General features: G+C 38.8%; 5 protein-coding genes and 1 pseudogene across 7 annotated transcripts; 3 read left to right on the top strand and 3 right to left on the bottom strand.

Annotated features, from left to right (window-relative positions):
• The first annotated feature begins 19,296 nt into the window (after positions 1-19,296).
• Positions 19,297-19,851, top strand: LOC131023004 (uncharacterized). The gene has a single exon (XM_057952541.1). The coding sequence runs from the start codon at positions 19,297-19,299 to the stop codon at positions 19,849-19,851; it is 555 nt and encodes a 184-aa protein (XP_057808524.1).
• A 216-nt stretch (positions 19,852-20,067) lies between these two features.
• Positions 20,068-20,680, top strand: LOC131022734 (uncharacterized; annotated as a pseudogene).
• A 27-nt stretch (positions 20,681-20,707) lies between these two features.
• LOC131022733 (solute carrier family 40 member 2) lies at positions 20,708-25,256 on the bottom strand. 3 transcript variants are annotated; one of them, XM_057952251.1, is made up of 8 exons: positions 25,120-25,256; positions 23,151-23,301; positions 22,475-22,671; positions 21,929-22,387; positions 21,684-21,855; positions 21,459-21,596; positions 21,220-21,330; positions 20,708-21,139 (listed from the first exon to the last, which is right to left on the bottom strand). In XM_057952251.1, exons 1-8 carry the CDS (start codon positions 25,215-25,217, stop codon positions 21,008-21,010), a joined length of 1,458 nt encoding a protein of 485 aa, XP_057808234.1. In that variant the 5' UTR covers positions 25,218-25,256; the 3' UTR covers positions 20,708-21,007. The 3 variants fall into 3 exon arrangements, with proteins under 3 accessions (XP_057808234.1, XP_057808233.1, XP_057808235.1); XM_057952250.1 differs by lacking the exon at positions 25,120-25,256 and adding an exon at positions 24,088-24,244; XM_057952252.1 differs by lacking the exon at positions 25,120-25,256 and adding an exon at positions 24,179-24,199.
• Positions 25,257-30,779: 5,523 nt separating this feature from the next.
• LOC131022735 (uncharacterized) lies at positions 30,780-32,833 on the bottom strand. The gene is made up of 4 exons (XM_057952253.1): positions 32,408-32,833; positions 32,211-32,280; positions 32,025-32,111; positions 30,780-31,045 (listed from the first exon to the last, which is right to left on the bottom strand). Exons 1-3 carry the CDS (start codon positions 32,681-32,683, stop codon positions 32,062-32,064), a joined length of 396 nt encoding a protein of 131 aa, XP_057808236.1. The 5' UTR covers positions 32,684-32,833; the 3' UTR covers positions 30,780-31,045; positions 32,025-32,061.
• Positions 32,834-33,903: 1,070 nt separating this feature from the next.
• On the bottom strand, positions 33,904-40,622 carry LOC131022736 (SCAR-like protein 1). Its single transcript, XM_057952254.1, has 9 exons — positions 40,278-40,622; positions 39,134-39,297; positions 38,721-38,844; positions 38,520-38,643; positions 38,352-38,413; positions 34,788-38,253; positions 34,617-34,700; positions 34,421-34,531; positions 33,904-34,344 (listed from the first exon to the last, which is right to left on the bottom strand). The coding sequence occupies exons 1-9, from the start codon at positions 40,430-40,432 to the stop codon at positions 34,297-34,299; spliced, it is 4,338 nt and encodes a 1,445-aa protein (XP_057808237.1). The 5' UTR covers positions 40,433-40,622; the 3' UTR covers positions 33,904-34,296.
• A 28,048-nt stretch (positions 40,623-68,670) lies between these two features.
• Positions 68,671-69,402, top strand: LOC131023005 (uncharacterized). The gene has a single exon (XM_057952542.1). It carries the CDS (start codon positions 68,671-68,673, stop codon positions 69,400-69,402), a length of 732 nt encoding a protein of 243 aa, XP_057808525.1.
• Positions 69,403-69,779: the final 377 nt, after the last annotated feature.

Here is a 69,779-nt window from a genome sequence, read left to right on the forward strand (position 1 = left end):
CTCCTTTTTTTATCAGGAAAATTTCATTAAGAGATTGGGTACCAGAGATACCGCATTGGTTCATCCATACAGAACATAGGTGATCAAATCATTTGAACACCATAAAGAAAAACTCATCTCCTTGTTTAAAATCTCAAAGATCTTATTCCAACACCACGTCCTAACTTTCGTCTCCAGAACTATGTTGTTGGTGTCCCAAGCTTTTCCTTCGAATCTGCTCTTATTCCGTCTCCTCCACAGAGTCCATATACTGCACACCCAGATCGCCTTTAAGAGATTTATGATCTTCTTCATTTTTCCGAAACATGCAAACATGGCGAAATGCATTCCAACCGTTTTTGGACGAACCGAACTGATCCCCAGCCATTTTTGAATGTCATCCCACACTTTCTCGGTCTTCGGACATATAACACATTAAGTATGGCACGCATTGCATTTTAGCTCTTCTTCTCCCAAGAGGACGTTCCTCTTCCTCAAGTTATCACATGTTGGTACTCTATTTCTCAACAGTCTCCAAGCTGTCACAATTGCTTTTTGAGTAGCAGGAGTTTTCCACGCCATCGCAATCATCTCCACATTTGTGATCGGCGTTGAGGTCTTGTTCCTAATTGATTTAGTGACTTCGTAAGCTGACTTTGTAGAGAAGCTGCCATCCGGGGACGCGTTCCAAATCCAGCCGTCTTCACAACCTGCACTCGGAGCATAATGAGATATAAAAGACGTTAATTGATTAACTGTCTCAGACTCTCTCTCAAGCAGTTCCCGCCTCCACTTCATCTCCCAAACCCAGACCCCGTTAACCCACTTCTCCTATTCGCCTATACTAGATTCCTTGTTTACACTTAACTGGAACAATCTAGGGAAAACAAACTTAAGCGGTTTCATCCCCACCCATCTAAGTGCCCAGAATTTAGTATCTTGCTCGTTCCCAATCTTTCGCCTAACATTCTCCAGGAACCCGTTTTCAGTCGAACCCCCTCTCAGATCAATGACTTCTGTCCACCATCCAACTCTAGTTCTTCTTAGCCCCGAGAGACTAAGTCCATTCTTCCCCCCACTCAATTTCACCATATATTGACCTGACTATTCTAGCCCATAGCAACCCTCCCCCCCTCCTAATATCTCCAAATCCATTTTACCACCAAAGCACGATTAAACCATTCGATATTTCTAAACCCGAGCCTCCCTTCTTTTTTATTGAGACAAAGATCACTCCACTTTACCCACTGAATCGACCCAGAACTCACGCCCCCCTAAAGGAATTTACAAAATAAGGAATTCAAGGTTCTCACAGTTGATTTTTGAATAATAGAAAAGGAGAGCTGAAAAATTGGAATAGCTTGCAAAACCGCCTTTACCAAAGTGACTCTTCCAGCCAAGGACAGTTTCCTATTCTTCCATTCGTCAATTCTCTTCTTGACTTTATCCACAAGATAATTCTAGTCGACAACACTTTTGATCTTGCCTCCCACTTTGATACCTAAATACTTGAACGGAGTGGTGCCGACTATGCATTGGAGATCGATCGCTATCCTCACGAGTTTCTGTCTTCGATACCAATTCCCATCAAGCAACTTTTATTGAAGTTCACTTTGAGTCCCAACAACAGCTCAAATAGTTTCAAGATATTCTTCACAGCCCCTGTGTTCCTTTCGTTGTCTGCCAAAATAAAGATGGTGTCATCCGCATATTGGAGGTGGGAGATCTTTACTTTGTCTCTTCCAACCTCAGCCGGCTGCATAAGATTCCGATCCACTGCTCTATCTATAAGAGATTGGAGGCCTTCAGCTGCAATAAGAAAAATGAATGGGGATAAGGGGGGTCTCCTTGTCGAAGACCTCTTTCCAAGCAGAACTCTCCCGAAGGAGACCTATTAATTAAGACGTTTGCCTAGGCCGAGGTTAGACATTCCTTGATCCACTTCCTCCAAATTTGATCGAAGTTAAACTGTTCGAGCATGATGTCTATATAGTCCCACTCCACCGAGTCATATGCCTTTGCAAAGTCAATTTTGAAGATCATTCTTCCCATGCCTCTTTTCTTTGCTTCTTCGATTACCTCATTTAAGATTATGGCTCCATCAAGGATATATCGACCACTGATAAATGCACTCTGATTTTCAGAGATGACAGAGTCCATGACCATCCTCATTCTGCAGGCCAAGATCGCAATGACTTTGTAAAGGCTGCCAATTAAGGAAGTTGGTCGAAAGTCATCTAGAGAGCAGCTCTCCTCCTTTTTAGGGATGAGAACGATGTAAGAAGAGTTACAACCACGAGGGATCTTGCCATTTGCACGGAATTCCTTCATTACTTGTAAGAAATCCTCCTTAATAACCTCCCACGACGTTTTCCAGAAATTGAGGTTGAAGCCGTCCGGCCCCGGGCTTTTATTTCCTTCACAACTCCTAACGGCTTCTTTGATTTTTTCTTCCGTGAAGGGTCTAATCAGCCACTTTTTATCATCTGTCGATAGTTTCTGAGCTGCAAAATCTGGAGGAAGAATCGATAAAAATCTTCTCATTTTCCTAAAAAATTCCAACGAATTCTGTCGCTTTAGCCTTAATGACCGTCGGTTCTTCAATCCATTGGTTTCCAATCATCAACCCTGCTATCTCGTTCTTCTTTCTTCGCTCGATGATGGTTTTTTGGTAGAAGTTTGAGTTTAAGTCTCATTCTTTTAGCCATCTTGCCTTCGCTTTTTGCTCCAGGAGGCTGTTCTTATTCCTTGTGTGCAAGATGACCTTTGCTCTGACTTCATTCCTTCTGATTATCTCCTGTTCTTCAAGGCCAAAGACATCATCAATAGATTCCCATTGCTGGAGCTCCTCTTTCAGAGTTTTGATTTTGTGCTCGATATTTCCAAACGATGTCTTGTTCCATTCTTTCAACGCTAACTTTAATGCCTTAAGTTTTTCTTTGAAGACAAAACAGCCCCATCCCGATACCTTCGTCTCATTCCAAACTTTTTGAACCAGTTGCTTGAAATCCAAATGCGTTGTCCATGCGTTAATGAAACAGAATGGCTTCGGTCCCCAGTGCACGGTCTTTGTAGAGAAGAGTATCGGGCAATGATCCGACGCTGATCTCTGAAGGCTTCGGCCTAAGGTTGAGGGCCAATCTTTGAGCCAACAATCATTGACAAGGAATCTGTCGAGTTTGCTTTTGCAGCCTCCATTTGCTTGGTACCAAGTCAATTTCTTCCCCTGTATTCTAATCTTCGTCAGCTCACTTTCTCGAATAAACGTATCAAAGTGCCTCATGTCTGAGTTTTCATGACTCTCTCATCTTCCTACTCTTTCTCCCGATTCCCTGATTGCGTTAAAGTCTCCCAAAATACACAAACAATTATCTCTATTCTGCCCAGAAATGATCTTAAGCGTATGCCACAAGGCAATCTTATCTGATGATTCAAGTGGAGCATATACATTGATAAAACAGTAGTTGTGGTTACCTGAATCCCGTTTCCTGTTTACTACCACCGCTCCCGGGATGTCCCACTTACTGGATGCCGCGAAGTGTTCCTTGTTCCACACACTCAAGATGCCTTTGGATCTGCCATCTGCATTCCTTGTTGCCGTATCAAAATTGCTTCTTCCCCACCATACATTGCACACTGATCCATTGAAATTTTCCACCTTGGTTTCCTGAATAAAGCAGAGATCAACTCTCTGTTGTCCGATAATATCTTTGACATCTCTTCTTTTCGCAGAACTCCCCAAGCCCCTTATGTTATATGAAAGGATATTCATGTTTGATTTTTTCCAGCATTACCTAGTTCGGCGTTAGCCTCGTTAAGTGCCAGAATTTGCACCGCCATTTATGTATCCTGGAGGTTGCTTGAGAGACCAAGTTCTTTGCCAAAATTTGATACTTTTAGTCTCTTTTCTGCCCTCTTTGATCTGCATCGTTCCATCGGTGTCTCCTTGGATTTTCCGCAGTTGGGCTCTTCCTCCCCTTCGCTTTCTTTCTCTGATTCAAGATGGGCAATGAAATTTCCCCACCTTTTTCTTTCTTTCGCCTTTGCTTGAATCCTTTGAAGCTTTTTATGTTTCTTGACGTATGCGTGGTTCTCCAATTTTCTAATGCCCCGATTCTTCCTGTTGTTCTTTGCGGGTCGAAGTTCTTCTTCACCCTTCCCAGAGTACTGCTGGATCTCTTCCTCAATTTCTCTCTCATATTAGATGACTCTCCTCTGCTCTTCTTTACGCGATTGGATCTGTCCACTTGGTGATTGCTCCGCCATCGTAGAGTCTCGAAGCTTCGATCTCGATATCTCCTCTGAGCTAGCTTCGCCGCGATTCACTCTTTGCTTATCAAAGTTCTTCTATATTGGGGAAGAAACGAAGTGCAGGGCTTGCGTTTTCGCTACTGGGTTATGGCCTCCATTAGTTAATAAAATTCTCCCGGAGCAGTTTCGGGTCGAGGCCCACAAATTATGAGGAGTTGCATTTAGTTTATCACTTGGGCCGCTAAGTCCGCCCATAAGCGATCCGTCCTTGATGCAGCCCAAGGTGCGTCGTTGAAGAAACAAGAGTTGAAGAAGAAGTCATTTGGAGATGGTGGAGATGGCGCATTGGATAGCCCACGTTTATGTTTGATTTTGATTTATTGGCATTTGGGCCGAAGTTGGAAGATTTTATTTTCAGCTTTGTTATTTTGGAGCCCAATAGTTTAGTTTATTGGGTTATTTTCGAATTTTAGGGAATAAGGGCCTTGTTTGGCTGATTAGGGTTTGTTTTAAGTTGCTTCCTTATTAGACTAGGTTTAGTTTTTGCCTATATATATAGCTGCCATGTAGCCCACGAAAATTGAACCTATTTTTTTTTATCAAAGACTGTGAGTTTTATTCTCTCTTGAGAGTTTTCAAATTCTTCTTAAAATTTCAAGTCGAATTCACCTATCGGCGTAACGATGAGTCAACTAAGCCTCGTCGGGTGTCATTCATCGTCCCTGAGTTGCTGCGTCAACGTCACGTTGGGGTATAGGGATTCCATCGCCTATATCATTCTGTGGGTTAGATTAAGAGGTTTTAGGATCTTCCATCATTTATCGTTTGTTAGTTTGTTTTCAGAAGTCTTTCGCTTGCGTGTTCGTTTGAACGATCTGGCAAGAATCGTACCAGCCCAACCCTGTTGACTTAATGTAGTATCGGGAGGTGGTATCCTCGTTTCACGTTCAACTGCCTTGGCATCATTTCGTATCTTGACCATTAGATCCTCATTAGTAATTCGCACAGAATTCGAAAGGACGCCATCATGGGCAACCGAAGCGTCCTCCCCCTGATCGTCGGATTCTAAAAAGTTTTCGATGTGTGCGATCGCCGGCGAAGTCGAATTATCGTCCCACGACCAATTCGACTCGGAATCATTGTCTAAACCCCTCCTGTCTTCATCTGCTGGCAAATCCTTTTGATTGCGCACTTCTTCCACCCGAATTCGGAAGGATGCTCATTCGATTCTGCATTTGAGAATTCTGTCAGCAGACTGGAGCCCCGTGGAGATCTGGACGAATGCTTCATCTAGTCTCTCTCTATATCTTGTACCTTCTTCTATCTTGAGGACCAACCCTATTTTTACGTAAGCTAGGTCGAAGAATCTAGGGTTCCATGCATGGAAAGACACCCCGATCCATCTAGTCCAAACTATACGTTGTGGGTTAACGTCTATGTTTCTCCATGGCCTGAACCATTGAAACTAGAACGAACACCACTCGTCGAGTTCTGTCATTGCAGCCTCCACTGATTGGTCGCTTGTGCTCTGGATCAGTACCAGATTACCGCCCAGGGACATCACCTTTAATCTTCCCGCGCACTCGCAATTTATCTCGTCTTTGATGTCTTTCCAAACAAACTCTGTTCTGATGAACCCCGTATAAGTCCCGCGAAGCCATTCTTTTTCCGACTCTATGGGACGGAAATGTAATTCTTCATCGAACATCGGTATATCATGGTGTCGATACCTCTCGACTTTTTTCCCTGTCAAGGCCTCCAAAAAGGATACCCCTTCCTTTCTTTTCCCTTCCGTTGCTGTCCGGAGCCTGTTTTGTTTCATTTGGACCTCTCATTTCCTCTCTGTTATCTTACTACCTGCTACCTCTCTTTCTCTTTCGAACTTAGGTTTGAAGACCCTGATTTTGTAGCTGCCAATCCATAGCTCGTTCAACTCTGCCAGAAGCTCTTCTTGATTCTTTACGTCCTCGAATCTAACAAAGCCGAAAGGTTTACCCTTGAGATCTCGTTTCGATGGGCAAAAAACATCTGCTGTCTTTTTAACTGTTCCGAATTTCCTTTTGAGGAACTCGACATTACAGTCTTCAGGGTTGTTGTTGAAGAAGAACATAGTCGTCTTGCCGCTTTCTTCCCACTGTTTGTGTCTCTTGTTCAGAGAGTTGCTTTGGTTCCAGTTTCTTTCTACGCTAAACCTCCTATCAGCTCTCACATGGTTGGGTTTTGGGTTGAACCTAAGGTTAGGATTGTGTGACTGCCTCACCGGTTTGCTCTCGGAATGTGATGGTGCTACCCCTCTCTTCCTCACCACTCTCCACTCGCTCTCCAATACAGTGTCAGACAATTTATCTTCTTATGTATATATACGAAATAGTATTCATGTATTTATTTATTAAACATCATTAAACAAAATTGTTGGGAACCTTGTGGAATATCCTAACCCTTGTTTTGATGATACCAAAATTCATAGGACTTATTTGTAATAGACTAGAATCATTTTGAACTCAAGTGTTAGAGTTCGTTTCTAGTTTAGTTGCGGTGTCGAAGACTGAAGACTGAAGACTGCAGATACCAACTGAAGTATCAGTTGAAGACTGATTATTTAATGCGCGCAATGGACTAATACTAAAGTCAAGTATCAGTTGAACATTCCTCCTAGGACTGATCTTCCAACGTTCAGAGGAATCCACGTACGCACAAGTACAGCCGCATTAAATGCAGAGATCTCAATATCTTATCTCTGCAGAGGTCATTCCTATCTGGTGGTTACTTTTCAGAGATGTCACATCTCCTGTCCATCAAAGAGAGCCGTTTCCACACAGACAAGGAACCTCGAAGATTGAAGCCTCAGCCCAAATTCGAATTGCTCTCCAACGGAAGAAATCTTGAGTATGATTTACGCCAACGGATCTATTCAAGAGTTCTCCTACAAATAGCGCTCGAGGATCACTTCAATCTTCACCGATTCAACGACATAAGCTGAAGCTCTGCAGAAATTGCTACTCAGCCTAAAGCTTAACCGCCCAAAGCTTGAATCGAAGAAGAGAATTCCAAAGCCAAAATCAGTCACTGCTGATTACATACATTCTCTTAGACCCTAGGCATATATCTGTTTACCCAGAAGCCAAAGGTCAAACTTGCTTCAAAGAACTTGTTCTTTGTAAGTATAGTTGGCACTCGTTTAAACCTCTCCCCCATAAGAGTGTTTGAGTGGTTCGGAGTTCAGGAAGGTACTCTGAACTCTGAGTGAAAAGTCTGAGCACGAGGTGTGCTTAGCAGGGAAATCCTACGCGAGGTGTGTGGGTGCTGAAGAGGGGTTATCTTCAGTTTACGGTTGTGTGCACCAGGCAAGCACACGGGTACGGTTTGCAGTGCACTAGGCAAGCACTTGCGGAGTGGATTGTTGGTCTGATCAACCAGCCGTGGATGTAGGAAAGGGTTTTTCCGAACCACGTAAAAGTCTCTGTATTATTTACAGCTTTCAGTTTTACATTCATACTTGTGCTATTTCAATTGAAAAAACTGAACACTGACTAACAGCAAAGAGAAACCTTAATCCAACAACTTGCTCCACCGAGGCTATTGCGAAACTAAGTTTAATTTCCGCTGCGTATGATATCAATCTGACTGAACTATCCTCTGATAGTAAGGAAGAGCGATATCATCTCTATCTTTGCAAACACGACTGAAGCCCTTATTTGAATCAGTTAAGTTCCAGTAACTTAACTGATAACTCATTACTGAAGAGCTTTCAGTATCAGTCGCCAACCCTGTTGTTCAAAACTGATTTCAGTAAAACAGGAGTCTTTGTTTGCGTGTAAAGTTTCGTTTTAATCTCTGACTGAGATCCCTCTGATTGAGGTCAGTAGATAGTCATAAAAATAGCCTATAGGTGTATTTCCCCCCCCATACACCTATTCGAGACCCCCCGGACCTAACAATTGGTGTCAGAGCAGGTTGTTCGCAAGAACTATCTGCATCTGACTAGGTTCTATTTGAACTAGATCATTTTCCTTAAAGGTCTCGAAAAAGTTTTACTCTTTCTTCTTGTGCTTGCAATTTGCTCTATCTGCCGTTATCTGTTCTCTTTTTTTTATGGAGACTAACCACAGCAGATTATCTTCTCTACCTATGTTTAGTATTGAAAAATACGACATATGGAAGTTTCGGCTTGAAAGCTTCCTCACCGCCCAACATTGCCGAATGTGGGAAGTCATCACCAGCGGACCGATCACCATCACCGAAAGCATCAAAAGGGTTCCTGCTGATCTCCGACAGGATCCTTATGAGTATGTCCAGCCCAAGTCAAAGGCAGACTTCACCACAGAAGAAAGGAAGCAAGATGAGTTAGACAACCTCGCCAAAAGCATCATCTCCGGCACCGTTCCCGACAAGCATGTCATGAAGATCATCAAGTGCGGAACAGCAAAGGAGATGTGGGACATTCTGGAAAGAATGTGCGTAGGTTCTGAGGAAATCAAGGAGAATAAGCTATCCATAGCTTGCCAGAAGTTCGACTCCTTCCTCATGCTCAAGAATGAATCTGTCGAGGAAATGGAACAAAGATTCAATCTTATCTTGAATGAAGTTCAATCCATTTCCAAAGACAAATACACTCAACGAGAAATCAACCTGAAGATTCTTCGAGCACTGCCACGTGGAGAATGGCAGATCTACTCAGTCGCTCATCAGCATAAGTCAGGATTCAGTCAGCTCCCGACAAACAAGCTTTTCTCCGACCTCATGGCAAATGAGTTCGACCTTCTGAGAAATCTTGGTATCAAGAAGGTTGGAGGATCAGACGAAGATGGTCCATCAACCTCAAGAGGAGTTGCACTGAAGGCCTCAACCAGAGAAGGCAAGAAGCAAATCAAGGAGCCAATGGAACTCAACCCAGAGGACTTCTTCAGTCAATATGCTTTGTTGACTGAAAGATTTAACAAGATGGAGTCCAAGTTCCGGAAGTACAGAAGGTTCCACAAGCAACACTACAAAGGAAAAGAAAGAGAAGGGAACTCCAGACATTCCACAGATCGCAGCGGAGAAAGGAAGTCAGCTACTTACGACATCAAAGACTTGGAATGCTTTGGATGTAGAAAGAAAGGGCACTTTCGACATGAATGCCCTGATCTGACTCCAGCTGAGCGCAGGGAACTGAAAGCTAAGAAAGATCGTAGCTTTTCGAAGAAGAAAGTGATGGTTGCTGACGATGTTGACTCTTCCAAAGACACATCAGAATCATCCGACTTCGACAGTTGCAGCTCAGATGATGAGAGCCGAGCCCTGATGGCCAATGAATCAGAAAGCGTGGCTGACAACAGCTACGACAATGGAATGAATGGCTCAGAGGTAAACTCTCACTCAAAAACTCCTTATACTGATAACTTCCTGATGCTTTCAGGAGACCACTTAGAATCTGGAGATAGCTCATCCGATGAAACTGATGAGTTTGATCAGCTCTTGACTGATCACTGTCAGCTGAGGAAAATGTTCGAAGATCTCCTCAAGCAGAATCAGAAAATGGACAAGGAGATCAATGATGAACGAGCTAAGAATCAGACAATCATCTACTTTTCGGATGAAACGTGTCTTGATCGGCTAATCATGGAGAACAGTCGACTGGAAAAAGAGCTCAGAATCTCCAACTCAGAATGTGAAAGAGCATCTCATGAAATCAAGAGGCTCAATCACAAATTGGAAGAAACAGTCAAGAACTGCATGATGCAGTCTCCCATGATGAGCAACTTTCCATCGAAAGGCCTGGTCAACAGCATCGGAGGAAAGGTTGCAGCTGCCAGAGGAAAGGATATCATGATCATCTCAAAGGATGATCCTTCTGAAATCACAACCTCAGAAGAATCAAGAGATCATGATATGGATGAAGTTCGCAAGCGCAGACTGATGGCTAGATCAAATGTTCCACCTCCACGAAGCTACAGACGAGCTAAGGAGGCCCCCAACCAGATCATTCTATTGAAAAGGCTGGAAAGCAGATTTCAGTCAAAGATCCGGGAAGGAACATCAGGAGTCAAGAAGAATCTTCCTCACCAATCCAGGGGGAAGAAAAGCCACATCAGTCAGAAACTGACATCCACAGTCCAGTTTCAGAAGGAACAACATCCGTGGAGACCAAGCAATGCTGAGTCCAGACGAACCAAGAGCCATCCTCGACAACAAGCTACTGGACATCAGCCAAGTCTCCAAAAGTCTGCAAAGACTCGAGTATCTCAGGGAAGATACTTCGCCGAGCAAAGAAGACCTCAACCACTCATCAGACAGAACTGCTACAAGAGTGAGGCCTTCAAAAGGATTTCTCGACAGAAGAATGCTCATGTGCCACCTGAAGCGCCAACGACATCGATCAGACATTCAACAAAGCGCAAGAGATCAGCCAGACCAATTCTGAAGTATACCTTAGTAGTCGTTGATGATTATTCACGATATACTTGGGTTATATTTCTTTTCAAGAAGAAAGAGACACTGGAGGAACTGCCAAAGCTGCTGAGAAGACTGAGCGTTGAAAAGGAAGTCAACATCATCAGCATCAGATCAGATCGTGGGACTGAGTTCCTCAATACTGTTATTAGTAAGTATTGTGATGAACAAGGAATCAGTCATCAAACTTCTGCAGCAAGAACTCCACAGCAGAACGGAGTTGCAGAAAGAAGAAACCGGTCTCTAAAGGAAGCAGCAAGGACGATGCAAAGGTGATTGGCTTGAAATGGATTTTCAAGAACAAGGAAGACAAAGAAGGAACCGTTGTGAGAAACAAAGCAAGGCTAGTGGCAAAAGGATATAGTCAAGAAGAAGGAATCGACTACGACGAGACGTTCGCCCCAGTTGCCAGATTGGAAGCAGTCAGACTCTTCTTAGCCTTCGCAGCTCACAAAGGTTTCAAGGTACACCAAATGGATGTCAAGTGCGCATTTCTCAATGGAGTGCTCACAGATGAAGTCTATGTAGAACAGCCTCCAGGGTTTGAGGTTGCTGGACCAGAAAAGGTGTACAAGCTGAAGAAAGCGCTCTATGGGTTGAAGCAAGCACCAAGAGCGTAGTATGATACTCTCTCGGAGTATCTGGTTGAACAAGGCTTCAAAAAGGGATCTGTGGACAGAACTTTGTTCACTCTCAAAGAAGGAGAAGATCTCTTGCTTGTTCAAATTTATGTCGATGACATAATTTTCGGATCCAAATCCGAACGCATGTGCAAGAAGTTTGCTGACATCATGACCAACAAGTTTCAAATGTCCATGATGGGATAAATGAATTTCTTCCTCGAATTGCAAGTCAAGCAGACCAAAGAAGGAATACTGATCAATCAGTCCAAGTATGCCAAGGAGCTGATAGCTAAGTCCGGTATTCAGCACATGAAGTCAATCAAGATCCCAATGAACACAAACTGGAAAGTTGATCCAGGTTCAGAAGGAAGCTCTGTCTCTTTGAAGAAGTACAGAGAAATCATTGGATCTTTGCTGTATTTGACTGCGAGCAGACCAGATATCGCATTTGCAGTCGGGGTATGTGCAAGATATCAATCAGATCCTAAGGAAGCTCATTTGGATGCAGCTAAGCGGATTCTGAGATATCTCAAAGGCACACCCAATTTAGGATTGTGGTATCCAGCAGACGACGACATCAAGCTCATCGGATATTCAGATTCAGACTTCGGTGGATGCAAGCTTGATCGCAAATCAACCTCTGGAACATGTCAATTCCTAGGCAACAAGCTCATCTCTTGGTTTTCAAAGAAGCAGACTTCAGTCGCCACCTCTACAACTGAAGCTGAATATGTTGCTGCCGGAAGCTGCTGCTCACAAATCATGTGGTTAGTCCATCAACTAAAGGACTATGGGATCGACGAAAAGGAAGTTCCTATCTATTGCGACAGCTCCAGTGCTATTGCAATATCCCAGAATCCAGTTCATCACACCAGAGTAAAGCATATTGAGATTCGACATCACTTCATTCGTGATCATGTCGAAAAGAAGAATGTCTTTGTGGAATGGATTCCCACTGCTATTCAGAGAGCGGACCTGCTGACCAAGGCTCTTCCAGAAGAGAGGTTCAATGATCTTTGTGCAAAGATCGGCCTCATCAACCCTGAAGAGTGATGCTGTGTTTGAAGATTTTCTCAAACAGTCATGCTGACTGGTGGTCAACCAACTACTTCTTCTACGATCGCCGACGTGGAAAGCAATGAAGTCCGAATGCTCATCTGAAGAAGAAGTCATCCTGTTGAATCAACCAGGATCACGTGGTATCAACTGACTACTATGCTCAGTTGATCAGTAAGTATTTTAAATGCTTACCTTTCAAAATCAGTTATTTCAGTTATGAGCTTTAAGTTTTTAGTTCAAAATCTTTTCTCTAACTGATCAGTTTCTTTTAAAAACTTTAATTGTTGGATAATGGAATATCCGAGAAGGACAAGATTTTTATAAAGTGAAAATCTGTTTTGATTGAACTTGTCCTGATCTTTTTGCCAAAAATCCTTCCAACCTTTTTGCCTCTGCAATAAAACTTCTTGAAAAGCTCATTGACATGACAATATGTAATGATGCCTTTCAACTTTTTAGAAAACACAGTCCCTCGCAATGACGACGGACGCGAATTTTCTCTTCAATTGCATTTTAGGCACAGTTTTCGAAAAACCTTTCATCTTCTACATGGTTCACATCTTGTCTATTTATACCATGTTGTCTTCACATTCTTTTCTGCATCAACTAACAACTCTCCACAGCCTTCACTGTGAGAAAAAGTTTCAATTGTTTCAAAAGTTGCAGAGAAAATTTGTTCCGACTAAAGGAGAAATCTATGACTGCAAAGTCATGGAGTGGAAGAATGACGCTCATATTCTTGGTCTTCACCGGACCCTTCCACTGGATCTCAACGTCTCTCCGGCGTCAAAGTTTGCTCTACCCTCACTTGTATCCAGCGAAGCGAGCGTCTCCCATCTTCATGCCTGGTGCATCGGCTTGAAGTATCTGTCTGAAATAACACAGACTTCATCGTCTTCACAAAAAGGCCTCTTGCCCACTGTGAAGATTCGATGCCAAGCAACAACAATGAGCAGGAGCTCGTTGTCAACCGGCGCAACATCGACAGTGTCTATCATCACGATAGCCACTCAGTCGATTTTCCTCCTCCACACACTTCTCTTCTGATGCCTCTTTCTCTTCACCATCAACCATCTCCTCAACCTCCTTTGGTTTGCATGATTGCTGCTCTCTTCCTCAACATCTCGAGAGCCATGCAAACCTGATCCCACCCCGTTCTCCGTCTCCTTCATCCCTCATCTCCTCACTCTTCATTTTTCTTTTCTAAACCCTCTGCATTCTCCGTTTACCTCTGACCCTCAACATCTTTCTCTGGACCATTCTGCGATTCTGCTTCCCCGCAGTGGTCTTAGCTTCATCCTTCAGTCAAAATTCCACCTTTTTGATGTTGCCAAAAAGGGGGAAATTCTTAAGAGACTTATTCTCAAAAGACTGAAGACGATCAAGCAAAATGATCATCCTATTTCATCAGGATGATCATGAGGAAGATTCACCAGAGGATAAGACCTCAATTCAACGGAACACAAGTGAGAGTGGAACAAGCTTAGGAACATGAAGACACGAAGACAGAAGATGAAGATCAAGAAGTTCAAGGCGCAGCCAAGCAGACTGCTGGAGTCCATGGGTTTCCCCATGACGTTTTTCTTTTTCTTTTTACTCCAATGTATGTCTTGCTCTGTACCTCGACTGATGGCTTATCAGTCTTTATTAATGAAATGAACTTCTTATTGATCTCAACCTGAAGACAATGACTCTTTGTCTAGGCTCTGATTATGGTTTTTATGTCTTCTTTTTAGTTCTGTTTTTAGAACTGTTTTCGTTCTTGCTCTAAGTACAAGTTGTTTAGGTTCTATTGTTAAGGGGGAACTGTTTTCACCCCTTGTTTAGAACTTGTACTGTGAGTTCAGTCTTTTTGTTGTCTAGAACTGCTGTGTGGTTTTGACATCATCAAAAAGGGGAAAATTGTTGGGAACCTTGTGGAATATCCTAACCCTTGTTTTGATGATACCAAAATTCATAGGACTTATTTGTAATAGACTAGAATCGTTTTGAACTCAAGTGTTAGAGTTCGTTTCTAGTTTAGTTGCGGTGTCGAAGACTGAAGACTGAAGACTGAAGAACGAAGACTGAAGACTGCAGATACCAACTGAAGTATCAGTTGAAGAATCAGTTGAAGACTGATTATTTAATGCGCACAATGGACCGATACTAAAGTCAAGTATCAGTTGAACATTCCTCCTAGGACTGATCTTCCAACGTTCAGAGGAATCCACGTACGCACAAGTACAGCCGCATTAAATGCAGAGATCTCAATATCTTATCTCTGCAGAGGTCATTCCTATCTGGTGGTTACTTTTCAGAGATGTCACATCTCCTGTCCATCAAAGAGAGCCGTTTCCACACAGACAAGGAACCTCGAAGATTGAAGCCTCAGCCCAAATTCGAATTGCTCTCCAACGGAAGAAATCTTGAGTACGATTTACGCCAACGGATCTATTCAAGAGTTCTCCTACAAATAGCGCTCGAGGATCACTTCAATCTTCACTGATTCAACGACATAAGCTGAAGCTCTGCAAAAATTGCTACTCAGCCTAAAGCTTAACCGCCCAAAGCTTGAATCGAAGAAGAGAATTCCAAAGCCAAAATCAGTCACTGCTGATTACATACATTCTCTTAGACCCTAGGCATATATCTGTTTACCCAGAAGCCAAAGGTCAAACTTGCTTCAAAGAACTTGTTCTTTGTAAGTATAGTTGGCACTCGTTTAAACCTCTCCCCCATAAGAGTGTTTGAGTGGTTCGGAGTTCAGGAAGGTACTCTGAACTCTGAGTGAAAAGTCTGAGCACGAGGTGTGCTTAGCAGGGAAATCCTACGCGAGGTGTGTGGGTGCTGAAGAGGGGTTATCTTCAGTTTACGGTTGTGTGCACCAGGCAAGCACACGGGTACGGTTTGCAGTGCACCAGGCAAGCACTTGCGGAGTGGATTGTTGGTCTGATCAACCAGCCGTGGATGTAGGAAAGGGTTTTTCCGAACCACGTAAAAGTCTCTGTGTTATTTACAGCTTTCAGTTTTACATTCATACTTGTGCTATTTCAATTGATAAAACTGAACACTGACTAACAGCAAAGAGAAACCTTAATCCAACAACTTGCTCCACCGAGGCTATTGCGAAACTAAGTTTAATTTCTGCTGCGTATGATATCAATCTGACTGAACTATCCTCTGATAGTAAGGAAGAGCGATATCATCTCTATCTTTGCAAACACGACTGAAGCCCTTATTTGAATCAGTTAAGTTCCAGTAACTTAACTGATAACTCATTACTGAAGAGCTTTCAGTATCAGTCGTCAACCCTATTGTTCAAAACTGATTTCAGTAAAACAGGAGTCTTTGTTTGCGTGTAAAGTTTCGTTTTAATCTCTGACTGAGATCCCTCTGATTGAGGTTAGTAGATAGTCATAAAAATAGCCTATAGGTGTATTCCCCCCCCCCCCATACACCTATTCGAGACCCCCCGGACCTAACAAAAATACCTCATTCATCCTCTAAATCTTTATACCTTTGATAATGACACGAATTTTAATAAAATGATTAAATGTGTTGTGAGTTGAATAAGGATTTCATTTTTATTATGAGATCATATGAAATAATTTTATTAAAAAATAAAGGTGTGAGAGTTTGAGGTATATAATAAAATGATAAACATGATAAAACTTTGAAGGACAGAACATACCTGACATCATTTATGTGTTCTTAATATTTTGAATTTATCTAAAAATCAAATTGGCCAAAGACTTCAAACCATTGATAAATTTGTACACCATTAATTATCGGCGATCAAATGATTATTTAATAAGAGCATCCCCAGCGCTTGCGCTGGGGAGCCGGATCGAGGTAGCGGAGAGCTGCGACGGTGCGTACTCAGTTGTTTGGGGAGAACCGGGGGTTTTGGGGGAAGAAGAAAGGTGCATCCCACAGACGCGCGAATTAAAAAAATAAAAAAATCATTTTTAAAAAAAAAATTGACCGTCTTTGCTTTTTTTTTTCTTTTTATAAAATTTGACCGTTTGGTGGGGGAGGGGCAGGGAGAGGGACGGACAGATAGTTTAGGTTTTTACTTTTTTTTCTTTCTTTCTTTTCTATCTCTATAAATACCACTCTTTTCATCCTCAAAAATACACTTCTACAATCCTCAAATTTCATTCTTCACTTCTTTCTCCATCAAATTTTTGTTTCTCAAATTTCTTTTCTTGCAATGGATCGCAAATTTGATGATTAGTTAGATAAACACGCCAGAGGTTCGAATGTAACTTTTTTTAGTTATTTAAATTATGTAACTTTTTTTTAAATGTAATGTTCAATTTTAATTTCAATGAAAATTTCAAATTTTAAAATAAAAGTGTAGAAATGAGATTAAATGAAAATAGGGATTTAAGATCCTTTGCACTGTAGAGGGGAGGTGCTAAGGTGGAGACCACCTTATAGCACCTCCCACTGGAGATGCTCTCACTATATATTTATAAATAGTGTTAGGTTCTGTAGAGAATTATTTTTTTCGAAAGAATGAATAAATCTATATATTTTACGAACAGATCAACATAACTAATGAACAGACGTATTTAGTAACTAATGAACAAACGTATTTAGTTATTATTAGTCATATTAGTAATTATTTAAATTATTTCATTATATACGAAATTTCTAAAAGATATACGTACCGTGTAGAAATGCCCACGGTCCGATTCCCGGTTCGAACAGAGGAACTGAACCGTCGGTTCACGGTTCCAAAATCTGAAACCAGAATCGGACCAAATATTGGTCCTCATGGTTTCGGTTCGAACTGTGAACCAGCGGTTCCGATTTCGATCCAAACTGTCGGTTCCCGGTTCAAACCATGGAACCGTTATTTTTTTTTTTTTTAAGTGTTAGTTTAAAATTTATAATATTTACACAATGTTGAACTATTTATTTAGAATGTAAATGGTTGACATTAGTATGAATTAGATGTGAGAATGAGAGTTCGCCATTTTATTTAGATTGTAAAGGGTTGAAGTTTACTATAAATTTGATGTGGGATAGAATTTGAGATAGACAAAAGTAAAAAACATAAAGAATACACATGAAATTATGGTTTTTCAATACACATGTTTCCCACATCGAATTTATACTAAACTTCAACCATTTACTACCTAAATAAAAGGGTCAATGCTCATTTATCATTCTCATATCTAATTCATCTAAATTTTAACCATGTATAACCTAAATAAATGGAACCGAACCGTGGAGCCATGGCTATGATTTCGGTTCGAAATCGTTGATCACGGTTCCGGTTTCGAAACTGTTGACCACGATCTGGTTTGACGATTCGGTTCCTGATTCTGATTTTTTTGGGCATCTCTAATACCCAAAAAATAAATTGTCAAATTGTTTATGAATGAATGAAATACTATTTTCAGAATTTTAGAGTTAAAAAATTGTAAGTATTTCATGGTGCACATCTATTATTCCAAATAACGGAATATGTGTCTTATTTGGAGTTGGATTTTCATCTGTTTCGTTTATTCGATTATTTGTAAGTTGTATGAAGTGTTGTGTAAACTACGTACTTTTTTTTTTGAGAGATTGGCGAATAGTTCTAACTTCTAAAATGTTACGAATTATTTTTCGACTTTTCACGTAGAATTAAGTGTGTTAGAATTCTAACTAGCACACGCCCATTCGTGCGATGCACGATTAATATCGAAACTGAACGATATTTTAAATAAATAAATATGCATATTAAATATATATAATTTAAATATAAATAAATGTAAATATAAATCTCGGTGAGTCGTAAGTGCATACATGCTATGTAATTTGAATAAAACATAACAACAATTATTTTTATATGCATCAAAATTTTTATTTGTGTATTTTACCGACAAATATTTTTTATCAATGGGTTAGCAGAAAAAATAAAGGGTTGAATGTGTCATTCATTTTTTAAAAAGTAAAATATGGAGTATATGATTAAGTAAATTTGAATAGACATGCTGCTACAAAATTAAACTCTTCAATTTACTTTTATTTTATAATTTAAAGAGAATCAATAATGATTCTCCAATTAATGATTTTCCAATTAATCATTTTTTTTGCTTCATAGATAAGTAATTGTCAATCTAATATTAAATTCAATTAAGAAATAATCATAACAAATATGTTAATATAAATAAATATAAAAATTCATATAAAAACATACTGAAAATTTAATAAATCTAAATCGTATTTGAAAATCTATTTCAATATATAAATATATATATATAGTGTGTGTGTGTGTATATATATATATATATATAAAAATTTATATTAATATAAAATTCACTTTTAAAAAAAATATGTTTAATTTAAAGAGTTCTAAAATGAATAAATATAAGTTTCATCTTTTTAGTTGCATTAAATTGTTATAATAAAAAATAAATAGAAGATATGAAAAATGAACGGAGAAAGAACCGTATAATTAAAAGAAATTAGAAAAGAGAAAGGAGAGATAAAAGATGAGAGAGAAAAAAAATGTAACTTTAATTAATAATAACTTATTCGTTTTAAATTTATTTTTTATAATTTTTATGTCAAATTAAAGATCTTTCCGTTATCTTTAATTTAACATTAATTTAACATCCATGTTGAATATCTTTTTATTAATCAAAGTTGATGATTTTTATAAAAGAATCAAAACAAAAAAAGAAAAATGAGGAGAGAGAAATTTTGGTGGGAAAAAGTAGCTGTTATACTGCTCTTTTATATAATATATAGATTTGGGTTGAATTTTAAAAAATAGAAAATTCGTGTACTTTTTTATCAAGCAAATAATGTTGGTTTAAGATTAACAAATTTGAATATAATTTATGTATTTATAAATAATTAACACTATTTAATATATAAATAATACTTTTTTAAATTAATAAATCAAGCTGCTTGGGTGGTGCAGAAAATTTTGGGAGCTCGAGCTTACATAACTTCAATACCCAATGGTATGGATCTTTTGCAGCAAGAGACATTCTCCATCAGGAAAACCTATGTGGCTATGAGAGGAACACCAGAAAAGGTGAAGTGGTATCCTATGATCAGTAAAAGCTTAGCTGCACCTAAATGCATCTTTATATTATGGCTTGCTATACTGAAAAGGATGGCAACATGTGACAGATTGCTAAGGTTTGGAATACAGTGTGAGCAAGTATGTTGTTTATGCAAGCAGGAGAATGAGTCACTTAATCACTTATTCTTTACTTGTGAATTCTCGGCTCAAGTGTGGAGGAAATTAGCTAATTGGTGTGGAGTTAGGCAGCAGGCTTTTGCTTGGGATGCAGAGGTGGAGTATTTGGAAAATCAAGGAACATCTAACACCGGGAAACAACTCATGTACAGGTTAGTGGTTGCTACTGCTGTTTATCATTTATGGCGGGAGAGAAATGATAGAAAATTCAATAGTAAAGAAAGTGATGTAGATAGAGTAGTGAGACAATGTCAATTGATGATGGTGGTGAGAGGAAGTAAGAATGCTAAAGTTCAAAAGATGTTTTTGAACTAATTGTATTCGTGTTTATGTGATGTAAGGTGGTGGTTTGTATTTGAAAAGTGGTAAATAAAAATTCTATTTCCCAAAAAAAAAAAAAATAGTACCATCATCATAATATGATACTCCCTCGGTCCACTAATTCTTGACCTATTTAATTTATAATAAGTTTTTCACTCCTAAGAAAAATATTTAGAAGACGCACTCAGACTGCAACCGAGCTGGGAAAAAATGGCGTGTTTGCACGATCACAGCTGCACCGATTGGTCTGTCTACAAGCACATCGATCTCTCCAAGGTATCTGGCGTTGAATGAGGCTGTTTCTGGAAGTGTGAAGTCGGTGTTTAAAGCTTGGGAGCAGCGGCTTAACTCTTCAGAGGGTCACTTGGAGATCCCGAGTTGATAGTCTTTATTCCATTTACCTCAGATGTTAAGCTAAAGAGAATTTCAATTGTTGGGGGTGGTGATGGAATGAGTCCTGTGAAGATGAGAGCATTCATCAATCGAGAGGGTATCGACTTTTCACATGCAAGCTGTGCAGGAGTGGGAATTGCAGACAAGGTATTCGAGATTCCAGAGCGTTGGGAACCTCACTTTGCATTTCCCGGATAATTTTGGTGGCGATACAACTCAAATACATTACATTGGGTTGAAAGGAGAAGCTACTCAGCTGAAAAGGGATGTTGTTGCAACAATAGTCTATGAAATCACACCAAATCCTTCGGATCACAAGACCCGACCTGATACCGGCGGTGGGAGTGAGACTCCTCAAGTTGGCATAACTGCAACTTATGAATATGTGGGATGCAACTCAAATTCACTTCAAATAATTAGTCCAAATTAGATTGTGAAAACTTAAAAGAGTTCGAGATATATCATAGTCATATCATAGATGTACAAATTCAACCACTGTCACAAACCATTTTCATAATAGAACGCTTCATATATATGAATATGTACAAGCGTATAGCAATGCCAAGGGTGGGCTGAAGCCCCCCAAACTCTTAAGCTGGCCGACTCGCCGGAATCCTCAATAATAGCCCACTAGCTGCCGAGGGCACGAAGAGGACGCTACACGAAAATGAATCTGAAACGACTGTGTGCAAATTAGATAAAGAACATAGATATCTCGATAATTTTTTCTACGTCCGCCCCTAATATTGGTCTTCCGTCACCATTTAATCAGCCGGAGAAGCTTGTCTAGGTGGACTAGGTGCTCCCGAACTCGATAAATATGCACGCTGTACGACAAGGCCGCCAGAGTCACCACCACGAACGACAACACGATCAATTTCCAAAAATCCTGAAAACACAAAAACTCGAGCTCAAACAATCGTTGTAGGGCACAAAAATGCAATGGGGGCGAATGAAGATGATCGTCACCTGCGGATTGGAGATCACCATGCCCATAATGTAAGTCATCAAGTCGAGCATGGACTGAAGCGAGTTTTGAACGCCACCAACGACACAACGATCAGATTCAGCTACGTGATCCTGTTCGAGTAGCCACAGCAAAGGAAGAATCATAAACTCGAGCCACATTGATAAAAGGTGATATTGTTGTTTGCGTGTGCTGGTCTAGTGGAAGAGTGGTTAATATCTGAGGCCAAAAGTCTCCTTGCCTGCATTTGCTGAATGACAGAGAGATCAAACATCCATAGACCTAAACGAGACGAGGCGACTCCGGCCATCAGCACGTACGCTGAGGAGATTCGACTCCTCATGAATACAGAAGCAACGCATAACAAGATACAAGCCCACTGCAATAGTTAAGTAATGTGAATTCAAATGAAGTGAATCTCCAACAAGTTTAGAAGTTAGAGTTCATTAGTTTCTGCTGATTTTACTTGAGACCATATCGACCAAAGGCCTGTTCGTAGGGTTGAGATACGAGCCTCCAACACGGGGTACCCGAACGTGGCCGCTATCCCAACCGTGGCACTCACTCCACGTGCAATCCCAATGACATATGCAGGTATGCCTTGCCACTCTAGAGCAGCAGTCATCAACGTTCCGAAGCTGAAAACATCACCCGTTAGAAGTATAACATGTGATCATCATTCGTTTAAGACAAGCATCGTGTGTTCTTTACCTGAGCACGGTGAAATACAGCAACGCGAGAGCAAGTCCGGGGAGGGCGACGTCTTGGTTGATGTAAACTCTCCAAGCACTGATGTAAGGAAGACTCAGAAATTTCGAAATCACGGTCCCTTCGTTCGCGTTTGAAGGAATCAAGCTCTCTCGTTCGTGGTAAGTGGATGCACTCTCGTCTACTTCCCTGACCGTGGATCTTGACGACACCCTTCTCTCACTCGCGTCTCTTAGTCTCGGGATCCCTTCGTACACGGACATGAGAAGGAAGTATATCAAGAACACGGATGCTATGTTCCAGATCGCTAGGGCCATAGCGGATGCAGCTAGCGACACGAAGCTGATAACGAAGCCGGTGAGCACGGGAGCAAACAGCTTGCAGGTTAGATCGATCCTTCGTATTACCGAGTTCATCTTCGTCAAAACTCCAGGAGACTGGCCTTCTGACATCACAACCACCCTGTAGTTTCGACGTAAGCATTAGTTTATCCTTATCGAAACAAAATCTATATATGTGAGAGAGTTTATCGATCTCTCTACACGTTACCATTCTCTTTCGACCAAGATGGTTCCGGCCAGAGAGGAAAGCACGGCAACAGCTCCGGAGATATTGATGAGTACGAGGAGACAGATGAATGCCGCGTAATTGGCAGTCATCAAGTCCGTATGCATCAGTATAGCAACGACTGCGCCTCCAGCAACAGCAAAAGAGAGATTTTGACACAGAAGCCAGAGTTGGAGAATCTGTTCATATACAAAAAAATGAAAGGACTAAGATCAACGAGTATATCATATATAGTGTCGTTCCAATATTATCCCTACACGTCCGAGTAACACAATGCACGTGTACAAAGTCTATTCATCAGGAAAACTCGTGCACAAAGTGTAACTTAGTTACAATAGCAATTTAACGTATCTTAGAAACTAAAAAGTGCTTGATGGATAACGAAGGACACTGCAAGAAACGAGAGATGAAGCAAAAAGATGGAGCTTCTCTATAAATCAATTCAAGGTCTAAGATCAAGTAGAATATCATATATAGGTGTCGAGATTCCAAGATTAACCCTACACTTCCGAGCAACCCAATGCATGCGTACAAACTACAATTCATCAAGAAAAGTCGTATTGGAGTTAAGGCACAAAGTGTAACTTAGTCATAATATCATGTTAACGCGTCTCAGAAACTAAAAAGAGCTTGATGGATAACGAGAGATGAAGCAAACCCGGGTGTAGGACAACTTATCCACCAACTGTCCGATTAAAGGACCAAACAGAGCAGTCGAAGCAGACTCCACCACGCCATAAGCTGCAGCAAGAAGTAGGGAGTCCGGCCAAACATTGATCATGTACAAACCGACTGAGAACTCCCACATCCTGCGATTGACAACACGAAAATAATCTCACATGACGAGTATACTGGTTCACTAACAGCAGAACATCGAGTTTTGATCTTGATAAACTTCCATGATCAATGTAGTAAGTCAGACAATGATTCTTAACATAATCTTAAGTAACTACTTCATAGATGATTAGAGAAATTGCATATTAAAGTTCAAATTATTAAACATTGCAACTTATGATCACTATAAGTCACACATCCGGAGGAGCCAAGGGGGGCTTAAGCCCCCCCCCCCCCCCCAAACATAAGAAGGTTTTTTTATATTTTTCTAAAATCGTCAAATTATCGATATTTTGTGTGAATCATTGTACAATAGCCATCATCACCAAATCAAATACTAAGAAAATTATCCTTTCGAAATCTCAAACTCAAAATACAGAAAATATTTTTTTTTTTCTGCTAGTGGCATCCTGCAATTTCAGCTGAATACACCATATATTGTGGAAAATAACATCACAAAACTCACTTAAACTTGAAAACAATTCTGCATTTAGATTAGAAAAACAAAACTCATGATAAAACTAACTTTTTGCATTGATTAATGTGGCAAAAACAGTGGGGGAAAAAAAGAGCAAAAAACAAAAACGAAAACCATTGTGATCACACAATGCACATATACAACATTCTCAAGATTCATAAACAATTTCAACACAAAAACCCCAGCAAAACCCAAAATTGGACACAGACGAAATTAATGAACTAAACATCATAATCAAAAAGTAATCTTTTGAGAGAGAAAATATCAAGAAAATTGGATAAACCTGGAGCCCCATCTGGCTAAAAAGTGGCCAACATATAAATTTACGACTGAGGAAGACGGAAATGAATGTGTTTGGTGTGCTAATTGCTCACCCTTCGTTGTTTCCATTTAATTCTTCTTTTTTGGATTTTTTTTTTTTATAACTGAATTTATTGAATCCACACGTCGCATGTTGCTACTTTTTGTTTTTGAAAATAAGATAATGTTTTGGAGATGAGAATTTATAAATTTGCTACTGCGATTTTATTGATTTCTCAGTGTACGGAAATATTTTCTAATGTTTTTCGAGATAAATATTTTCTAATGTTGAGTATTTTAAAATTGTGACGTATGCATTTAATATTCGCCTATATTATGTATATAGGAAAATGTTCAATTTAAAAAATACTAGTACATTGAAACACTACACTTAGGACTTAGCAAATATGGTGAATTCGCGATATACAGTGAGATTCATGAATTCGTCATGGTATAATTACTCATTTTGCACTAAACGTATAAGTTATTGCATCAATTAGTTCTCATAATTACAATAATAAGGTTTTATTTGATATATATGACTTGTATTCTATGTAAATCAATTCATTTTAACTTTTATCCATTTTAGTTTTCTTTTTCTGTTAAATTGAATATTAAAATCTCAACTTCTTGTAACCAAATATCTTTCATATCTATCCAATTGCGAAGTATTTTCACATTAAAGATTTTCATGAAGAAATTATACAGTAGTGTGATTCACCTTAAGTTTAACTTGGATATGGTATTCGTGATTACATACATATTGAAACTAATAAATTAAAGAACTCTAAATTTGGTGCACCAACTAAAACCAGAAAATCACAGATTCAATTTCAAAACCAATTCATGCAGATTGCAGTTTGAAGATCTTCAAAACAGTAAAATCCAGAATCAAGAAACAGTAGCTTCGCCTAAACATAAGAATGTTTTTTTAATTAAAGACATTTTGACAACAATAACAAACACAGTCCAAAAAAAAAAGATGAATAATGAAGAAGAAGAAGCAATAATAAACCTGGCACCCCATCTGGCTAAAAAGTGACCAATATACAGCTTTAGGAGAAGTAAAGAAGAGTGTTTTGCATTTGCTTCCTCAATCAATGGTTCATCCATTTATGCTGCTGTTGTTTCTTCTGAGTCTCGATTCTTTTTAAAGACGAATCTTTTATTTTATATTATTTTATTTTATGTTTAGGTAATATTTGATTGAAACTGCAGCAACTGTCGTTTGGTGTAGCAAATTTTTAGTCTATTTCTTGCATTTCCATGGCTTACGTGGTCGATCGGGTTAGAGCACTTAATTACTACTATTATTTAATTAATTATTACTATTTGATTAACCCTGTTTAGATTGTCTCATTGATGTGTCCCACAATTTCCTGTGTTTGACTGTATCTCACTTCTAATCTCTCTATTTTAATTGTTTGTTATAAAATTTAAAAAAACATTATTATATAATGACTAATTATTTTTTATTCCTAAAAATTGAAATTTTTAAAAATTATAGTATACCCTAATTTTGAATTAATTAACTCAAATAAATATAAAAAAATTATAAATCTTAATTGAATGAATAAAGCCTAGTCAATTATCTTAAAATTATATTAAAATTAAAAAAATAATAATAATAACAAACTTGAACATGGAACACAATAAGTTGTGATCTCATCCGGTTATTATCGCAATAATGTGAAAGAATTATGCTTTCTAGTAAAGTAGTACGCTCGTGCGATGCACGATCGATATTAAAAGTGAATGATTTTTTAAATAAATAAATATACATATTAAATATAAATAAATGCAAAACATGGATCTCATTCAAAAATACTAAAGTATGAACGACATAATCTCAATAAACACATTAATCTGAAAATATTTGAATTTTCAATTTTTGAAATACTTATTAATTATTTATAATTGATATTGTGTATAAATATATAAATAATCAAATATCAAAAGCAAGTGAATGATAATGAGTATTATTATGTATCATATAATATTCTAAGATGTACAAAACTATTTATTTGCATATAGGTGAATATATTTTTGAATGAATATTTAAATCATATATATGGTCATTTTGTTTGAATATAAATTTTAAAATAAAGTTCCAATGCAATATCCAAATAATTGATTTTGCAGAAAAGATGAGATTTATTTTTACAAAGAAAACTAATTAATTTATTAAGCGAAAGAGTTCTAAATTAACAAATATAAGTTTAATCTTTTAGTTGCATAAATATTAAAAATGATATCTAATAAAAATATAAAAAAATAAAATAAAATAAATATAGAAAAAGGAATCAAATAGAAAGAAGATATAACTGTGACATTAAAAAAAGAATGGATGTAGGAGAGAGGAGAGGATAGATGAGAGATGAGAGAGAAGAAAAAAATAATTTTGTAACTATAAACAATAATAATTGAGTGGATTTTTAAAATGGCCACTTTCATATTGTAAAGATAAAAAATGTCCACTAAAATAAAAAACTTAAAAAATGTCCATTGTTACCAAAATACCCTTCACATTAAAAATTAAAAAAATGTTCATTTTACATCACTCATTTAAAAAATCTCGCAATTCACAACTGATTTATGCTTAAATTGCTCTATTTTTAAGGGTTTGTATGTGCGTGTTTTAAGATAATCTTCTGGAAATTGGTGCGTTTTATGGTATATTTTATGCTTTGCAGGAGATTTAGGCTTTCGAGATGGAAGAATGCATTTTTGGAGAATTTTGGATGAATTTGGCGTTTTCTAGGTGTTCTGGTCTCCAGAGCAGAGGAACCGACATCTCCAGAGCAGAGAAGCGCCAGCATCAGAGAAGTAAATCACCGCGCCAGAGCAGAAGCCACGCGCTGCAGAGCAGAGCAGACACACTCGTCAGAGAAATCAATTCCCAGAGTAGAGAAATCAATTGCCAGAGAAATCACCATTTCTCTGAGCAGAGGAGAAGGATGCAGAGCAGAGAAGTGAAAAGTCAGAGAAATCAATCTCCAGAGGAGTCAATAGTCAGAACAGAGAAATCGAGAAGCCAGAGAAATCACCATTCCTCTGGCGATAGCAGAGAAATCACCATTCCTCTGGCGATAGCAGAGAAATCATCATTCCTCTGGCGCGACCCATTCCTCTGGCGATAGCATTACCCTGGCGAGGCCCGTTTCCCTGGCGATAGCCGTTCCTCTGGCGAGAGCTGCGAATTCGGCAAGAGTGGGAGTATTTTTCCAGAGCGCGCATCCAACTGGAGAGTTGCCTTATTTTACACGATTCTATTACCTTTAGAATTCTACTTTGCATGACAACTTCCATGGTGATCGTAGGAAATCTGAAAACTATAAATAGGTCCTCTTTTGACCTATCTAGATATACCGAAAACCCTAGCATTCATATTTCAGTTTATAGCTTTAGAATATTTTAGCTTTCCAGTTTTCAAGGCTTGGATCAAGATTGAAGATTCAAGCCGCTACAATCGTTTTCATTCAGTTTTTATATAATTTAGTTTTTACAATTGCGTTGAATTTAATTATGTTTATGTTTGATTTTATTATGTCTGGCTAGTTCTTTTATTCTGAACCTAGGGTTTGTACATAGCTGATTAATTATATGTTTTTGATTTATTGATATCAATTTGCCTTCCAACTTGTGATTCATGATTCCTGGTGCTTATTCTCTTGTGAATTATCTGATCAATGATTTACATGTCTAGCTGTTCAGTTTGAGTCTTGAATGCGATAATTGTTCAGCCGATTCAGGAATGCATGATATAGTGTTAGCCTTGAGTCTTGAATGCGATAGGTGAAGCTATAGTAAGTTATTCTTTATGTGCTATTTGGAGTTAATTTATTCCTTGGAGTCTTGAATGCGAAAAGGGGTTAATTAATCTACGTTCATAGGTGTTCGTTAGAGAAGCTTGTGAATACTACCCTGATATTTCATCAGGGTTGGATTAAAATTGGTAATTGAATCAATAGATTAATTGCATGTAATTGATTAGTAAAAGTACATCCCTAGGGTCAGAGTTTTTCTTACGTTTGCATGTAATTTATATGCTCTTTAGTTTTTATTTGATTAATTTTAGTTCGTAAATCACCTTCATTATTGTTTTGTCTGTTTACTGTTAGTGTCTGTTTAGGAAATAGATAGAGTAATTTCGTTTTACAGTCTCTGTGGATACGATACTCGATTGCTACGTTTGTGCTACAATTGCACCGTGTTAGTTGCGGTATTTTGTTGCTAATAAATTAGTGATCAACAACCAGTGTGAATTCACAATTCACAACCAATCGAATTCACAACCAGAATTTTTTGTTTGTGAATTCACAACCAGTCGAATTCACAATCAAAATTTAATTCACAACCAGATTTTTTTTGTTGTGAATTCACAACCTAAATTTAATTCACAATAAGAATTTTTTTGTTGTGAATTCAAAACCAGTCGAATTCACAACGAAAATTTAATTCATAGCCAGATTTTTTTGGTTGTGAATTCACAACCAGTCGAATTCACAACCTAAATTTAATTCACAATAAGAATTTTTTGATTGTGAATTCACAACTAATCAAATTCACAACCAAAATTTAATTCACAATCAGAATTTTTTTGTTGTGAATTCGACTAACTGTGAATTCACAACCAAAATTTAATTCACAATCAGAATTTATTTTGCTTGTGAATTCAAGTAGTTGTGAAATTAAGTTTTTAAAGTTTGAATTCACAATTAAAACTAGAATTTATTTTTTTTGTGAATTCGAGTTTTAGTTGTGAATTCATAGATTTGGTTGTGAATTTAAGAATATTAAGTTGTGAATTTATCAAGTTAGTTGAAAATTCAAGAACATTAAGTTGTGAATTCATAGATCTAGTTGTGAATTCAAAAATATTAAATTGTGAATTTATAGATGTGATCGTGAATTCAAAAATATTAAGTTGTGAATTCATAAATTTGGTTGTGAATTTAAGAACATTAAAAAAATAATCATACAGTTTGATCAAATTGTTGTACAACACCAAAATACAAAAGTTCTTAACACAAAAGCTATGTTGCTGAGGATCAAGTTCTTAACACAAAAGTTTTTTCATCTCATACAAAAATTCTTCGTACATACTAACAAAAACTAATCAAAAAGTTCTTCATACATACAAAGTTCTTCGTACATAATAATCAAAAACATCAAACCAACAAAATCTCCAAACATCAAACCAAGAATATTAATTTGACTAATCACCCTCCTCACACCAAATCTTCTACAAACAGCCAACAAAATTCACAAACAAAAGTTCAAGCAGATTTGCAATAGTCACAAACAAAATTCCAGATCTACTTTTACAAGGAGAGAGAGAGAGAGCGAGATAAGGAGAGAGATTATAGATCTACAACACAGTATGCAGATTTAAGCATCGTCGAATTCATCGGGGCTGCAGAACTAGGTATCGGAGGAGAATCGGAGACGCCGCTGCGTCTGGCGATGCAGATCGTGTGGAGATAGAGAGCAGCGGCGTCGCGTTCGCGCTCCTTGTTTTTTTTGACCGGCGATTTTGCCTGGGGAGAAGGCTCGCCGAAAGTTGCCGTGGCTGGGGATGTTTGCTGGCGCTGCATTGTTCGGCCGAAAGGTGAGCAAAGGCGGCGCCGCTCTAAGGGAATGAAACCCTAGGCGGCGCGAGGGGCTGAGTTTTGAGGGGTTCCGTGGTGGTGGTTGTCACGGCTAGCCTCGGTGGTGGAGGGCTCTACGGTGGCTGTAGGGATTGGGTGGAGCGATGTGGCGAGAGAGAGAGAGAGAGAGAGAGAGAGAGAGAGAGAGATGGCGGAGGCGACGAGGCCGGGGACTGCGGCGCTTCGCGGCGGAGGGCGAAGCAGGAGATGGCGAAGGCGACGAGGCCGAGGCGGCGGCGCTCCGCCAGCGATCTGAGCTCGAAGGGAGGGAGGGGGAGAGAGAGAGAGAGAGAGAGAGAGAGAGAGAAGGGGGAAGGCCGTGAGGGAGAAGAGAGAGAAAGAGAGTGGAGAGAGAGAAAGAAGAAAATGAGAGAGGAGACATACCTGGAGAGAGAGTACATATTTTAAAGGAGAGTATTTCCGTCTTTTCAATCCAAAAGTGGATAGTTTTTATTATTTTTATCTTGGTGGACAATTTTTATCTTTACAATATGAAAGTGGATAGTTTTATATATTAACTCATAATAATTTATTTATTTTAGAATTAATTTTTATAATTTTTATATCAAATTAAAGATCTTTTCGTTATCTTTATAGTCAAAATTGATGATTTTTAAAAGAGAAACAAAATAGAAAAAGAAAAGTGAGGAGAGAAAATTTTGGTGGGAAAAAGTTTACGTTAAACTCATGTTTTATATATGAGATAGATAGATATGCGTTATTTAAGGTAGTTAAACCTTTTGTTTTAATTATTTATTATTTAAATGTTTTATGAAAACTTGTGAATAGCGGAATTTTATAAGGAATGGGACAAATTTGCTGTTAGAGCTATTTGGAATTTAATTGACGGGGAAAAAATTAATCTAAACTGAGATACTGTACAAAAGAAGTAGGTAGAAACGAGATAGTATAAAATTTCCCAACTTTTTTTTAAAAATTAAAAAATGCAGCTCTTTTAAACTGCACTACTATATCGTTCCAATCAGGACTCAATAACATCAACTCTGAAAACAAAAAAACAAACAAAAAAAAAAAAAAAACCTTTAAGAATTGACATAAACTTCGCCCCAAAACTGTTCCATAATCACATATGTAAAATAAAGGCAACATGAATTGAAGTATAGAACAACACATCTTGGCAACAAAAAGCATCCAAACATGATCTGTTGGAACAGAAACTTGTACTAAGCGTTTCATGGCAGAGATCAAGCATCAAAAATACTTTTAGATGGCCAAACCAGGGATCTCACCGACCGGATTCACTGCGTATTTTGTAAGCCATCAACGACGCTGCAATCAAAGCAAGCAGACTCGTTCGTTGTTATGTACATCATCTATAGCAAATATAAGCAGCCTCCAACCAACAATAGATATAAGTTTCAAACAGAACAGAGAAGCAGGGAAGATTGGTGGTTTATCAATCAATGGAAGCATAGCATGTAAAATTCAGAGGGAGACCTGAGCTATGAACACCCTAAACTAGTCGAGATAGCCTGCTTTTGGACATCCATTTCATGAGTTAATCCAACACTTTGTTGGTAAATTTATGGCGCCTAGATACATAAAAGACTACACATCCAAGAACTTATGCCACCAAATTTGCGAGTAAAACACTATTTCCATTCTCTTTACGACAAAACCAAAGTCACCCACCCCAACACATGGTATTGAATTGCACCAGCCATGAGTATTTTAAAAGTTCAATTAATTGAGAAGAAGCGGAAGTGCCGTGGCAAGATGAACATGTCATAAACTTAAGCCGAACAAAGTGGTGGAGTTTCCCGAATCATTAGGCAGATATCTAGGCACATGCAATTGGACCACATACCTAATTGGCTAATTCCCAACAAGATCATCTCCACTCTCACCTAGCTCATGATGTTTACAATAGCTCTCTAGCTCCTTCTATACCGTTCTAGACATTTAGACATCTTCTGAGAATAGTGATGCCGTTTAATCGGTCCTTGAGGAGAAACACGGGCATCGTGTTGTCATTCAAGAGCAACTCTTTCACCTCATTCAAGAAAGAATTTGAAGAACAACGGAGACAAAATAGGTTCAGCATTCTATGTAACTAAGATTTAGGGAATCCAGCATCAAAATCTCTTGGCATGCATTGTACATTTTTCACAATAGAAAGAAACAATCTGATTTTACTTAAAGAAGAAGTTAAAGAAATCAGAAGAACAGGAGCAAATTCATCAATATATATCAGCAACTAACTAAACACATAGATGACAGAATCACACAAATACAAAATCAAACTCACCTTCAATTTTCACGAAGAGATATATAAGAGGAGATGATCAAGAATCATCAGCTGACTCGTCCGAATCAGAATCACTCGCATTGTAACCTGTAATTAAGAGCCATAAATTCCATTACATCTTCAATCAAAATAAAAGCAGAAAATTTATACACAAACACAACGGAAATTTAGGGATTTTATTTTTACCGGGACGTTTATTTCGAACTTTCCACGCCGAAGACCTAACTCTCGAAGCCCTAGTCATCCAAAATTTCCCCTAAATTTCCAACGATCATAAAATTCAGAAAAATTCTCAACAGCAAAACCCCCAAAACTTTCCAACAAAATCGAATCACAGCTCAAACACTGTGCAATTGATCTTATCGAGAGAGAGAGAGAGAGACCTTATCGGTGTCTTTTGGGACGCCATAGCCGCTATAATACATCTGACCGACGAGCACCTGCATATTGACGTCGCCGGCTTTGGCCTCCTTGAGCGAGTCCTGAAACCACCGCTCCTTGCAATCGGAGACGACCTCCGACAGCGGCAGGCGCGCCGCCCCGTCGCCGCCGTTAGCCATCGGCCTCTTCCGCTTGCCTCTGCTGCTGCTACTGCTGTCGTCGCCGTTGCTCGTCTGCTCCGGGCGGCTTCTGCTCAGCTGCGAGGACGACTTTCCCATGTGAAATTGGGGGAAAAAAATCAGAGAGATCGATTGCTGATGATCTGTTGCATGCTTTTTGATTGGAGAGTTTCTTGGAGGGGGTTTTGTGGAAGGGAAGAAGGAGAATTAATTGCTGCTTTCTTTTTACTTCCAGTTCAGAGTCAGCCTGTCACAGTGCGACGTCGTTGCGATGACGTCACTCCTTTGACTTTCATTTTCTGCTAAAGTCAAAGGGAATCTGGAATCGGGCCGCATTTTGGGCTTAGATTCTTTAGTTAGTCAATTCCTAGTTGGGCCTAAAGGGGAATCCATATACATGAGGCTTTTTATTATTAGAGATTGCAATTGAATATACGAACTTAAATTTAATTCATATTTTGCGTATGAATAAAATTATACTCCATCCTTCCATAAAAAAATACTCCCTCCGTCCACAAAAGAACTTTCTATCTTTCATTTTTGGGACGTCCATAAAAGAACTTCCTACCTATTTTTGGACTATACCCCACCACTTATAATCCTCTTACTTTTCACTTTTCACAACTTCCAATATTAATTATAACACATTTTCACCACTCTCAATACACTCAACTACCTTTTTATCCACTCTCAATACACTCAACAATATTTTTTCTTAAAACTCGTGTCACTCCCTCCTAGGAAGTTCTTTCATGGACGGAGGGAGTAGTTTATTTTCGAATGTCCACAAAAATTAATCACTTTCTATTTATCTTCGTCCATCTACCAAAAATAGTCCATTTTCGACTTTTCATTTTTGAAAACTATCTATCACATGATGGATTTTATTCTCAACTCACTGTATAATTAATTATAATTATAAACACTACTTTTTAAGTGAATTTTTTTTTCCACTCATAATACAATAACCATTTTTATTAAAATTCGTATCATCACTTATTAGGATTATTTTTTGTGGACGAAAATAGTGTATGTCTTTAAATATACGAATTTTTAATTATTCTGGTTTTTAATTGAGTTCGAAATGATTTTGAATTGAATAAGAAAATCCATTTTCTTGATTAAGAAAATAATAATCGCGTGATAGTTTATTCATGCCTAAATATAGTGAAAGATTTATCTTTGAAGTTCAGCTTGCCCAATAATTTAGAGCTTCACGTTCAACAGTTCCAATCACGTCCAATATTACAGGCTTACAGCATGACATCAGCAAAATAAATGAAAATTAACAAAATAAAAATAATTCGTATGCCTAAGAATATTGTCCAAGAGTAAATCTTCTGAAGATAAAGAATAAAAAAACTGTTTACAACAAGAACAAAACTGAAAACACTGGTATTGCTTTTACACTAATAATTTTCTATACTATATCTGCAAATATATACCCTCAAACATTTACACAAATAGTTAAACTGTAAAATAGTATACAACCTTTGCTCTACTCATGAACAAACACATATAAACTTAAACTTCACTCTTGGATTCGAAAAAAGCTCAATAATTGGTCACCTTGAAATTGAACCAGAAGACAGAAAACGAGCAAACAACGGTGTAAAAGAGTCGAATCGTCGTTATCTTTTTTAGTCTCGAGAAAAATTTCAGCAACAATCATTTGTAGGATTTCCTCCTTGATGATTTTGATTTCTTGTGCATCATTCACTCCAGCTATCGTCATCGTCCTCATCGCTACCAGCAAAGGCCTGCAATGATAACCATTTTCATTATAAAGCCGCAGGCACGAAAGCTTTGCAGGGAGTAAGAAAGAAAGAGCGAGACCTGGCGGATTGCATTCGCTTTTTCCAAAATCGCAACAACTTTGAGATTGGTGTTAGGAGCCCGAGTCCGAATACTAGGTCTTGATGCCATTGCAGGTTTCAGGTTGAAGGACTAGCCAAATGAAGATTATATGGAGTTATCTTCCACAAGCAATATACAAGCATAAAACGCAATTTGTGCATATGGTGATTCTTACCTTGGTCCTTATTTGCTGCAAGAGAGAATCTCTTTCTTCTACCTTCTGTATCTCGGGCATAACTCGTTCTGTGACTTTCCGTAGCTGCAGGACGAGTAACGATAATTAAATTTTTGTGCCAAGAGAAAGTCATTTGCATTGTATGAGAGTAAGGGAACAGATTATACTTACTTTACTCTTATCAAGGAAAGAAACGTCATCTACAAGAGGATTGTGAGGCCGGGGAAATTTCACTTTTTGGCTCCCGTTTTCAGCACTATCTTCTGCTGCTGATGATGCAGATACGCTCTCTGGAATGGGTGTGGCTAACAGCTGTGGAATGTTTTCTATCTTTTCGGGATGGTCTGTAGTCTCGAGCAAAGTTTTGGCTTCCGAGCTAGAACAGCTATTTTCAAGATTCTTATCTTTCGATATGGCATCATCAACAGCAAGTTCCGTCACTGAGTCTCTCCTCACTTCACATACAGAGATACTGCCATCGGTGGGTGCAGTGGGCGGGGAAGAACCATCATGAGTGGGTTTGGCTGATGGGGTAGAACCAACATCATCAGTGGCTGCAGTTGGGGAGAGCAATTGAGGGAATGATTCTTCATTTCTTATCATCTCTTCCTCTGCAGAAGGCAAAGCATGCTGAAGCTTTCCCATCCTCCACTGAACTGGCGGGAGAGGTGGCAGCGGAGGTAGGTCCGAAAGATTTATCTGATTTGCTTCCAGAAAAGGATTATTTGGAGCAGAAATGGAACCTAATGGATCCTTGGGATATCCGGGGACATTGAACTCGTTGTTACTTGATCTTGAGAGCTCTGGAATTGGAGGTGGGCCCGAACCATTCGCAAGAGAGAACGCAGAGACCGAAGTGCTCTCTCCTTTGCCATCCTCATTATCAAGTGTTTGCAGGTAATTCATAGGTGACGAAGGTGACAACTCGGGACTTATTTCGCCAGGACATGGTAGATGTTGATCAAGGAGAGAGGGCGGTAACCCAACTTTATCTTGTACTGATTCTTCAGTGTAGATATCAGCTGGCAGTGATGGAGCATCAACAACATGATTTTCAAGACCACTTTCGTTGAACAGTTCTTGTTCTCTATCTAGATCACATTGCTCTGTATTAAGATGTGAATTAGGAACCCAACCTGATAATTCTGATTCGGGATTATCATTATCGACAGAGTTGCAGACGATTGATCCAGAACCTGAAGCAGAAGCCTCTGTTGAGCCCAACTTCTCCACATGATCTGATTCCCCTTCAGTGGAAGAGTTCTTTTCATTCTCAAGTTCGTGTACGCCAGAGTCATCAAAGGGACCATTGTGCTCTTCCACCAACTTACTAAGACTTGCATCGTCAGAAATTGCAGGAACAGGAAAAGTGATTATCTCTGTTGTGTTGGATGTATCAGCCTCTGAATCAGACTCACTCAACAGCACATGAATCTCATTTGTTGGTTTTATATCAGCAGAGTTTGTAATTTCAGTAACTTCTTGAGCATTGGAACCTGAGAACAGTGAGACTCCATCCATTTCTACAGCAGCATCTGACGTTCCTGAAGGCTCTTCAAGATGTGATATTTCTAGGGCTTCTGAATCATTGGGAGAAACATGATAAGGTATTTCTGTGCCCTGCGAACTCTCAGCTTCACAAGGTTCAGGAGTTCCAAGCGGAAGAGTGTCATCTACGGTTGTATCTTCTTCAGGAATGTCGTCATCATGAGCATCAAGAACTCCCATAGGACTATCAGGAGAGTTTGCTAGGTGCGATAATTTTAGGTTGTCCAAGCTAGTCTCGTTGTCAATGGAGCTAGTAGAGTTATTGTCAACCGTTAGAGTGTTAGCACCGGCCAATGGTGTTTCTTCGAGTCCCTTCTGGAGAGATGCCTCCATGAAACATGGAAAATGGTTTAGAGAATCTGTAGAAACATTTGAATCTCCATCATCCCACACACCAATTAGGTCATCTCCTTTAGGCTCGATATTGTCGCCATTATGTGCTGCGTCCGGATAATCATCAGCAGAGTTAGGCACCTCTGGAAACTCATCTTCAAAGTTATCTTGAATTGCATTTCCAGAAGACATTGTGTCCAGAATACCATTTGTTGAAAGGACATTAGGTGTATTCAATGTTGAAGATGCATCATCTGCCAACTCCCGATCCTCCCCATCGTATTCATCCTCATGCAGCAAATTGGAGGATGTTTTAACGGAACTATCAGTGTTATGATGATAAATATCACATTCAGTAGAAAGACAAGGTACGTTCTCACCATTTGGTCCATCCACTATTTGTTCTCCCTCAGAGGATCTTGATAAATCATCTTCTGACTGCAATCCAGATATGCAGGCACGGGGAGAAAATGGAGGATTTGTTATCAGATTTATCATCTTTTCTATGTCATCCGTCACAAAGACCATCTCATCTGACCCACCGGGTGCTTCTGGCTTATGATCTCCCACAACGTCTTCTGGATCAGAAAGCTCCACAGTAGGCATTGATCCATTCATGCACAAAGTAGAAGTCACCTGCTCAAACTCAGACCTTTGGTTGGTGATCGTGTTGGTCTCGGTGCGTCTACCATTGGAAGGCACACACGATGGATCTATGCTTAGGTCTGTCTTCTCTTCTTTGTCATCCAGTGTAGACATTTCTGGCTCAGGTGGATTCAACATATATTTTCTCACAAATTCATCACTGCTAGAAGAGACCTGCTTGGAACCAGACCTGCGATTGATGAATACATCAGTCTCTCTGCTTGTATCATTGGAAACCACTGGAAAATCTTCATCGGCAGTTTCGTGGTAAGATGATGCACCAACTATCTCATTTACACAGATATCAGTGCATAGAGATCCTTTAGTGGAAGAGCTTTCTGATTGTGGCTTTTCAGCTGAAACGCTTGGAGAATCTGAGGAGTTGTTCCCCACATCGGACATCATTGAGTCTCCAATAGACTGAGAATCAGAAGACCTTGAATGAGGAGGTTCTTCATATGTATCTGTACTGAGTGATTCCATTTGTATAGGCGAGGTGCCATCCCTCTTTATTCTCAAATTGGAATCCCTATCCATTTCTGACTCCATGGTTGAAGGTGCATCCACAAAATTATCTTTCTCACTGGCCATATCCTCAGATTCATAACCAGTTAAGCCTCCGGCTCTATTGCTTTCTGCATCGACAGCTACAACCTTTTCACCAGTCACATTATCAAGAGAAGATGAGAGGCCATTTGTTGCAATGCTAGCATGCGAACTTGGTAGCTCGCAGGTTTCATCATCGATGGGAAATTCATCTGAGTCATACGTGGGAGGATTCTGAACAACACCTTCCCTATCTGGAGATGAAGGAGTACTTCTTTTTCTTGCCCCTCTCTCTCGGTAGGGACTCAATGGTCTGACTTCAAATATTTCAGAACCAGAACCCCCGTGATGATGATTTGAGGCCAACTTCAGCTGTGGTGAGTCCACGGTCGTGTTGTGAAGCACTTTATGATCTGGGGAAGGAGACTTCAGTATTTTCTCCATGTAGCTCTTTCCAGTTTTGGAGTTAAAAGGAAATCCATTCAGTCTCCTCTTTAATTTGGCACCGAGAGAAGCACTGTTAATACCATTTTCAACACGCTCCTCCAAGAAAAGCTGATGAAGTCTACGCAAGATGCAATTGCAAATTAGACAAATCCCATTATTCGCCATCAACTAGAAAGAGCACAAAATAGAAAGAAGGTAACATGATAGAAGCCTCACTTGGCATGTGATGTTGGTACAACTTCATGGGTTTCTCTGTTTCTCCAGCGTGGCCCTTTCTTCTGTTCAACAAGAAACCAGTAACTCATGAAGTAAAAAATTGGCAGCAAAAGCAGTTCCATACTCTGTTTTGCTGCTAACAACTTCGAGTTTTTCTCAGGAAATTACCTTTACTTTGCGGATCTTCTTTTCCCTCTGGATATCTGCACTAGTCACTTCAGAGGATTCTACTTTAAAAAACGAAGGATCAGTGTAACGTTTGAGGCATGCTCCAGCGCCCGCAATGTCAAACCTAAATTGAAAGTGTTATTTGAGATACAGTTTTTTGCAAGATAATTCAGTCATTTTAGTAAATGAACAGTAGATTACTTGTCTAGAAGGAATAGGCGAGGAGGTTCCCTGCATTCTTCATAAGAGTCCATTATAAACCGAGGCATGTCTTCTCGTGTTACTAGATTATTGTCGAGTCGCAGATTAGGATGCCAATCAACACCTGCAACATACTTTTACCACATTACTATTACATCCAAGAAGCAGTTTGAGGTATATTTGACAAAAGATGTTGCAGAAAGTGATAAAGCAGAGTCCTTTAAGAGCAATATCCCTCAAGTATGCCGCATTTTGTACCATAAAACTGTATTAGGTGATAAATTGTGCAATAAACACCTTTATCCATGTTTAATAACAAGAACCAAATGACAAATGCCATTCAAAGAATTGCTTCAAAGAAACAATAGAGTGGTTGACGTAGGATTCATATCAGAAAGAACAACGGGTCTCACCAGGATGGTAAAAGAAAGAGGAATGATCCGTCTGGGAGAGAAAGGCTCTCTCAACAGCAGGAATCTCTATCTCAAGTTGTTGAACCCGAAATGCTAAGGCATGCCCCCTTGAAGCAGTTGCCATCATATCCTCGTGTAGGTTATGAAAAATCTCTGCAGCAAACCTTCAGCAATCACAAGAAACGAGCCCTTATGATATTTTTCAAGTAATTAAAATGATCACATAAATAGGAACATGCTTCATTCCCTCGTAAGAAAAGAAGTGTAATCTGAAACATTATGCTTTGATCGAGCTAACATAGTAACCAACTTATATTAAACTTTTAGAAATTACATCAATATTACAACAACCGATCCGAGATCATACCAATCTGTATAAGATTATCTATGGCATGAACTTTCACAGAAGCTACCATAAATGTTGTAGCCTAGTAGAATGTTGCAACAGGTTGACTCAATAATAAGCAATTTTTTTCCCCTATCTTTTCAGCATTGTAGTTTCAGCTTTACGGGTCGTTTCAAACTGATGGATAAGGTTGCAAAGACTAAAAAATTCTTGCTTAAATTGTAGTTCAACAATTCAAGCTGCCTTGATGCTTGAAACATAGCCTAATCCCACAGGAAGTTATGGAATAGTCAAATAAAGCATAGGTTCAATCCCTAGCATAACTCATAAATTCGGATACTTGTGCGCTTATAATCACACACGCGCACAATTTACTAACAACATTCCTGAATAAATTCAATTAGGCAATTAAGCTGAATTTGCATAATAGTCCACTAGGAACCAAGATTGGAACTTGATAATGCAGAAACCTATTTTCCAGAATTAGAAGAAGAAGGTAAAGAAACATCGACAAAAATGGTCCATCTAGACGCTAGTTTCTCAGATTCGATCCAAATGCCGAATTCCACATAAATTCACACCTCCATTCTGTCCGGAATGTGAAAATTCAAAAAAAAAAAAAAATCACACACACACACACACCACAATTAGCAACACAAAACTGAAATCCCCGACCTATCCATATCAGAATTACCTCAACACAACCCGCAATTCCCCCACATTCCAACCGAAACACCAAAAATCCAAACACAATCATCCATCAAAAACAATAAAAAGGTAAAAAAAATAAAAGCTCACTCGGCTAGGTCGCCGAGCTGGCGAAGAACTCCGACCAAACCGGCCATGGCGACGCCTTCAAGCAAGGCCTCCGGATCATCCTTATCCGCCGCTCGATACAGCTCGGGATCGGCCAAACTATACTCATTCCGTATCTCGTATCTCGTCATCGGCATTTTCTCCTCTGCTTTCGAGAATCAAAAAACTCAACCGAACTCGATCAATTTCTCAACTTTGAGGCTCACCACCTCCAACCACCACCGATACATATAAATGCTATATGTATATAGATAGATAGAGACAGAGAGGTTTTCTGTTTTATTTACTTTTTTTTGTGATTATGCTGCGCTACTGAGGACTTGAAAACTCAGGCGGAGTACTGTTGACTGCTTTATATATCTCCGAATTTTATTTATCCTTTTATTTGTTTTGGATAATTCAGAATAAATTGTCATACTTTTACAATATTTTAAATTTAATAATGTCGATAAATCATTATTATCTAAATTTTTATTCTTATAGTGATCTTTTAACATTATAATGACAACGTTATTTTATTAAAACGATGTTGTTTTATTAAAGATGGATGATGTCATGATTATAAAAATAAAATAAAAGGAGGTATTATAAAGATTATGTGAAAATTACACATTCAGATACAATTTGTGTTATTTTGTTGCAAATCTTTAAAATTATTCTACACATATTTTAGAAAGAAAAAAAAAAACATGTATACAATTTGGTTTAATTGTTTTCATGTTTTTATATGATATCTATAGGTTTGGCTTGTAAATAAAGTATGACGACTCAATATGTTTTATATGATTAAACTAATTTCAGGATAAAAGGAAATAATAACGATTAATTAATAAATAAATAAAAGACAATAATTTCGTTTTGTCCCCAAAATAAAACGACTTAGTTAAATAAAAAATCAGAGTTGTCTTTTACCTACATAAAAAGACAAGAATTTCGATATAAATATTACTTATATTTTATTAGTAATACTTTTTTTTTATGTTAAGGTTGTTTTTGGGAGTGTGTGAAATGGGATGTTGGTGCAGGAAGTTAAAGTGCGCCCGGGGGTGCAGGTTACGATGCCGCGCCTAGTGCCGGTTATTTTGGGATTTCTTCTGTTTTGTATTATTATTAAAAAAACTAGTAAGTGATCTGTCGAAATTCGATAGGTCTATTAAAATATAAATTTATGAAATTATTAATATATTTTTTGTTTTATGAATTATTTTTCACAAAAATAAAAAATTTAATAAAATTATTTTAAAGTAAAAAAGTTATACTAATATTTATTTAAAATTGACCTAATTTAAATGTCTTATAAAATTTATATGTAAGCATTGTTTCGATCCAAAAAATATTGAAAGAGAAATTGGAACAATTATTTGAAACGTATCTATATTAGATGTCTGTAGTTGGAACCAATAATTAAAAAATAAGAAAAAAATTAAATAATATCATTAACGACTTAAACTTTAAAAATTTGAATAAATTATTAAATTTGCAATTACCTCATAATCTATCGAAAATTTCATCATACAACACGTTAGTTGTTGCGTCTTGCATATGACCTCTCTTTTTAGTGATTTTTGAGATTGCCACGTAGAATTGTCCATAACTAAGAATGAATTTTGGCAGGTATAATCCTATATTTGAAAGAGATTGTCCATGACTTTTATTTATTGTCGACATAGCAAAACAAACACTCATAAAGTCATAGGGAATTGTCTTATCTGGAAACGAATTAAAAATTTAGTGAAATGCGATGAAATCGTAATCATTCTAGCTATAGAAAACTTATTGCGTTCATTTTTTTTTCCTGAAATGAGTTTCCCTTCACTTACGTGTTCCCCAAGTTAAGTTACTATCAGCCTGGTGTCATTGCAAAGCTCATTAAATTGATCATATTTTTTATTTTTGATTATGCATTCCTCTTTCAATTTAATCTCACGATTTGGCAATCTAGAACACTTGATCATGTCGAGATATTCAACCGAGAATACATGTTCATCGAACTCAATTTGTTCATCTTCTTTGCAAATACTGTCTGAACTTAGATAAACCCTTTCTTTGATAGACATTAGAGACATGACGTAATCATTTATCGTATCAATCATCTTATTAATTAGTGGGGGCCAAGATAGCTCTATTCGTAAACATTTCTGTATCAAATGCATTATTAATTACGTTATGGATATAAATAACTTTTCTTGATTTGTGTAATACTAATATAATGATTTTTAGATATTACATAGTTTTTAGATATTTAATGGTTTTTGTATATGGAAACTGATTAAAATTTAGAAAAAGAAAAAGAATGAATGAGAATTAAGGAAAATTAGAATGAAGTGATTGCACGACGTCACATAGGATAGAATTTATTTTGTTGAAATACTAATATATTGATTTTTAGATATTTAATAGTTTTTAATATATCATAATTTTTAGATATTTAATAGTTTTTACATGTGAAAATTGATAAAAATTTAGAAAAAAAAATAAGAATTAATTAGATTTGAGGAAAATTAGAATGGAGTAATTGGAATGAATGAGAATTTATAATCCGTCGTCTTCATAAATGAATATTAGCGGATAGCGCATCGGAAGATAGAAATGACTATATTCATTCAACCGTATGAGTTCATCAGTGCTCTTTTGAACAATGGAATCAATTTAGGGTTAATTGCCGCTAAATTCAAAAGCTTTTAAAAAATTCGCGATATTCTCACCAACTTCAAAATCGGCATATAAATACATGAATTGAAAATCCGTTCTTAATGTTCCCAAAATTATTAACTCCGGCGAGATGAGGTGGCAATCACTGATTATGTGTCAAATACATGGCAATTAGGTATTACATGTCATTTTTTTCATTTTTTTAATAATCTTATTTTATTAAAATATAATACTTTATTAATAAATTAATTTACAAAAAAATAAAAAAATCCTACCCCCATCCCCAAACACCCCCAAACCTACCCCCTTCCCCAACCCCCCGACCACCTACCCCCTCTCCCCTCTCTCATCCCTTCCCCTACCCCCCAACCACGCCACCACCGCGCCGCCGTCATTCGTCTGCCCAGGCAAACGCCACTGCGCAAGGAGGCCGTGAGGAGGGTTGCTGTCGCCGGGAGTTTTAGAGAGAGAGTGGAGGGAGGCAGGCGTGGTCAGCGGTGGCGGCGGGCTTTCTGCTGTTGCGGCCGCCGAGTTCAGTGAACAGAGAAGGGGACGAGCGAGACGGAGGAGGCGGCGCTCTCGCCGTCTCCAAAGAAGGAGACGACGTGGACGGTGTGAGCCTGTGAGGTGTGGGTTCTGTTGTGAGAGGGATGAAATGGACTGAGAGAGAGTTGTAGGCGGCGTCGCCTGATCTACGAGCAGGCGGCGGCCAGAGATTCGAGGGAGAGGGGAGGACCGGCGGTGGCCGGCTTCAGCTGTGGCAGCCGTCGGGTTCTGTAAATGGGGTGAGGCGAGGGAGATGCCAGAGCACGATTCAGGGAGGGAGATGCCAGTGGCGGCTCTGCCATCTGAGCTTGAAGCTCTCGCCGGAAATCACAGCCCCAATTTTTCTTTTTTTCTTTTTTCTTTTTTTTTAATTGTTGTTGGAAATCAAAACGACGTCGTTTTCTTGCACCGCCGACTATGCCACGTTGTATTTACGGTAGTCCACGTCACCTTCAATTTGGGGGTTTTTTCTGAGTTTGGGAACATTAAGAACGAATTTTCAATTCATGTATTTATATGCCGATTTTGAAGTTGGTGAGAATATCGCGAATTTTTTAAAAGCTTTTGAATTTAGCGGCAATTAACCCATCAATTTATTTATATTTGAAAGAAAAAATGTTAACAATTGAATTTAATAGTTAATATATATATATATATATATATATATATATATATATATATATATATATATAGGGAAGAGTTAAATTAAAAACCATTTTTATTGTAAGAACTTAAAACTAAAAATTAATTATTTTTTCCATCTTAATGGATATGATTAAATCCTATTTCAAATGTTTTTTTTTTGTAGATTTAATAATTAAGAATACTTATCTAATTTTGTATTTTGTGATCAACTTCGTTGAAACCTGAATTGGTCTGCCCATGAGGTCGGAGATAATTTTTTAGGGAATATAAATAGAATTAATAACATCAAAGTCATATATATTAAAGTAAATCATGTACGTTTTAAATTGAAATTGCAACGTTGGATATCATAAAGTATAATATTACAATAATCATTACAACCTCAAAATTACAAATACTTATGTATTTTCTATTTTTCGTGTAAGGATATAAATAAAATTTTATCGATCAGTGGAATATTAGTATAATGTTTTTTTAGATATTCAATAGTTTTTAGATATATAATGATTTTTAGATATTTAATAGTTTTTGGATATGAAATTGATTAAAAATTAAAAAAATAAGAATGAATGAGAATTGAAGAAAATTATAATGGAGTGATTATACGATGCCACGTAGGATAGAATTTATTTTGTTAAAATACTCCCTCCGTCCATGAAAGAACTTCCTAGGAGGGAGTGACACGGGTTTTAAGAAAAAATATTGTTGAGCATATTGAGAGTGGATAAAAGGTAGTTGAGTATATTGGGAGTGGTAAAAAGGTGTTATAATTAATATTGAGAGTTGTGAAAAGTAAAAAGTAAGATGATTATAAGTGGTGGGGTATAGTCCAAAAATAGGTAGGAAGTTCTTTTGTGGACGTCCCAAAAAGGAAAAATAGGAAGTTCTTTCGTGGACGGACGAAGTATTTATATAATGAACTTTTAGATATTTAGTTTTTAAATATATCATGACTTTTAGATTTTTAATGGATTTTAGATATAAAAATTGATTAAAATTTAGAAAAAAAAATAAGAATGAATGAGAATTGAGGAATATTAGAATGGAGTGATTATATGATGCCATGTAGGATATGATTTATTTTGCTTTAATATATATATATATATATATATATATATATATATATATATAGGGGAAGGCTAAAATAAGAACGCTTATTAAAATATAAATTAAGAACCATTTTCAGCCCTTAGATCATCAAGATCTACGGTTGATTCATCACCTTGTTGGATATATTCATGGTCATGAGTTCGAATCCCAAAGGTAGCAAAAAATTATTTTTTCGATATTCATACCTTTATACAGTTTATTCGTGCGTGTTATACATAAAATTCATGCATTTTTGCTGGTTCGTAATTCTTAAAATAAGGGTGGTTTATTGAATAACCGCCCTATATATATATATATATATATATATATATATATATATTTAATGATTTGTAGTATTAAATTATTTAACTGTATTTATGCTTTTTTTTTTCAAGTAACAAGTAAAGCGCTGAAAATTTAAAGGCACAAACAAAGAGTGGTTAGAGTAATAGAAGCTGATAATTAGACTAATTTAAAAATAATTTTAATGAAATCAAATTTCCTAATTTGATTATATGATTGCTACTAGCTTAGTACTGTAAACACAGATTTCAACTTTAGATATTATGAATGGTATTGATAATCGATAAAATAATTTACTTTTTTCTCACGAATAATTATTTTGTATTGATTATGAGCTCTGATGTTTCTTTTATTACTCGTATTCGTTTTTTTTTTTTTAAGAATGCTTTTTTATAAACTCGACCATATGCACCAGTTTGAAATGTTGCAATGATAAAATAACATGAAATTCGATTTTACCAACTCAAAATTAGTTAGACATGCTATAATTAGGGATGTCAATCAGTTTCGGGCCAACCCATTCAGTTTCGGGTTATTTTCGGTTCGGGCTAGTCGGTTTTTTATTTTATTTTTCGGGCTAAAATTTTTCGACCCTAACCCTAACCCACTCGGTTTCGGGCTAGCCCGTTCGGACCCAAAAATTTACGATTTTTTATATGTATAATTTTTTTATATGGATAATCATATTATCGTAATAAAAATATGTAGTGCGTTTTAAATCAAAATATTTTGCCTTATTTTAGATACAAAAATTAGTGTTATTTTAATGTAAATTTACATAATATCTAATTTTAACTTTGTTTCCGATAAAAATTATATATAGATATAACATAAATTACTATCTTTCTTTAACTTTTATATCATAAATATTTATTATTAATCGTTAGAAAAAATCAAAACATATTATACAAGTATCAAAATGTTATTATCAAATTAAAAAGTAAAGTATTAAAGTTTAGAAATCAATTATTAAGAAAGTGTTCGGTTAATCGTGCCAACCCACTCGGTTTTCGGGCCAACCCTATCGGGCTCGGGCTATTTTCGGTTCGGGCCATTCGGGCTAAATTTTTTTCGGGCTAAAAATTTTCAGCCCTAACCCACTTTTTTTATCGGTCTATTCGGGTCGATCCGTCGGTTTTGGGTTTTTTTGACATCCCTAGCTATAATGTTTATTTTCTAAGAGTGAACATAAAAATAAAAATATTGTAGCATTATTTTATCGAGTTATACTTCCATTTTAAATATTACTACTATATTAAAAATAATTAGCTATAGGTGGACCAACCCAAAGCGTCAATTTGCAGGCTTCACGGATAAATTACCATTGAAAGCCCATATTCTGCCTAAAAGAATATGTTCGTTATTAAAGGCATTTTTCTTTAATGTATGGTATGTGAGTCCACTATGATTATTTTATGAAAATAATTATCTTGATTTTAGTTTATGGTTGTCACGATCACACACCCACAAGTTATGTTCTTGAGGCACTTTTATCTAATTTCAAAGATGACGACTTTGTGTGTTTAGAATGTTGGGTCTACATCAACCAAAAAAATAAATAACACAACAACAACAACAAATATAAGGTCACTATAATTATGATAAAAAATACATTTATGTAGTCATATCGTGGCCACTCACAAATTAATTTAATATAAAAAAAATATTTTATTTAATTTATTTTTTAAATAAAATTATAATTTAGTTATTTTATTGTATTCTCTACATTGTACTTTTTTTTTCAAGTTAAAAATAATTACAATATAGAAAATATAATAATATAACTAAATCTTATTTTTATTTTAAAAATAAGTTAAAAATTATTATTTTTTACTATTTAAGTAATTTGTAGATGACCACAATTTGAATGTTATCACTCTATAATAAATGAAGTTATAGTCATAATTTAACTTTTGTTAGTTTATATTATATATTATTAATGATTCTTATCATCTCATCTGTCCACAATTCTACATGACACTACCAATACTTTGGGTAAATATAAATAAAAATATTTGATGCATTAATAAAAGTATTGTTTTTCATAATGTTTTGAAATAGGGTAAATTTGGTCTAAAATCATAATAAATTGTCAAATTTTGGTTTTTTCCACAATTTTTCATTCTTAATTTAAAATACATAATATATCTTCTTCTTTTTTTTGAAATTTCCCACAATAACAGATTTCGACCAAAAATTCAAATGATGTGGCAATGCATTATAATCACATGGATAAGTTATATGACATGTCAATTAACTCATAGTAATATTTAAAGTCCAAAAATAAATGGCATGGAATATCTAAATCTAACAACTTAATAAAAAAGAACTTTACCCAAAAAAAAAAAAAACTATTGAAATGTATGAACTCCTTAATCTAGTCAATTTGTTTCTTCCAAAAGCTTTTCAAGTCGATAATGATTAATTCAAGCAAGAACAAAACACGATAAATTGACGCAAGAAAAAGTTAGTAATCTTTGATGAGATTGTAAATGAGTAGGTGCTAAAACGATGTCGTTTGTAGTCATATGCCAAATCATCCATGTCCAACGCCACGTCATTTAAAAGTTCACTGGAAAGTCACGCATTGGAAAATTCCAAAAAAAACATGATATATTATTTTAAAACAAGAATGAAAGATTGTGGAAAAAACTAAAATTTAACAATATATTATGATTTTAGACCAAATTTACTCTTTGAAATATAGTTTTCTTTTACTCAGGTTGGAATCGTACTATTTATACACAAATAAACAAATAACGTGAGGAAGATCCATTTTCGGCTGCCAATGTCGTCGAAAAATAATAATAAAAATAATCTAAATTAATTAATTTTTGAACCGAGTCAAATTAAGCCATAGGTATTATATTACTTCTATATGTAGGCATAAATTATTCCAAAATTTATTACATGATTGTCCATTATATGTAACAATCAAAAATAGGTGAGGAGGAAGACATTGACAAATCACGTATTTTTGTTTTGTTTAAACTGCTTTTATTGATATTAATTTCGATATGACATTGATGTGTTACATGTGTATATGTTTGTGATTGGTTTGATAGATTATCACCCTTCTCTTTATTTAGAGTAGGAATATTTGCTAATTATAAAATTGACAAAAGGAATTTTGCTTTATGAAGACTTTAACCTATTTGATATGGATATAATGATGCAATCTTTACTTCAAAGCTTTGTTTCTTTAGATGTGAAGTTTTCTACTTGGGGTATTATGAGAGCATACACGAATTAACAATATATAAAAGTTAGTACCAACCATATCTTAGTCTAATGATTATTTTTTAAGACATTGTGCTAGTTATTGGTGGAATAAGCAAGTGTACAAGGTAACAAGAAGATAAATTAAAAATTGAATAAAATTTTAGGAATTATGAGTTTGGTTTGAATGTCATCTCAATTATTTAATTTTTTGTATATAGGATGTACCTATCCCTATTCAATTTACTCGTACCCAATCTTTCACATTTATGTTTGGAATAATTCCATCTATCATTATTGGTTAAATATACGAACAATATACATAATATTGTTGTGGAAATTATAAAAAGAAAAGACTTACCATAAAAGCTAAGCTAGACTATCTTTTTTTTTTTTTTTTTTTTGATCGGTCAAAGTCATGTTAGATGTTAGTAGTTAGTTCCCCATCCACTCCAAGAACCACCTTATCTCTCCATTCACCAAACTCCACCTTATATCTCCAATCACCAATTCATTCCCAAGAGGGATCGAACCCGGGTCACTTCACTTAAGTGAGGACCCGGTGGCCAGTGGGCTAAGCTAGACTATCTAGTATTGTCTCAGTCCCATTTTATTTGATTTAATTATTTTTTACACCAATAATTAGAAAGGTCGGATTATAATGTAAAGATGTATGAGTCAATATTTATTTGTAATTATGCTAGGATGAAGCAAGTAATCTCGAGAAAAAAATTTATTATAATATGCTCAAATAGCTACTATACTGCATACACTCATTTCACCCATGTACCAATTCATTAAAACATATAGGTTAACATTATTGCAATCATATCTGTATATAACTATATGTATACGTTTGTATGATTTAGGATTAAGGACACTAATTTTATTATACTCGCCAAAGACCACGTTGTATCAATTTGGGAGATTTTTTTTTTAAATAGTTCCTATTTAAACCCAAAATCTTATTAAATAATATAGCTATAATTTATTGATATTTAACTACGTAGAAATTTTGACTCGCAAAACAGCCTCGCACATGCTCTTTCGGTTATAAATATGAGCTATAGTAGTGTTTGTTGGCCTAATGATAAAGTGATTAATGTTTAGGGCTAAAGATTTTGAATTCGAGTCCACTATAATATGATTTCAAATTTATTTATTTAATTTTTAATTTATCAAAAAAATACATTAGCTAAAATAAATAAATAATAACGAAGTGCAACTCAATTGATAAAAAATTAGAGTTTGGGGTTACACTACACCACACATAAAAAAATATAAAAAATAAAAAATAAAAAAAAGAGTTATATAAATTGGCATGAAATATCTGGCCCAAGAATGTTATTTTCCCGTTTCAAAATACTGATTACATAATGGGCCTCTTATCATGGGCCCTGTAAAAGCGGGTTACTAAATGCAGCCCAATGAAAAACCACTCACACATAGGGATGTCAATCAAGCTAGTCCATCGGATTTTCGGGCTAGTCCTATCGGGTTCCGGGTTAATTGGGTGCGGGCTAATCGGATTGGAAATTTTTTCGGGTTGTAAATCTTCAACCCTAACCCTAAACTTTCGGATTTCGGGCCATCTGGCTAATCAGGTTAAAGGCGTAAAAATAAAATTATCATTTGTATTTTATTATTCCTAATGTTCTAATGTATAATGTATAAAATATACATAGATATTAAAGATATAAATTATACAGCAAAGCATGAAATGCAAAAATATAAGATATTCAAGATTACATAAACAAAATTATATTAAAATGAGATAGTAAAATTTAACATGTATCAATGCACTAGAATCAATCTGGATTATTACTGTGGATTTGTCATGCACGTCTCACTGACAGAAAAAAAAAAATTTGATATCACTTTAAAATGAGATACTAATAATTAATTTATAACTAATGAGATACTAATAATCAATTTCTACAAAAAATCCGTAATTAATTTCACTTTTTCTAATGAGATTGTGCGCGCGCGCACACATATATATATATATTCTAACTAATTAATTTCACTTTTTTTAATAAGGCTACATATATATATTTAAGCAAATACCATAGATCTAAAATAGCAGAAGTTGTAACTGGATGCATCAGTCACAATTCCATTAGCCCACCGCCATCGGATTTTCGGGCTAGCCCTATCGGGTTCCGGGTTAGTCGGGTGCGGGCTAATCGGGCTGGAGGTTTTTTCGGGTTGCAATTTTTCAACCCTAACCCTCTAATTTTATCGGGTTATTCGGATCGGCCCACGGGTTTCGGGCTGTATTGACATCCCTACTCACACATATATATGTGTGTATAATCAAATTAAGAAAATCATGTGCTAATCAATACTGTATTATGTTGGTAAATCGTATAATTAGTCAATAAACAACATGTAAGAATTCATAACATGTAAGAATTCATAGTTTGTGGAGTAATATATAATGGTGGAATTCGAAGTCACAAACGTTGCCACAAACTGACTTATTATATTATTGAACTATATACGTATATATTATTATGTTGTAAACACTGCATGTGTTTAATTTAATACACACATAATGGATTGAAAAATATTTGTATGGGTTCTATTTCTATTTTCGGTGATTTTATCTTGAAGTTTATCTTAAACACAAACTCGCTTATTTTTATTAAAAAACGTATTGAAATTCGCTAGGACATTTTTAGAGGGTGTTTGGCCGAATTTAAAAAAAAATTAAAACAAACTTATAAATTATTTATATGCTTATAAGATTTTTTTAAAGTGTTTGATAAAATGAATTTCGGAACACACTATAAACTCTATAAATAAGCTTCAAGAACTTATAGCAGCTTCCCAAAAACTAAGTTCATTTAGTCCCATTTATTTTTTCGCAGTCTTATATGCAACAATCATTATACAAATATTATTAAATTATTATTTATTATTTTCATTATACTTCTTTTTTAGTTCATTTCTTGTCGATTTTCTCTCTTTTTAACAATTTTTTTTCCACTCTAATAAAAATATTTTCTCTCTAGCTTATAAGCTTACAAGTCCCAAATACTTTAACAGCTTAGAAACTATTTAGAAATTAACAACTATAATATAATTTAGTATTTTTTTTAATCTATGTGAAGAGAGCATGAGTGGTGGACGTCGTATCCACCAAATAATTCCTGCAATTTTTCAAGAATTAAATTAGTCTAGCGATAAGCAGGGTTGAACCACAGAGAGCAATGTTAGGTCCCGGAAGATCTGGAATAGGTGTATGGGGGAGGGGGGAATACACCTATAGGCCATTTTAACAAAAACAAACCAACACCAACCTTTTGACAGTGAAAGAGTTAAAGAAAACTTTAGAGCAAATGTTGTAAACTGATACTGAATCTCTCTTCAGTAAAGAGATATCAGTTAAGTACAAGACTTTAACTGATATGCGTTAGGCTTCAGTCTGGTTTGTAAAACAGAGGAGTGTTAAGAATCCTCCTGACTATCCAAGGATATATCAGTGGGACAAATAACAATGCAGCAGAAAACATATCTTTTGAAATAGCCTTTGTGAATCAACACGTTGTCAACTGTTTCTTGCTTTCCTTTGCTGAAACTTTCAGCGCAGCTTCTTTTGAGGCTGATGGAGCATCTTCGTCTGATCCACCAGCTTTCTTTGTTTCACGATTTCTCTGGATATCGAACTCATTTGCCATGAGATCCGAGAAAAGCTTGTTCGTTGAGAGCTGGTTGAATCCCGGCTTGTTCTGATGAGCAACAGAGTAGATTTGCCAATCTCCTCGCGGTAGTGCTCGTAGAATCTTCATGTTGATCTCTCGTTGAGTGTATTTGTCCTTTGAGATAGATTGAACTTCGTTCAGGCTCTAGTTGAATCCGAATTCCATCTCGCCGACTGATTCGTTTTTTAGCATGAGGAAGGAGTCGAATTTTTGACAAGCTATTGACAACTTGTTCTCATTTATCTCATCTGATCCGATGCACATTCCTTCTAGAATGTCCTACATCTCCTTTGCAGTCCTGCATTTGATGATCTTGGTGACGTGCTTGTCTGGGATTGTGCTGGAGATGATGCTTTTGGCGAGGTTATCGAGCTCATCTTGCTTCCTTTCTTCTATGGTGAAGTCAGCCTTTGATTTGATCTGGACTTCATCAAAAGGATCTCTGGTTGGGTCCAAAGGAACCCTTTTGATCACCTCTGTGATGATGATGATGGGTCCTTTGGTGATGACTTCCCACATTCAGCAATGTTGAGCGGTGAGGAAGCTCTCAAGTTGAAATTTCCATACGTCGTATTTTCAATACTAAACATAGGTAGTGAGAAGATTCTGCTGTGGTTAGTTTCCATAGTACAAGAAGACAGTAAACAACAAATAGGGAAAGCGGTAAGCACTTTTTGAAAATGAAAGAGTTTTTGAGACCTTTGGAAGAATAGGATCTAGTTCAGTAGAACTTGGTCAAAGCAAAATTCTTCTTGCGAACAACCTGCTCTGATACCAATTGTTAGGTCTGGAGGATCTCGAATAGGTGTATGGGGGAGGGGAATACACCTATAGGCTATTTTTCAAACGAAAACAAATTGACACAACCTTTTCAGTTAAAGGAGTTTAGTAAAGTTTAAGTTGATGACTGATAATGAATACTCTTCAGTAAGGAGTTATCAGTTAAGTTTGAGACTTTAACTGATACACGTAAAGCTTCAGTCGAGTTTGTTGAACAGAGAGATGTTATGAATCTTACTGACTATCCGAAGATTAATCAGTTAAACTAATAACACACGTAGTGGAAAACTTTTCTTTCGAAATAGCCTGTGAGATTAATCATGTTGTCAGAAATTAAGTTTCTCTTTGCAGTTAATCAGTTTTTAGTTGGAGAAGGTTTGAACACAGGTAAGAAGGTAAAAACTGAAAGCTGTAAACAACATAGAGATTTTTACGTGGTTCGAAAAATACTTCCTACATCCACGATCAGTTGATCAGACTGACAACTTCACTGGGCATGTGTTTACGGGTGGACAACAAACCTAGACAACTGAAGATCCTATCTTCAGTACCAACATACTGGGTTGAATTTCTCACTCTTAGCTTCATTGAGACAAAACTATGCCTTTCCACAAAGACTAAGATCTCTTGGAGTCAGAACACAGGTCTGAACTCCTTACAACTCAAACTCTCGATTCGGTCGGTTGAAAAGAGGTTCGAAAACTTGCCAACTAGATAACAAATAATAGGTTTTCTGTAATCAGTTATACCTAGGCTTTGGATATTGTTGGGAACTTAATGGAATATCCCAATCCTTGTTTTGATGATACCAAAATCCATAGGCTTTGTTTGTAATAGACTAGAACTGTTCGAACTCAAATGTTAGAGTTCTTTTCTAGTTTAGTTCCGGTTCTGAAGACTGAAGAACGAAGGACTGAAGACTGATGTTGCCGACTGAAGCAACAGTCGAAGAATCAGTCTTGAACTGATTACTTAATGCGTGCCACGTGGAATCAGCGGACTGATACTAAAGTCAAGTATCAATTAAACATTCTTCCTCAGACTGAACCTCCAACGTTCAAAGGAAGCCACGTACTCCAAAAGTACAGCCGCATTAAATGCAGAGATCTCAGGATCATCATTTCTCTGCAGAGGTCATTCCTATTTGGTGTCTACTTTATCATAGACGTTGCATCTCCTGCTCTTCAACATAGCCGTTCCCACCAAACATGGAACCTCGAAGATTGAAGCCTCAGCTCAAATTCAAAATACCTCCAACGGAAGAAATCTTGAAGACCTTCTCCGCCAATGGATCTATTCAAGACTTCGCCTATAAATAGTGCTCGAGGATCACTTCAATCTTCACCAATTCAACGACATAAGTTGAAACTCTGCCAAAATTGTTTCTCAGCCAAAAGCTTAACCTCTCCAAAGCTTGAATCGAAGAAGAGAATTTCAAAGCCAAAAATCAATCACTGCTGATTACTTATATTCTCTTAGACCTTAGGCAAACATCTGTTTACCCAGAAGCCTAGGTCAAACTAGCTCCAAAGAACTTGTTCTTTGAAGTTTAGTTGGCAAGATTTTAAACCTCCCTTCGACCGACAGAATCGAGTGTTTGAGTTGCAAAGGAGTTCAGGAAGGTACTCAAACTCCGTGAGATCCTAGTGCCAGTTCGTGCTAGGAGTGAGAAATCTAACAAGGTGTGTTGGTACTGAAGATTGGATCTTCAGTTTATTCGGTTGTGTGCACCCGCAAGCACACGGATTCGATTTACTGTGCACCCGTAAGCACTAGCATCGGTTTGCAGTGCACCCGTAAGCACTTGCAGAGTGAAGTTGTTGGTCTGATCAATCGACCGTGGATGTAGGAGTGTTTTCCGAACCACGTAAAAATCTCTGTGTTATTTACAGTTTTTAGCTTTACTTTCATACTTGTGTTCTTACCTTTGATAAACTGAAAAATGACTAAGTGCAAAGAGAAACCTAAGACTAACTACGTGCTCAACAAAGGCTATTGCGAAACAAAAGTATTTCCGCTGCGTATGTTATCAGTCTGACTGATCTATCCTCTGATAGTCAGGAAGATTTATAACATCTCTGTTTTATCAAACTCGACTGAAGCCTTACGTGGATCAGTTAAGGACTCTGGACTTAACTGATAACTCCTTACTGAAGAGTCTTTCAGTATCAGTCGTCAACCCTATTTTGGTCAAAACTCTTTTCAGTAAATAGGTGTATGAGTTTGTGTGTAAAGTTTCGTTTTGATTTAGATTGAAATTGAAAAATAGCAATAGGTGTATTCCCCCCATACACTTATTCGAGAACCTCTGGACCTAACAATTGGTATCAGAGCAGGTTGTTCGCAAGAATGATTCTGTTTCTGATTAGGTTCTAATTGAACTAGATCTTTTTTCTCAAAGGTCTCGAAAAACTTTTCTCTTTCTAAAAGTGCTTGCTATTTGATTTATCTGTTGTTATCTGTTCTCTCTTTTTGATGGAGACTAACCACAGCAGAATATCCTCTCTACCTATGTTTAGTATTGAAAAATATGACATATGGAAGTTTCGGCTTGAAAGCTTCCTCACCGCACAGCATAGCTGAATGTGGGTAGTCATCACCAACGGACCAATCATCATCACTGAAACTGTCAACAGAGTTCCTATTGACCTATCTTGGGATCCATACAATGAGGTTCAGATCAAGCAGAAGACAGACTTCACCACAGAGGAAAGGAAGCAAGATGAGCTAGACAACCTCGCCAAAAGCATCATCTCCAGCACAGTTCCAGACAAGCATGTCACCAAGATCATCAAGTGCAAAACTGCAAAGAAGACGTGGGACATCTTTGAAGGAATGTGCATCGGATCTGAGGAAATAAAGGAGAACAAGCTGTCCATAGCTTGTCAGAAATTCAACTCCTTTCTCATGCTCAAGAATGAATCTAGGGCTGAACATCGGTTCAAAACCGAACCGAACCGACCTATTTGGCAGAAACCAAAACCGAATCGACCTTGAAAGTTGGCAGACCGAACCGAACCAACATTGCCTTAAAAACCGACCAGAACCGAACTGGCCAAAATTGATTAGTTTCGGTCGATTACCGAACTGACCGACAAGTCTGCTCCAGCAGAGGTGGCTGCCGGCGTGTCTGCACTCTGCAGTCTGCTCGTGAGGCGGAGGAAGGTCTGCAGCGTCTGCTTCAAGCTCCAGCGGTGGTCCGTGAATGGAGGCGGTGGGGGAGGTCGCCGGTCAGAGAAGCCTCGTCTGTGTAGTGTGGAGAATGGAGGCGCGGCTGGGACTGGGAGGGAGAAGACTAGATTTTAGGGTTTCTATTTTGAAAGGGAGGGGATGGGAGGCGCGGCGCCCGGGCGCAAGTTTGGGTTTGGGGTGGGAAATGAATAATTTCTAGGGTTTTATATATATATATTAAATATCGGTTTGGTTCGGTTAAAAACCGAACCAAAATTATGTAACCGAAACCGAACCGACATAGCATCGGTTTTTCAATCTAAAAACCGAACCGAAAACCGAACCAAAAAACTCAAAACCGAACCGAACCGAACCGAATTTGATCGATTCGGTCGGTTTTTTTGGTCCGGTTCGGTTTACGCTCAGCCCTAAATGAATCTGTCGACGAGATGGAATTCAGATTCAACCAGATCCTGAATGAAGTTCAATCCATCTCGAAGGACAAATGCACTCAACGAGAAATTAACCTAAAGATTCTTAGAGCACTTCTGCGACGAGATTGGCAGATATACTCAGTTGCTCATCAGAACAATCCTGGATTCAGTCAGCTCCCCACAAACAAGCTCTTCTCTAACCTCTTGGCAAATGAGTTCGACATCCAGAGAAATCTTGGAATTAAGAGGACTGGAGGATCAGACGAAGATGGTCCATCAACCTCAAAAGGAGTAGCACTGAAGGCTTCAGCAAGAGAAAGTAAGAAGCAGACAAAGGAACCGGCGGAACTCAAGCCCGAGGACTTCTTCAGTCAATATGCTCTGTTGACTGATAGGTTTAACAAGATGGAGTCCAAATTCCGCAAGTACATGAGGTTCCACAAGCAGCACTACAAAGGAAAGGAAAGAGAAAGCAACTCCAGATATTCCACTGATTGAAGCGGAGAAAGAAAGTCAGCCACTTTCGACCTAAAAGATGTGGAATGCTTTGGATGCAAAAAGAAAGGGCACTTTCGAAATGAATGCCCTGAACTGACGCATTCTGAGCGCAAGGAGCTGAAAGCCAAGAAAGATCGCAAATATGCGAAGAAGAAAACGTTTGTTGCTGACGATGCAGGATCTTCCGAAGAAGCATCAGAATCATCCGACTTCAACTTTACCAGCTCAGATGATGAGAGCCAAGCCCTAATGGCCAACGAAACTGAAAGCGTGGCTGACAACAGCTACGAAAACGGAATGAACGGCCCAGAGGTAAACTCTCACTCAAAACCTCCTTATACTGATAACTCCCTGGTGTTTTCAGGAGATCATTCAGAATCTAGAGAAATCTCAGCCGATGAAACTGACGAGTTCGATCAGCTCATGACTGATCACTGTCAGTTGAGGAAAATGTTTGAAGATCTCCTTAAGCAGAATCAAAAAATGGAAAAGGAGATCAATGATGAACGAGCCAAGGATCTGACAATCATCTACTTTCCAGATGAAAGTTGTCTTGATCAACTGATCATGGAGAACAGTCGACTGGAAGAGAAGCTCAGAGTTTCTAATTCAGAGTGTGACAGAGCATCTCATGAAATTAAGAGGCTCAATCACAAACTGGAAGAAACAGTCAAGGACTGCATGATGAAGTCACCCATGATGAACAACTTTCCTTCAAAGGGCCTTGTTGAAAGCATCGGAGGAAAATGTGCTACAGCTGAGAAAAGAAAGAATATCATGATCAACGATGTGGACGATGCTTCTGAAAACAACACTTCAGAATAATCAAGAGATCATGATATGGATGAAGTTCGAAAACGCAAGCTGATGGCAAGAACAAATGTTCCACCTCCTCAAAGCTACAGACGAGCCAAGGAGGCCCTCAACCAGATCACTCTACTGAGAAGACTGGAAAGCAGATTTCAGTCAAAGATTGGGCAAGGAACATCCAAACTCAAGAAGAATCTTCCTCACTAGTCCAGGGGGAAGAACAACAACATCAGTCAGAAACTGAAACCAGTTTAGTTCCGAAGAGAACAATATCCGTGGAGACAAAGTTATGTCAAGTTCAGACGAGGCAAATGCCAACCACAACAGCAGGCAACTGGACGACAAATGACTCATGTTCTCCAACATAAGTCAAGTCTCCATCAGTCTAGGATGACTAAAGTATCTCAAGAGAGATACTATGCCGAGCAAAGAAGACCTCAACAACTCATCAAACAGAGCTCCTACAAGAGTGAGGCCTTCAAAAGGAAAGCTCAACAGAAGATTGCTCATGTGCCAACTGAAGCACCAACCACTTCAGTCAGACAACCAGCAAAGCGCAAGAGATCAGCACCAAGACCAGTTCTGAAGCAGATATGGGTTCCAAAAGGAACATGAGCTAACAATGAAGGACCCAAACATTGATTGGGCACCTAAATTAACTCTTCCTTGCAGGTCAAAAACAGGAAACACAAAAAAGCAGGACACTCCTCTGGAAGAATCCTTCAACTACTTCACATGGATCTGTTTGGCCCAATCTCTCCCAGAAGCTACAACGGTAGGAAGTATACCTTAGTTGTCGTGGATGACTATTCGATATACTTGGGTTATCTTTCTCTACACCAAGAAAGAGACATTGCTGGAATTGCCAAAGCTGCTGAGAAGACTAAGCGTTGAAAAGGAAGTCAACATCATCAGCATCAGATCAGATCGAGGGACTGAATTCCTCAATGCCGTCATCCGTGACTACTGTGAAGAACAAGGAATCAGTCATCAAACTTCTGCAGCAAGGACTCCTCAACAAAACGGAGTAGCAGAAATAAGAAACAAGTCTTTGAAGGAAGCAGCAAGGACAATGCTAGCCGAATCAAAACTCCCTTTGAAGTTATGGGCCGAAGCAGTCAACAACGCATGCTACACATAAAATTGCTCCTTCCTCACTCAAAGATACGGGAAAACTCCATACGAGCTATGGAAGAACATGAAGCCTTCAATTTCATATTTTCATGCTTTCGGTTCTAGGTGTTTCATCCACAACAATGATAAGAGAAGATTAAACACTTTTGATAGCAAGGCTGATCCAAGAATATTTCTTGGAAACTCTGGCACTGATAGATCCAACAAAGCCTATCGAGTGTTTAATTCTCAAACTCTGTGTGTTGAAGAAACACCACATGTTGTTTTTGACGAGTCTACTGATGAATTCAGCAAACAGGAAACTGAAAGAAGTGTTGAGAACACTGAAGTTTCCAGAACTGAAATACAGAACACCGAACCTTCTACAGTCTTGGTGTGGGGACCAGGAAAAGAAGAAGATACTGAAAAGCTTCAGTATCAGAAGATCAGTCAAAGGTCTGAAGCTCAGACTAGAGCCACAGTAGATGGCATCAGTCAAGGGGGAATTCCAGTTGCTGAAGAACGAGTTGAACACACCTAAGCAGCTCCAGTTCAACTCTCCCCTGCTCAAGACAATGCTCAACGATTCAGAACCGTTCTGACCGAAGAGCCTCCACCATCACCAGAAGAGATCAAGAAGTATCGAAGATGGTTTGAACTCCACTCAAAGGAGAACATCATTGGAGAACCATCAGACGGTGTGAAGACTCGAAGATCAATGTGCAACCTCGTCTTTGATATCAACCAGAATTACATCAACGAAGATAAGAATTTCAGCTATTTTTTTATCATCTACAGAGCCCAAGGATGTCAAAGAAGCTCTGAAGTCCACTCAATGTGATGCAGTTCAGAGCAGAGCTCAGGATGCAGAGCAGAGCCGAGTTTCAGAGGCTGCACAGAGTGAAGATTCGGTACACGTGCCCGTTGGTCCGATGACGAGAGCTAGAGCCAAGACGTTCAAGGCTAATTTAATGACGTTGGTGGAATAAATCTAGAGGCAAGAGCTGAAAAGACCAATTGGAGAAGGACCGACAGATCAGAGCTCAAAAGTAGTAAATCTTACTCCCTCCGTCTCACAAACACATGAACAAAGAGAAATGCACGGGTTTTAAGAAATGTTAGTTGAGAGTTAAAGTTAGTGGAAAATGGGTCCCACTTTAAAAGGTGTTGTGAGAGTAATGAATTAATTAAGGAAAAGTAGTGGTGGGCCATGATGTACTAAAATGGAAAGGTTCATGTTTTTGTGAGACACCCCAAAATGCAAAAACGTTCATATTTTTGTGAGACGGAGGGAGTATTACTTATAGAGCAGAGCCCAACAGCAGAGCAGACACACCGAGCATAGCAGAGCTGCAGAGCAGAGTGGAGCTGTAGAGCAGAGTGGAGCTACAAAGCATAGTGGAGCTGCAGAGCAGAGCTAACATGCAAAGCAGAGCTAATCTGCAGAGTAGAGCTAACCTGCAGAGCAGAGTGATGCGTCTTCGACTTTTGGGCCATTTGGCCCTATTTTTCTCTTTATTTGGGTCAGTTCAGGTCTGTCCAGGGGAAAACAAAGTTGTTGAAGAAGGAAGGTCCAGTGGAGCGGAAACGGAAAGAATGTGGTTGGAATGGGCATTACCAAGCCCAGATTGCTATGTTATGTTTACCAGCATGGAGCTTCGGCCGCAGTACCTCTCCAGTCTAACTTGGGGCATGGGAACCTGAAGCAACCCACCTGGTATGAATCAAACCGAAGAAAGCAATCCGTCTGACCACTACAATGAGAAGCAGACAGCCAAAGCCAAGAAAGAAAAGTAAATCCCGAAGATTTGGAGGAAGGATGGAGAAGAACGAAGAAGGAGCTGGAAGAATCTGGAAGAAGGGGAAGTTTGACTACAGCATGCAGCTGGAAGCTATCTTCAATCGGATCAATCAAGGATTGAGCTAAAAAAGGAAAGAAGATCTCGATGAAGATATGAAGCTGGAGCAGCTAGGGTTAGACCTCGACCATTCGACAGTATAAAAGATTGATGATGTGCAGCATGCACAATCTCTTGGCACCCTTTTTGAACTCCGTTTTATTTTAGTTTACTACTTTAATTCGCCGTGTGTGGCATCGAAAACAATTTACATTCCAGTTCTATTTCCTATTTGTCGTCGTGTTTTCATTCGAACAAGATTCAAGGCTCGAAGCCTTAGGTATTACTTTATCTTAATCAAGTATTCCCTTTTGTTTACATAATGTGTTCTATTCATTCTGCATTTATGAATTTTGCTATGTGTGAGTAGTTCCTTTGGTGAGGTTTTAGGGGTGGAAATAATTGTTGTTAACATGTAAACATTCGTGAGGCATTTGTTCTTTCGGTTGAATCTCGTGGTTCCGGAAGGATCTGTTCGACACCATGGGCAGTAGGGGCCTAACGGGTGATCTCCGTTCGGTAAAACGTTGTCCATGTCAAGCAAAGGCCAGGGTGTACCAGGGTGTGACAACCAGTATACCCAAGACCGAGTGGCTGAGCAGCGTCAACAAAAGGCGTTGTAGATCCAGAAGGTGGGGAAAGGATTGATGGGATACACTGTCCTTCCTCAGTCTTGGGCTTCTCTAGAGACTATCCATCAACTGTGACGAGGCATAAAGCCATGGTTATCAAACGAGGAAAGCAATCTCTGCGCCGTAGCATGTCTATGACTGGTCGGCTGACAAGCCGGAAATGGTTGTGTCCAGGAGGTATGTGTCACTCAAAGTGCGGAGTTGGGGACCTCGGGAGAGAAGGTTGGTGAGGGTCATACTTGGTGAGTAACGGGTATGACTACTATCTAAGGAGGAGTGAAGCACTGCCTTGTGACCGGGGAATGTGTGACCTTCGGACCAAGTGACCACAATGGGATCAACCATCCTAAATGTGAAGTATAACCCATTGAAACGCCCCAATGTCTTTGGGCCACGCCTTGGGTTTATATGGATCATGGACGGATTATCAGTATGTCTATGACCGAAACGAATGTTAACAACAGTTATGACCTAACCGAATAACCTCACCCCTTTGTTATTATTGATCTTGTTATTTTTTTGTGCAGAGTATACAGATTGAGACTTGTGACACCTCAGTTTGTCGTTGGAGAACAAAGTGGTTCCTCACTCCCTGCGGGATTCGACCCTACACTTGCCACTAAGACTGAGTTCTTGTTGTGGGACGTAGGAGCGTGTATTGTCTGTATTGGGCATACACAAGTATTTTGCCCGCACCGCACGACGGGTGTGTGTCAAAATTGGCGCCGTTGCCGGGGAGTGACGCGCAACAATTTTGTTCTCTCCTCATTCCATTTTCCGCTACTGGTGTATGCGTGGAACTCGTAGAGTTGTAAGAGCATTGGTGTTTGACCCTAATATTGATTGCATCGAAAGACGACTACGCGCAGAAGCACGAATAGCGAGACGTGAAGCTATGGCAGAAGCAGAAGCAGAGCAAGCAGCTGCCGAGCAGGCGCAGACCCTCAGACAGTTGGCATACCCAACTAATCTCAACTTGAGGCCGAACGGAATCACCTTACCGGAAAACCCGTTCGCACCTCGTCGGTATGACCTGAAGCCTTCTTTACTTCAGATCTTACCGAAGTTCAATGGATACCAAGGAGATGATCCCCACACTCATCTCCAAGATTTTAAAATGACAATCATGCATCAATCCAGTGATGAACAACAAGAGTATGTCAAGCTGATACTCTTTCCTTTTACCTTGGTGGACAACGCGAGAAGATGGCTGTATGACCTACCCGCAGGAAGTGTCACCACATGGGCACAATTGCAACAGGCCTTCCTGGAAGAGTTCTTCCCAGCATCAAGAGTGGAGCGGATGAGATGGGATATCCGCAGCATCAGACAAGATGGGCTAGAATCCTTCTATGAATATTGGACGAGATTCAAGAGAATGCTGAGCAACTGTCCTCATCACCAAATCTCTCCAAAAGATCAAGTGGAGAGTTTTGTAAAGGGCATGCGGAGGAATGATCACAGTCTGGTCCTAGCAGCCTGTAATGGATCATTGGTGAGTAAGACTCCAATGGAGATCTTTCAATTGTTGGGCACCATGGCAGAAGAATCACGCGATGAGGGGCATGAAAGAAATCTGGAAAAACCGAGAAAAACTGAAGAGAAGGAGGAGATGTCCAAACTGGAGAAAACTATGGAGAAGAGCATGAACGAACTCAAGGAACTTCTGTCGGGCTTGACTATACCGAAGAAGATTCGCCAGTGTGGCCTCTGTGATGCCACCGGGCATCAATCTGAGAATTGTCCCAATTTTGGCGAGGATATTATTGACGTTAATGCCATCGGAGGACATGATGGAAATCCACGGAAGTATGATCCATTTGCAAACACTTACAATCCAGGGTGGAGGGATCATCCTAACTTTCGGTGGAAGCAAGATGGTCAGCCTCAACAGCAGAACAACATGGGAGGACAGATGCAACGTCCTCAGTATAATCAGAACCAACATCAACAACAGTACCAGCTGGGACCACCTCAACACCACAACCAGAATCAACAACAACTTCCTTACCAGCCACCACACCGGAGAGCACCCTGGGAAGAAGCCATAGAAAACATGACTAAAGAGAGTGAGAAATTTCACAATGAAATTCGTGCCGGCATGAACCAAACCAACCAGCAAATTAGTCACTCGACTAAGGCAGTGGCCAAATTGGAGGAGAACGCTGGTAAACTCCCAGCCATGAGAATCAACCCCAGAGAACACGCCCAATTTGTGCTAACTGAGTTTCCAGAAGGAGAGGAAAAGGAAGAAGAGTTGTTAGCTGAGGCCGAACTGCTTCAAGGAAACTGGAATAAGAGTGGTAAGGGTCCAACTGATGAACAAGCTGGAGGTAGCAACCCAACCGACGCACCCTACCCAGGACGCCTGAGACAGAAAGCTAAAGAGAAGGAAGCAAGTGAAATGATGAAGATGTTCCAAAAAGTGGAGCTAAGCATACCCCTACTCGATGTTATCAGGCAGATTCCTAAGTATGCCAAATTCTTGAAAGACCTTTGTTCAAGAAAAGTCAAGATGGAGAAAGAAGTCCGTTACGTGATGGGAGAGAGTGTCTCGGCAGTGATCCAACGAAAGTTGCCCACGAAGAGGAAGGATCCCAGGATGTTCACCATTCCGTGCAACATTGGTGGAACAACATGGACAAGGCCATGATGGACTTGGGAGCCTCGATCAATGTGATGCCATTGGCTGTGTACAAGAGATTGAATATTGGTGAGATGAGGAACACCCGTGTGGTCATACAGTTGGCCGACAGATCCAACGCTTACCCGGAAGGAGTGGTGGAGGACGTACTGATCAAGGTTGGAGATTTAATCTTCCCAGCTGACTTCTATGTTCTGGACACCGGACCTGAAACCGGGAAGAATGCCATATTATTGGGAAGACTGTTCATGATGACCGCTGGAACCAAGATCGATATGAAAACCGGAATCTTAACATGTGAGTTCGATGGAGTTCAAGAAGAATTCAACATCTGTGAGACCATGAAGAGAAAGAAAGCAATGGAAACGGTGGACATGATCGATGTGTTTGAATCTTTGGTGCAAGAATAGGGAATTGTTTTTGGTTCCAGGGATACCACAGAGAAAGTGATCCAGTATGGTCTGACTGGTCGAGATGCAGAGCATATGGAGGATGATGAGATGAAGGAAGCCATCATGGAACTTTACTCTCTCCGAGAAAATACCATGGAAGTTGAGTTGGAAGTAGATCAGAGGATCAAGGAATTGATCAAGGAGGTATATCTAGCTGGAGGAACGGAGACAAGCAAACCAGAATTGTTGACTCAGTATGGGCAGAACGAGAAGTTGCTTCCGTCAATCCAGAAAGCACCCACGCTAGAACTCAAGAAACTACCTAAGCATTTATAGTATGCTTATTTGGGACCAGAAGAGACACTACCAGTTATCATCAGTGCTGATCTAACAATTGTGCAGCAAGATCGATTGGTCAGAGTGTTACGGGAGAACATGGAAGCCATTGGTTGGACCTTAGCGGATATTAAAGGCATCGGTCCTACGGAGTGCATGCATCACATTTACCTTGAGGAATGAGCCAAACCTGTTCGAGATTCACAAAGAAAGATGAATCCCGTCATGAAGGAGGTAGTCTTGAAAGAAATTCTCAAGCTACTGGAATTGGGAATCATCTATCCCATATCCGACAGCCAATGGGTGAGTCCAGTCCATGTCGTACCGAAAAAGTCAGGAATACAGGTTGTGGAGAATGATCAAGGCGAGCTTGTACCCACCCGTTTGCAATCAGGATGGAGAGTTTGTATTGACTACAGGAAGCTGAATGAGGCAACCAGGAAGGATCACTTCCCATTGCCCTTTATCGACCAGATGCTGGAAAGACTAGCTGGTAATGCCTATTACTGTTTTCTTGACGGATATTCCGGGTACATGCAAATCTTTGTGGCACATGAAGATCAGGAGAAAACCACTTTCACCTGTGTATTTGGGACATTTGCATACCGAAGAATGCCGTTCGGATTATGCAATGCACTGGGAACCTTTCAATAGTGCATGATGAGCATTTTCTCCGACCTACTTGAGAATTGCATTGAAGTTTTCATGGATGACTTCACCGTGTATGGTAGCTTTTTTGACACATGCTTGAAGCATCTAGAGCTTGTGTTGAAAAGGTGTGTAGAGAAGAGCCTGGTCCTTAACTATGAGAAATGCCATTTTATGGTGAGGGAAGGAATAGTGCTGGGGCACGTAATTTCAGAAAGAGGAATCGAAGTGGATAAGGCGAAGGTTGATTCCATCGCCAAATTGCCCTACCCGACAACAGTAAAGCACATACGAGCGTTCCTTGGTCATGCAGGGTTCTACCGGCGATTCATTAAAGATTTCGCCAAGATTGCTCAGCCCATGACCAGACTTCTTCAACAAGATGTGCCGTTCGAGTTTCATGACGATTGCAAGGAGGCATTCACAATTTTGAGAAACAAATTGGTGTCGGCCCCCATTATTCAACCTCTGGTTTAGGATTTACCATTTGAGATCATGTGTGATGCCAGCAACCATGCCGTTGGAGCAGTACTGGGGCAGAAGAAAGGCAAAGAGAATTGCGTGATCTATTACGCATCTAAGACTCTGAATCCAGCGCAATGCAGTTATACCACTACCGAGAAAGAACTCTTAGCAGTGGTGTTTGCCATAGAGAAATTTCGTTCCTACCTTTTGGGAACAAAGGCGGTGGTCTACACGGACCATGCAGCGTTGAAGTATTTGATGGCCAAAAAGGAATCCAAACCTCGACTCATCAGGTGGATTTTACTCTTGCAAGAGTTCAACATCGAAATAAGGGACAAAAAGGGAGCTGCCAATCTCGTGGCGGATCATTTGAGCAGGTTGCAACTGGAAAAGGATGATAGTATGCCCATTACCGATACTTTTCCAGACGAAAAGTTATACTCCGTGAGCACCCGAGTGGAAGGGGAAAAACTGTATGCTCTGACCAAACAGGAGCCATGGTATGCCGATATAGCTAACTATCTGATCACTAAAGAGTTGCCTCCAGGATTGACAAGGTTCGAGCAAAGGAAGTTACTTGTGCAAGCACGATTCTATTACTGGGAGGATCCATATCTTTGGAGGACCGGAGCAGACCAAGTCATACGGAGGTGCATACCTGAGGATGAACATGCCCAAATTCTAGACATGTGTCATGGAACAGCAAACAACGGGCATTTTGGGGGAAAACGCACAGCCCACAGAATTTTGGAGAGTGGATTCTACTGGCCCACCATATTCGCGGATGCAAGAAAGTGGGTACAGAGCTGCCTGAAGTGCCAGATGACTGGAGGTATTACCGCAAGAGATGAAATGCCACAAGTTCCAATCATGCCAGTTGAGATTTTTGACGTGTGGGGAATTGACTTTATGGGATCTTTCCCAAAGTCAAGGAACTACGAGTATATTCTGGTGGCAGTTGACTACGTGTCAAAGTGGGTTGAAGCCAAAGCAACCGCAAGCAATGATGCTCACACCGTGGCAGGGTTCCTGAAAGAGCAAGTGTTCGAGAGGTATGGTATACCCAAAATCCTAATCAGTAATCAAGGGTCTCACTTCTGTAACGCCACTATCAAAGCACTAACTAAGAAGGTGGGGGTGACACACAAGGTCACTACAGCATATCACCCCCAAGCCAATGGCCAGGCTGAGATTTCCAACAGGGAAATAAAAAGCATCTTGGAAAAGGTGGTACACCCTAACCGCAAGGACTGGAGTAACCATTTGGGAGACGCATTATGGGCATACCGAACTGCTTTCAAGACACCCATTGGAATGTCCCCATTCCGGTTGCTTTATGGAAAGAGATGTCATTTACCTGTGGAAATCGAACATAAGGCGTACTGGGCAATCAAGCAAATTAACCTCAGTATGAACCTAGCTGGAGAAGCAAGGAAGTTGCAGCTGAGTGAATTGGAAGAACTTCGGTTGGAGGCCTACGACAATGCATTGCTCTATAAAGAGCGAACCAGGAGGATCCATGATGCCAAGATCAGAAAAAAGGAATTCCTGGTGGGACAAAAAGTCCTACTTTTCAATTCACGCTTCAAGATGATGGCTGGGAAACTTCGTTCAAAGTGGTCAGGGCCGTTCGTGATCAAAGAGGTTTTTTCAAATGGAAGCATAGAAGTGTATGATCACAATGGAGTTGATACGTTCGTGGTGAATGGGCATCGCTTGAAGCCATACCATGAACTTGCTGAAGTGGAAAAGGAGAAGGAGGAATGCCACCTTCTCGACCCTGTGTACGAGTAATGATGAAGGAAGAGTCGAGCTCAAGACGGGACACAAGAGCGTTTGTTGGGAGGCAACCCAGTGCTGTTTTTCGGTATGGTCTTTACCGAATTTTCTTTTATTTTAAGTTGTTTTGTTTTGTTTGGATGCACTAACTTGCAGATGAGTTGGGCCGAAAAAGTAAGAAAGGGAGCGGAGGCCCAGCGGAGAATTCAAACCCACTTTGCGTTGCAAAGTGTGTAGGTGGAGGATTTGGAGTTTTGCGAGCAGGAGAGGTCCAATCGGGGAAGGGTGACGTCAGAGAGGCAGATGCAGCAGACTGACATGATGGGACGGGAACGTTTGGGTTTCCAAAGGAAATTTGAAATTCAAATTTTGGAGAGATTTTTCTTTCCTTAATTTAAAGTCTTGCCATAACCGTCACCCCCACTTCCCTTAAACACTTCTCCCCACTTCTTCCAAAACCCTAAATCTCCATAACCGCTACACACGATCTCCACAACCTCCCACCACTTTCAATTTCAGGAACCGCTAACACCACCTTAAAAACCACCTAGTTTCCTAAATTCCTACCCAAAACCCTAACTTTCCAAACACTTTCTCAATCCCAAAAACTCGCAATGGCAAAGACAAAAGGTGAAACTGGTTCCGGAAGCACTCAAGTTTCGGCGAAGAAGAAGGCTGCCAAGCCCCAACCTCCGACGAAACGGACCACCAGACGAACCACATTCGAGGAAACATCTATCAAAGCTATCGAAGAGCCAGTCGTGGCCATTCAGACGGAGGAGAGAGGGCCAGAAGACGTCCCTGTGATGGAAGAACGTGAGGTAGAGAAGGAGACCTCAGAGGAAATGATCGAGGTATCGGAAAAGCCCATGGAGGAAGAACAGATCGCACCTACCCCGCCAGTGAAAAAGCTGAGGAAAGCTTTGAGGAAATCAACTCCCGCTCAAACTGCCGAAGAGCGGGAGCCCACTCCAGTTCTCCCTACACCACCAGCGCCATCTTTTGAAGAAGGGAAGACGGCGACAGGGTACGAAGAAGGAGAAGAAGAGGGAGAAGAGGCCACCCACGAGACCGAGGTGGAGGCCTCCACCCTTCAAAGCAAGGTGGCGAAGATTGGAGCGAAAAGGAAGTTGGATGTCACCAAACCCCCTCTACCCACAAAGACGAGACCGGCGGCGGCCGGAAGTAAGACGAAGGGCAAAGAAGTCCAGAGCAAAACTAGGAGAGCAACCCCCGCTGAAAAGGGAAAAGGTAAGCAAGCCGAGGAAGATCCGGAGAGGACTGAGACCGTGGACAGCTCCAGATCTGAGGATGTTTTGGCGCCAAAGAAACCCACCTCCAGTTAAGCCACTACCACAAAACCGAAGCTTGCAAAGTAAAAAGGGCTGATACGCACCACTGCTTCAGGAGTGGTCATACCGAGAGACAGCCAAAGGTATGCCACTCTACAGAACAGAGAAATTACCCCTTGGTATTTTCTGGTTAATGGAGCTTTGGAGGAGTTGGGGATAAAGGAGAAAGTTGAGGGTTATTTTGAGGGGATAGGTTGGAAGAAGGTGCTGGAGTGGAATCCGAAGGCATTCCAGAAGTTGACGGAGGAATTCATGGGCACTGTTGAGTTTAAGCCCAAGGGAAATTATACGATTGAGACCCCAGGTACTTTGCGGTTCCAGTTGCAAGGTAGGATATTCCCACTCTCGATCAATGAGCTGAATATCCACCT

The sequence above is a fragment of the Salvia miltiorrhiza genome, chromosome 4 (assembly GCF_028751815.1).
Source record: "Salvia miltiorrhiza cultivar Shanhuang (shh) chromosome 4, IMPLAD_Smil_shh, whole genome shotgun sequence".
Classification (NCBI taxonomy): Eukaryota; Viridiplantae; Streptophyta; class Magnoliopsida; order Lamiales; family Lamiaceae; genus Salvia; species Salvia miltiorrhiza.

Coding starts and splice junctions, on each gene's coding strand:
- LOC131023005 (XM_057952542.1), top strand. CDS start 68,671: ATGGCAAAGACAAAAGGTGAAACTGGTTCCGGAAGCACTCAAGTTTCG.
- LOC131022735 (XM_057952253.1), bottom strand. CDS start 32,683: ATGGGAAAGTCGTCCTCGCAGCTGAGCAGAAGCCGCCCGGAGCAGACG. Junction 32,281..32,407: donor TCCCAAAAGACACCGATAAG/GTCTCTCTCTCT, acceptor TTGGAAATTTAG/GGGAAATTTTGGATGACTAG. Junction 32,112..32,210: donor AGTTCGAAATAAACGTCCCG/GTAAAAATAAAA, acceptor TCTTAATTACAG/GTTACAATGCGAGTGATTCT.
- LOC131022733 (XM_057952250.1), bottom strand. CDS start 24,194: ATGGAAACAACGAAGGGTGAGCAATTAGCACACCAAACACATTCATTT. Junction 22,672..23,150: donor ATAAGTTGTCCTACACCCGG/GTTTGCTTCATC, acceptor GTATATGAACAG/ATTCTCCAACTCTGGCTTCT. Junction 21,140..21,219: donor TGGTGATCTCCAATCCGCAG/GTGACGATCATC, acceptor TTGTGTTTTCAG/GATTTTTGGAAATTGATCGT.
- LOC131022736 (XM_057952254.1), bottom strand. CDS start 40,432: ATGCCGATGACGAGATACGAGATACGGAATGAGTATAGTTTGGCCGAT. Junction 38,845..39,133: donor CTCTTTCTTTTACCATCCTG/GTGAGACCCGTT, acceptor AGTATGTTGCAG/GTGTTGATTGGCATCCTAAT. Junction 34,532..34,616: donor TGCAGCAAATAAGGACCAAG/GTAAGAATCACC, acceptor TCATTTGGCTAG/TCCTTCAACCTGAAACCTGC.
- LOC131023004 (XM_057952541.1), top strand. CDS start 19,297: ATGGATCTTTTGCAGCAAGAGACATTCTCCATCAGGAAAACCTATGTG.